Genomic DNA, 72,089 nt, shown 5'->3' on the forward strand with positions numbered 1-72,089 from the left:
CTAATAAGCAGCACATGTTAGCAAATTTTAACCTTTACCGATTTAAAATTTAAACCGTATCAATTGTATCCACGCATTGTAAGCTCTATTTGACAAAGTTTAAAATAATTATTTTGTACGGTTTACGCGTAAGAAAATATAACTCGAAAAACAGATAGTGATGATGGAGATGATGACGGAGATAATAACGATAGAGATGATGAAGATGAGGAGGATGAGGAGGATGGGGAGGATGAGGTGGATAAGGAGGATGAGGAGGATGAGGAGGATGAGAAAGATGAGGAGAATGAGGAGGATGAGGATAAGGAAGATGAGGAGGATGAAGAGGATGAGGAGGATGAGGAGGATGAGGAGGATGAAGAGGATGAGGAGGATGCGGTGGATGAGGAGGATGAAGAGGATAAGGAGGATGAGGAGGATGAGGAGGATGAAGAAGATGAGGAGGATGAGGAAGATGAGGAGGATGAAGAGAATGTGGAGGATGAGGAGGATGAGGAGGATGAGGAGGATGAGGAGGATAAGGATGTTGAGGAGGATGAGGAGGACGAGGAAGATGAGAAGGATGAGGAGGATGAGGAAGATGAGGAAGATGAGGAAGCTGAGGAAGATGAGGAGGATGAGGAAGATGAAAAAGATGAGGAGGATGAGGAGGATGAGGAGAATGAGAAGGATGAGGAGGATGAGGAGGATGAAGAGGATAAGGAAGATGAGGAGGATGAAGAGGATGAGGATGAGAAGGATGAGGAGGATGAGGAAGATGAGGAGGATGAGGAGGATGAGGAAGATGAAGAGGATGAGGAGGATGAGGAAGATGAAGAGGATGTGGAGGATGAGGAGAATGAGGAGGATGAGGAGGATGAGGAGGATGAGGAGGATGAGGAGCATGAGGGGGATGAGGAGGATAAGGAGGATAAGGAGGGTGAGGAGGGTGAGGAAGATGAGGAGGATGAGGAGGATGAGGAGGATGAGGAGGATAAGGAGGATGAGGAGGATGAGGAGGATGAGGAGGATGGGAAGGATGAGGAAGATGAGGAGGATGAGGAGGATGAGGAGAATGAGGAGGATGAGGAGGATGAGGAAGATGAGGAGGATGAGGAGGATGAGGAGGATGAGGAGGATGAGGAGGATGAGGAGGACGAGGATGATGAGGAGGATAAGGATGAAGATTAAGACGAGGTTAGGGAGGTTAAGGAAGATGTGGAGGATGAGGAGGATGAGGAGGATGAGGAGGATGAGAAGGATAAGGAGGATGAGCAGGATGAGGAGGATGAGGAGGATGAGGAGGATGAGAAGGATGAGGAGGATGAGGAGGATGAAGAGCATGAGAAAGAAGATGAGGATGATGATGAGGATGATAAGGAAGATGATAAGGAGGAGGAGGAGGTGGAGGAAGAAGAAGAGGAAGAAGAGGAGGAGGAGGATGAGAAAGAAGATGAGGATGAGGATGATGATGAGGATGATGATGAGGATGATAATGAGGATAATAATGATGATGAGGATGAGGAATGAGGATGAAGATGAAGATGAGAATGAGGAGAATGAGGAGGTTGAAGAGGATGAGTAGGATGAGGAGGATGAAGAGGAAGAGGAGGATGAGGAGGATGAGGAAGATGAGGAGGATGAGAAAGATGAGGAGAATGAGGGGGATGAAGAGGATGGGGAGGGGAGGAGAATGATGAGGATGATGATGAGGAGGATGATGAGGAGGAGGAGAAGGAAGATGAGGATGATGATGAGGATGATGATGAGGATGATAATGAGGATGATGATGAGGATGAGGAGGATGAGGAGGATGAGGAGGATGAAGAGGATGAGGAGGATGAGGAGGATGAGGAGAATGAGGAGGATGAGGAAGATGAGGAGGATGAGAAGGATGAGGAGGATGAGGAAAATGAGGAGGATGAGGAGGATGAGGAGGAGGATGAGAATAAGGATGAGAAGGTTGAGGAAGATGAGAAGGATAAGGATGAGGAGAATGAGGAGGATGAGGAGGATGAGGATGATCAGGAAAATGAGGAAGATGAAAAGGATGAAGATGATGAGGAGGATGAGGAGGATAAAGAGGATGAGGAGGATGAGGAGGAGGATGAAGATGGGGATAAGGATGAGGAGGTTGAAGAGGATGAGGAGGATGAGGAGGATGAGGAGGATGAGGAGGATGAGGAGGATGAGGAGGATCAGAAGGATGAGGAGGATGAGGAGGATGAGGAGGATGAAGAGGATGAGGAGGATGAGGAGGATGAGGAGGATGAGGAGGATGAGGAGCATGAGGAAGATGAGGAGGATGAGGAGAATGAGGAGGATGAGGATGATGATGTGATGATAAGGAGGATGAAGAGGATGAGGAGGATGAGGAGGATGAGGAGGATGAGGAGCATGAGGAAGATGAGGAGGATGAGGAGAATGAGGAGGATGAGGAGGATGAGGAGGATGAGGAGGATGAGGAGGATGAGGATGAGGATGAGGATGAGGAGGTTGAAAAGGATGTGGAGGATGAGGAGGATGAGGAGGATGAGGAGGATGAGAAAGATGAGGATGATGAGGATGATGAGGATGATGAGGATGATGAGGATGATGATGAAGATGATGATGATAATGATGATGATGAGGATGATGAGGATGATGAGAATGATGATAATGATGATAATGATAATGATGACGATGATGACGATGGTGATGATGGTGATAATGGTGATGATGCTGATGATAATAATAATAATGATTTCTATATATCCATCTCAATACCCATCTCCATTTTCATCTTCATCTCTATCTCTATCATCTCCATCGTCATCTCTATTTCCATCATCTTCATCTCCATGTCTATCATCTCAATCATTTCCATCATTTCCTTCATCTTCATCATCTTAATAATCTTCATCATCTTCATCATCTACATTATCTACATTATCTCCATCATCTCCATCATCTCCATCATCTCCATCATCTCTATCATCTCCATCATCTCCATCATATCCATTAGCATATATTTGCAAACTTTAACTTTTGTCGATTTTGATTTTAAACCGTAAAAATTGTAACCACGCATTGTAAGCTCTAGTTGACAACGTTTAAATTAATTATAATGTACGGTCTACGCGTAAAAAAACATAACTTGAAAACAGTTATTTATTGCTAATTTGTTGTTTTTACGCATAGACAATAAACATTAGCAATTTTTAACAATTGGCGAGTTGTATTAAAAACGCCCAAGCAGCAAATGTTAACAAATTTTAACCTTTGTCGATTTTAATTTTAAACCTTGAAAACCGTATCCACACATTGTAAGCTATATTTAACAACGTTTTAAAAAATTTCCATGTGCGTTCTACGCGTATGAAAACATAACTTGAAAACAGTTATTTATTGCTAATTTGTTGTATTTACGCATAGACAATAAACATTAGCAAATTTTAACAATTGGCGAGTTGTATTAAAAACGCCCAAGCAGCAAATATTATAAAATTTTAACCTTTGTGGATTTTAATTTTAAACCATAAAAACCGTATCCACACATTGTAAGCTATATTTGACAACGTTTAAATTAATTGCTATGTGCGTTCTACGCGAAAAAAAACATAACTCTGAAACAGTTAATTATCAGTAATATGTTGGTTTTACGCACAGACAATTACTATTAGCTATTTTTAACAATTGGCAAGTTGTATTAAAAACTAATAAGCAGCACATGTTAGCAAATTTTAACCTTTACCGATTTAAAATTTAAACCGTATCAATTGTATCCACGCATTGTAAGCTCTATTTGACAAAGTTTAAAATAATTATTTTGTACGGTTTACGCGTAAGAAAATATAACTCGAAAAACAGATAGTGATGATGGAGATAATAACAATAGAGATGAGGAGGATGAGGAGGATGGGGAGGATGAAGAGGATGAGAAGGATGAGGAGGATGAGGAGGATGAAAAGGATGAGGAAGATGAGGAGGATGAGGAGGATGAGGAGGATGAAGAGGATGAGAAGGATGAAGAGGATAAGGAAGATGAGGAGAATAAAGAGGATGAGGAGGATGAGGAGAATAAGGAGGATGAGGAGGATGAGGAGGATGCGGAGGATGAGGAGGATGAGGAGGATGAGGAGGATGAGGAGGATGAGGAGGATGAAGAGGATGAGGAAGATGAGGAGGATGAGGAAGATGAGGAGGATGAGGAGGATGTGGGGGATGAGGAGGATGAGGAGGATGAGGAGGATGAGGATGTTGAGGAGGATGAGGAGGATGAGGAGGATGAGAAAGATGGGGAGGATGAAGAAGATGAGGAAGATGAGGAGGCTGAGGAGGATGAGGAGGATGAGGAGGATGAGGAAGATGAAATGGATGAGGAGGATGAGGAGGATGAAGAGGATGAGGAGGATGAGGAGGATGAGGAGGATGAGGAGTATGAGGAGGATGAAGAAGATGAAAAGAATGCGGAGTATAAGGAAGATGAAGAGGATGAAGAAGATGAGGAGGATGAGGAGAATGAGGAGGATGAGGAGGATGAGGAGGATGAGGAGGATTAGGAAGATAAGGAGGATGAGGAGGATGAGGAGGATGAGGAGGATGAGGAGGATGAGGAGGATGAGGAGGATGAGGAGGATGAGGAGGATGAGGAGGATGAGGAAGATGAGGATGAGGATGAGGAAGAGGATGAGGAAGATGAAAAGGATGAGGAAGATGTGGAGGATGAGGAGGATAAGGAAGATGAGGAGAATGAGGAGGATGAGAAGGAGGATGAGGATAAGGAGATTGAAGAGGATGAGGAGGATGAAGAGGATGAGGAGGATGAGGAGAATGATGAGGATGATGATGAAAAGGAGGATGATGAGGAGGATGATGAGGAGGAGAAGGAGGATGAGGATGAGGATGAGGATGATGATGATGATGAGGATGATGATGAGGATGATAATGAGGATAATGATGAGGATAAGGAGGATGAGGAGGATGAGGAGGATGAGGAGGATGAGGAGGATGAGGAGGATGAGGAGGATGAGGAGGATGAGGAGGATGAGGAAGATGAGGAGGATGTGGAGGATGAGGAGGATGAGAAGGATGAGGAGGATGAGGAGGATGAGGATGATGAGGAGGATGAGGATGGGGATGAGGATGAGAAGGGAGGTTGAGGAGGATGAGGAGGATGAGGAGGATGAGGAGGATGAGAAGGATGAAGAGGATGGGGAGGATGAGGAGGATGAGGAGGATGAAGAGGATGAGGAGGATGAGGAGGATGATGAGGATGATGATGAGAAGGAGGAGGATGATGAGGAGGATGATGAGGAGGATAAGGAGGATGAGAGGGATGAGGAGGATGAGGAAGATGAGGAGGATGAGGAGAATGAGGAGGATGAAGAGGATGAGGAGGATGAGGAGGATGAGGAGGATGAGGAGGATGAAAAGGATAAGGAGTATAAGGAGGATGAGGAGGATGAGGAGGATGAGGATGATGAGGATGATGAGGATAAGGAGGATGATGATGAAGATGATGATGATAATGATGATGATGAGGATGATGAGGATGATGAGAATGATGATAATGATGATAATGATAATGATGACGATGATGACGATGGTGATGATGGTGATAATGGTGATGATGCTGATGATAATAATAATAATGATTTCTATATATCCATCTCAATACCCATCTCCATTTTCATCTTCATCTCTATCTCTATCATCTACATCGTCATCTCTATTTCCATCATCTTCATCTCCATGTCTATCATCTCAATCATTTCCATCATTTCCTTCATCTTCATCATCTTAATAATCTTCATCATCTTCATCATCTACATTATCTACATCATCTCCATCATCTCTATCATCTCCATCATCTCCATCATCTCTATCATCTCCATCATCTCCATCATCTTTATCATCTCCATCATCTCCATTAGCATATATTTGCAAACTTTAACTTTTGTCGATTTTGATTTTAAACCGTAAAAATTGTAACCACGCATTGTAAGCTCTAGTTGACAACGTTTAAATTATTAATAACGTACGGTCTACGCGTAAAAAAACATAACTTGAAAACAGTTATTTATTGCTAATTTGTTGTTTTTACGCATAGACAATAAACATTAGCAATTTTTAACAATTGGCGAGTTGTATTAAAAACGCCCAAGCAGCAAATGTTAACAAATTTTAACCTTTGTCGATTTTAATTTTAAACCTTGAAAACCGTATCCACACATTGTAAGCTATATTTAACAACGTTTTAAAAAATTTCCATGTGCGTTCTACGCGTATGAAAACATAACTTGAAAACAGTTATTTATTGCTAATTTCTTGTATTTACGCATAGACAATAAACATTAGCAAATTTTAACAATTGGCGAGTTGTATTAAAAACGCCCAAGCAGCAAATATTATAAAATTTTAACTTTTGTGGATTTTAATTTTAAACCATGAAAACCGTATCCACACATTGTAAGCTATATTTGACAACGTTTAAATTAATTGCTATGTGCGTTCTACGCGAAAAAAAACATAACTCGGAAACAGTTAATTATTAGTAATATGTTGGTTTTACGCACAGACAATTACTATTAGCTATTTTTAACAATTGGCAAGTTGTATTAAAAACTAATAAGCAGCACATGTTAGCAAATTTTAACCTTTACCGATTTAAAATTTAAACCGTATCAATTGTATCCACGCATTGTAAGCTCTATTTGACAAAGTTTAAAATAATTATTTTGTACGGTTTACGCGTAAGAAAATATAACTCGAAAAACAGATAGTGATGATGGAGATGATGACGGAGATAATAACGATAGAGATGATGAAGATGAGGAGGATGAGGAGGATGGGGAGGATGAGGTGGATAAGGAGGATGAGGAGGATGAGGAGGATGAGAAAGATGAGGAGAATGAGGAGGATGAGGATAAGGAAGATGAGGAGGATGAAGAGGATGAGGAGGATGAGGAGGATGAGGAGGATGAAGAGGATGAGGAGGATGCGGTGGATGAGGAGGATGAAGAGGATAAGGAGGATGAGGAGGATGAGGAGGATGAAGAAGATGAGGAGGATGAGGAAGATGAGGAGGATGAAGAGAATGTGGAGGATGAGGAGGATGAGGAGGATGAGGAGGATGAGGAGGATAAGGATGTTGAGGAGGATGAGGAGGACGAGGAAGATGAGAAGGATGAGGAGGATGAGGAAGATGAGGAAGATGAGGAAACTGAGGAAGATGAGGAGGATGAGGAAGATGAAAAAGATGAGGAGGATGAGGAGGATGAGGAGAATGAGAAGGATGAGGAGGATGAGGAGGATGAAGAGGATAAGGAAGATGAGGAGGATGAAGAGGATGAGGATGAGAAGGATGAGGAGGATGAGGAAGATGAGGAGGATGAGGAGGATGAGGAGGATGAAGAGGATGAGGAGGATGAGGAAGATGAAGAGGATGTGGAGGATGAGGAGAATGAGGAGGATGAGGAGGATGAGGAGGATGAGGAGGATGAGGAGCATGAGGGGGATGAGGAGGATAAGGAGGATAAGGAGGGTGAGGAGGGTGAGGAAGATGAGGAGGATGAGGAGGATGAGGAGGATGAGGAGGATAAGGAGGATGAGGAGGATGAGGAGGATGAGGAGGATGGGAAGGATGAGGAAGATGAGGAGGATGAGGAGGATGAGGAGAATGAGGAGGATGAGGAGGATGAGGAAGATGAGGAGGATGAGGAGGATGAGGAGGATGAGGAGGATGAGGAGGATGAGGAGGACGAGGATGATGAGGAGGATAAGGATGAAGATTAAGACGAGGTTAGGGAGGTTAAGGAAGATGTGGAGGATGAGGAGGATGAGGAGGATGAGGAGGATGAGAAGGATAAGGAGGATGAGCAGGATGAGGAGGATGAGGAGGATGAGGAGGATGAGAAGGATGAGGAGGATGAGGAGGATGAAGAGCATGAGAAAGAAGATGAGGATGATGATGAGGATGATAAGGAGGATGATAAGGAGGAGGAGGAGGTGGAGGAAGAAGAAGAGGAAGAAGAGGAGGAGGAGGATGAGAAAGAAGATGAGGATGAGGATGATGATGAGGATGATGATGAGGATGATAATGAGGATAATAATGATGATGAGGATGAGGAATGAGGATGAAGATGAAGATGAGAATGAGGAGAATGAGGAGGTTGAAGAGGATGAGTAGGATGAGGAGGATGAAGAGGAAGAGGAGGATGAGGAGGATGAGGAAGATGAGGAGGATGAGAAAGATGAGGAGAATGAGGGGGATGAAGAGGATGGGGAGGGGAGGAGAATGATGAGGATGATGATGAGGAGGATGATGAGGAGGAGGAGAAGGAAGATGAGGATGATGATGAGGATGATGATGAGGATGATAATGAGGATGATGATGAGGATGAGGAGGATGAGGAGGATGAGGAGGATGAAGAGGATGAGGAGGATGAGGAGGATGAGGAGAATGAGGAGGATGAGGAAGATGAGGAGGATGAGAAGGATGAGGAGGATGAGGAAAATGAGGAGGATGAGGAGGATGAGGAGGAGGATGAGAATAAGGATGAGAAGGTTGAGGAAGATGAGAAGGATAAGGATGAGGAGAATGAGGAGGATGAGGAGGATGAGGATGATCAGGAAAATGAGGAAGATGAAAAGGATGAAGATGATGAGGAGGATGAGGAGGATAAAGAGGATGAGGAGGATGAGGAGGAGGATGAAGATGGGGATAAGGATGAGGAGGTTGAAGAGGATGAGGAGGATGAGGAGGATGAGGAGGATGAGGAGGATGAGGAGGATGAGGAGGATCAGAAGGATGAGGAGGATGAGGAGGATGAGGAGGATGAAGAGGATGAGGAGGATGAGGAGGATGAGGAGGATGAGGAGGATGAGGAGCATGAGGAAGATGAGGAGGATGAGGAGAATGAGGAGGATGAGGATGATGATGTGATGATAAGGAGGATGAAGAGGATGAGGAGGATGAGGAGGATGAGGAGGATGAGGAGCATGAGGAAGATGAGGAGGATGAGGAGAATGAGGAGGATGAGGAGGATGAGGAGGATGAGGAGGATGAGGAGGATGAGGATGAGGATGAGGATGAGGAGGTTGAAAAGGATGTGGAGGATGAGGAGGATGAGGAGGATGAGGAGGATGAGAAAGATGAGGATGATGAGGATGATGAGGATGATGAGGATGATGAGGATGATGATGAAGATGATGATGATAATGATGATGATGAGGATGATGAGGATGATGAGAATGATGATAATGATGATAATGATAATGATGACGATGATGACGATGGTGATGATGGTGATAATGGTGATGATGCTGATGATAATAATAATAATGATTTCTATATATCCATCTCAATACCCATCTCCATTTTCATCTTCATCTCTATCTCTATCATCTCCATCGTCATCTCTATTTCCATCATCTTCATCTCCATGTCTATCATCTCAATCATTTCCATCATTTCCTTCATCTTCATCATCTTAATAATCTTCATCATCTTCATCATCTACATTATCTACATTATCTCCATCATCTCCATCATCTCCATCATCTCCATCATCTCTATCATCTCCATCATCTCCATCATCTCCATTAGCATATATTTGCAAACTTTAACTTTTGTCGATTTTGATTTTAAACCGTAAAAATTGTAACCACGCATTGTAGGGTCTAGTTGACAACGTTTAAATTATTAATAACGTACGGTCTACGCGTAAAAAAACATAACTTGAAAACAGTTATTTATTGCTAATTTCTTGTATTTACGCATAGACAATAAACATTAGCAAATTTTAACAATTGGCGAGTTGTATTAAAAACGCCCAAGCAGCAAATATTATAAAATTTTAACTTTTGTGGATTTTAATTTTAAACCATGAAAACCGTATCCACACATTGTAAGCTATATTTGACAACGTTTAAATTAATTGCTATGTGCGTTCTACGCGAAAAAAAACATAACTCGGAAACAGTTAATTATTAGTAATATGTTGGTTTTACGCACAGACAATTACTATTAGCTATTTTTAACAATTGGCAAGTTGTATTAAAAACTAATAAGCAGCACATGTTAGCAAATTTTAACCTTTACCGATTTAAAATTTAAACCGTATCAATTGTATCCACGCATTGTAAGCTCTATTTGACAAAGTTTAAAATAATTATTTTGTACGGTTTACGCGTAAGAAAATATAACTCGAAAAACAGATAGTGATGATGGAGATGATGATGGAGAGAATAACGATAGAGATGATGAGGATGAGGAGGATGAGGAGGATGGGAAGGATGAGGTGGATAAGGAGGATGAGGAGGATGAGGAGGATGAGAAAGATGAGGAGAATGAGGAGGATGAGGATAAGGAAGATGAGGAGGATGAAGAGGATAAGGAGGATGAGGAGGATGAGGAGGATGAAGAGGATGAGGAGGATGCGGTGGATGAGGAGGATGAAGAGGATGAGGAAAATGAGGAGGATGAGGAGGATGAAGAAGATGAGGAGGATGAGGAAGATGAGGAGGATGAGGAGAATGTGGAGGATGAGGAGGATGAGGAGGATGAGGAGGATGAGGATGTTGAGGAGGATGAGGAGGACGAGGAGGATGAGAAGGATGAGGAGGATGAGGAAGATGAGGAAGATGAGGAAGCTGAGGAAGATGAGGAGGATGAGGAGGATGAAAAAGATGAGGAGGATGAGGAGGATGAGGAGAATGAGAAGGATGAGGAGGATGAGGAGGATGAAAAGGATAAGGAAGATGAGGAGGATGAAGAGGATGAGGATGAGAAGGATGAGGAGGATGAGGAAGATGAGGAGGATGAGGAGGATGAGGAGGATGAGGAGGATGAGGAAGATGAAGAGGATGTGGAGGATGAGGAGGATGAGGAGGATGAGGAGGATGAGGAGGATAAGGAGGATGAGGAGCATGAGGGGGATGAGGAGGATAAGGAGGATAAGGAGGGTGAGGAGGGTGAGGAGGATGAGGAGGATGAGGAGGATGAGGAGGATGAGGAGGATAAGGAGGATGAGGAGGATGAGGAGAATGAGGAGGATGAGGAGGATGAGGAGGATGAGGAGGATGAGGAGGATGAGGAGGATGAGGAGGATGAGGAGGATGAGGAGGATGAGGAGGACGAGGAGGATGAGGAGGATAAGGATGAAGATTAAGACGAGGTTAAGGAGGTTAAGGAAGATGTGGAGGATAAGGAGGATGAGGAGGATGAGGAGGATGAGAAGGATGAGGAGGATGAGCAGGATGAAGAGGATGAGGAGGATGAGGAGGATGAGAAGGATGAGGAGGATGAGGAGGATGAAGAGCATGAGAAAGAAGATGAGGATGATGATGAGAATGATAAGGAGGATGATAAGGAGGAGGAGGAGGTGGAGGAAGAAGAAGAGGAAGAAGAGGAGGAGGAGGATGAGAAAAAAGATGAGGATGAAGATGATGATGAGGATGATGATGAGGATGATAATGAGGATAATAATGATGATGAGGATGAGGATGAGGATGAAGATGAAGATGAGGATGAGGAGAATGAGGAGGTTGAAGAGGATGAGTAGGATGAGGAGGATGAAGAGGAAGAGGAGGATGAGGAGGATGAGGAAGATGAGGAGGATGAGAAAGATGAGGAGAATGAGGGGGATGAAGAGGATGGGGAGGGGAGGAGAATGATGAGGATGATGATGAGGAGGATGATGAGGAGGAGGAGAAGGAAGATGAGGATGATGATGAGGATGATGATGAGGATGATAATGAGGATGATGATGAGGATGAGGAGGATGAGGAGGTTGAGGAGGATGAAGAGGATGAGGAGGATGAGGAGGATGAGGAGAATGAGGAGGATGAGGAAGATGAGGAGGATGAGGAGGATGAGGAGGATGAGGAAAATGAGGAGGATGAGGAGGATGAGGAGGAGGATGAGAATGAGGATGAGAAGGTTGAGGAGGATGAGAAGGATAAGGATGAGGAGAATGAGGAGGATGAGGAGGATGAGGAGGATGAGGAAGATGAGGAAGATGAAGAGGATGAAGATGATGAGGAGGATGAGGAGGATGAGGAGGATGAGGAGGATGAGGAAGATGAAGAGGATGTGGAGGATGAGGAGGATGAGGAGGATGAGGAGGATGAGGAGGATGAGGAGGATGAGGAGCATGAGGGGGATGAGGAGGATAAGGAGGATAAGGAGCGTGAGGAGGGTGAGGAGGATGAGGTGGATGAGGAGGATGAGGAGGATGAGGAGGATGAGGAGGTTAAGGAGGATGAGGAGGATGAGGAGGATGAGGAGGATGGGAAGGATGAAAAAGATGAGGAGGATGAGGAGGATGAGGAGAATGAGGAGGATGAGGAGGATGAGGAAGATGAGGAGGATGAGAAGGATGAGGAGGATGAGGAGGATGAGGAGGATGAGGAGGATGAGGAGGATGAGGAGGACGAGGAGGATGAGGAGGATAAGGATGAAGATTAAGACGAGGTTAAGGAGGTTAAGGAAGATGTGGAGGATGAGGAGGATGAGGAGGATGAGGAGGATGAGAAGGATGAGGAGGATGAGCAGGATGAGGAGGATGAGGAGGATGAGGAGGATGAGAAGGATGAGGAGGATGAGGAGGATGAAGAGCATGAGAAAGAAGATGAGGATGATGATGAGGATGATGATAAGGATGAGGATGAGAATGAGGATGAGGAGGTTGAGGAGGATGAGGAGGATGAGGAGAATGAGGAGGATGAAGATGATGAGGATGATGATGATGATGATAAGGAGGATGAGGAGGATGAGGAGGATGAGGAGCATGAGGAAGATGAGAAGGATGAGGAGAATGAGGAGGATGAGGAGGATGAGGAGGATGAGGAGGATGAGGAGGATGAGGATGAGGATGAGGAGGTTGAAAAGGATGTGGAAGATGAAGAAGATGAGGAGGATGAGGAGGATGAGAAAGATGAGGATGATGAGGATGATGAGGATGATGAGGATGATGAGGATGATGAGGATGATGATGAGAAGGAGGAGGAGGAGGAGGAGGACGAGAAGGAGAAGGAGGAGGAGGAGAAGGAGGAGGATGAGGATGATGATGAGGATGATGATGAGGATGAGGATGAGAATGATGATGAGGAGGTTGAGGAGGATAAGGAAGATGAAAAGGATGAGGAGGATGATGAGGATGATGAGGATGAAGATGAGGATGATGAGGAGGATGATGAGAAGGAGGAGGAAGAAGAGGATGAGGAGAAGGAGGAGAAGGAGGAGGAGAAGGAGGAGGATGAGGATGATGATGAGGATGATGATGAGGATGAGGATGAGGATGAGGATGAGAATGAGGATGAGGAGGTTGAGGAGGATGAGGAGGATGAGGAGAATGAGCAGGATGAAGATGATGAGGATGATGATGTGATGATAAGGAGGATAAGGAGGATGAGGAGGATGAGGAGGATGAGGAGGATGAGGAGGATGAGGAGCATGAGGAAGATGAGGAGGATGAGAAGAATGAGGAGGATGAGGAGGATGAGGAGGATGAGGAGGATGAGGAGGATGAGGAGGATGAGGAGGAGGAGGATGAGGATGAGGATGAGGAGGTTGAAAAGGATGTGGAGGATGAGGAGGATGAGGAGGATGAGGAGGATGAGAAAGATGAGGATGATGAGGATGATGAGGATGATGAGGATGATGAGGATGATGAGGATGATGAGGATGATGAGGATGATGATGAAGATGATGATGATAATGATGATGATGAGGATGATGATGATGATGAGAATGATGATAATGATGATAATGATAATGATGACGATGATGACGATGGTGATGATGGTGATAATGGTGATGATGCTGATGATAATAATAATAATGATTTCTATATATCCATCTCAATACCCATCTCCATTTTCATCTTCATCTCTATCTCTATCATCTACATCGTCATCTCTATTTCCATCATCTTCATCTCCATGTCTATCATCTCAATCATTTCCATCATTTCCTTCATCTTCATCATCTTAATAATCTTCATCATCTTCATCATCTACATTATCTACATCATCTCCATCATCTCTATCATCTCCATCATCTCCATCATCTCTATCATCTCCATCATCTCCATCATCTTTATCATCTCCATCATCTCCATTAGCATATATTTGCAAACTTTAACTTTTGTCGATTTTGATTTTAAACCGTAAAATTGTAACCACGCATTGTAAGCTCTAGTTGACAACGTTTAAATTATTAATAACGTACGGTCTACGCGTAAAAAAACATAACTTGAAAACAGTTATTTATTGCTAATTTGTTGTTTTTACGCATAGACAATAAACATTAGCAATTTTTAACAATTGGCGAGTTGTATTAAAAACGCCCAAGCAGCAAATGTTAACAAATTTTAACCTTTGTCGATTTTAATTTTAAACCTTGAAAACCGTATCCACACATTGTAAGCTATATTTAACAACGTTTTAAAAAATTTCCATGTGCGTTCTACGCGTATGAAAACATAACTTGAAAACAGTTATTTATTGCTAATTTCTTGTATTTACGCATAGACAATAAACATTAGCAAATTTTTACAATTGGCGAGTTGTATTAAAAACGCCCAAGCAGCAAATATTATAAAATTTTAACTTTTGTGGATTTTAATTTTATCCATGAAAACCGTATCCACACATTGTAAGCTATATTTGACAACGTTTAAATTAATTGCTATGTGCGTTCTACGCGAAAAAAAACATAACTCGGAAACAGTTAATTATTAGTAATATGTTGGTTTTACGCACAGACAATTACTATTAGCTATTTTTAACAATTGGCAAGTTGTATTAAAAACTAATAAGCAGCACATGTTAGCAAATTTTAACCTTTACCGATTTAAAATTTAAACCGTATCAATTGTATCCACGCATTGTAAGCTCTATTTGACAAAGTTTAAAATAATTATTTTGTACGGTTTACGCGTAAGAAAATATAACTCGAAAAACAGATAGTGATGATGGAGATGATGATGGAAATAATAACGATAGAGATGATGAAGATGAGGAGGATGAGGAGGATGGGGAGGATGAGGTGGATAAGGAGGATGAGGAGGATGAGGAGGATGAGAAAGATGAGGAGAATGAGGAGGATGAGGATAAGGAAGATGAGGAGGATGAAGAGGATGAGGAGGATGAGGAGGATGAGGAGGATGAAGAGGATGAGGAGGATGCGGTGGATGAGGAGGATGAAGAGGATGAGGAGGATGAGGAGGATGAGGAGGATGAAGAAGATGAGAAGGATGAGGAAGATGAGGAGGATGAGGAGAATGTGGAGGATGAGGAGGATGAGGAGGATGAGGAGGATGAGGAGGATGAGGAGGATGAGGATGTTGAGGAGGATGAGGAGAACGAGGAGGATGAGAAGGATGAGGAGGATGAGGAAGATGAGGAAGATGAGGAAGCTGAGGAAGATGAGGAGGATGAGGAGGATGAAAAAGATGAGGAGGATGAGGAGGATGAGGAGAATGAGAAGGATGAGGAGGATGAGAAGGATGAAGAGGATAAGGAAGATGAGGAGGATGAAGAGGATGAGGATGAGAAGGATGAGGAGGATGAGGAAGATGAGGAGGATGAGGAGGATGAGGAGGATGAGGAGGATGAGGAGGATGAGGAAGATGAAGAGGATGTGGAGGATGAGGAGAATGAGGAGGATGAGGAGGATGAGGAGGATGAGGAGGATGAGGAGCATGAGGGGGATGAGGGGGATAAGGAGGATAAGGAGGGTGAAGAGGGTGAGGAGGATGAGGAGGATGAGGAGGATGAGGAGGATGAGGAGGATAAGGAAGATGAGGAGGATGAGGAGGATGAGGAGGATGGGAAGGATGAGGAAGATGAGGAGGATGAGGAGGATGAGGAGAATGAGGAGGATGAGGAGGATGAGGAGGATGAGGAGGATGAGGAGGATAAGGAGGATGAGGAGGATGAGGAGGATGAGGAGGATGAGGAGGATGAGGAGGACGAGGATGATGAGGAGGATAAGGATGAAGATTAAGACGAGGTTAAGGAGGTTAAGGAAGATGTGGAGGATGAGGAGGATGAAGAGGATGAGGAGGATGAGAAGGATGAGAAGGATGAGCAGGATGAGGAGGATGAGGAGGAGGAAGAGGAGGTGGAGGAAGAAGAAGAGGAAGAAGAGGAGGAGGAGGATGAGAAAGAAGATGAGGATGAGGATGATGATGAGGATGATGATGAGGATGATAATGAGGATAATAATGATGATGAGGATGAGGATGAGGATGAAGATGAAGATGAGGATGAGGAGAATGAGGAGGTTGAAGAGGATGAGTAGGATGAGGAGGATGAAGAGGAAGAGGAGGATGAGGAGGATGAGGAAGATGAGGAGGATGAGGAGGATGAAGAGGATGAGGAGGATGAGGAGGATGAGGAGAATGAGGAGGATGAGGAAGATGAGGAGGATGAGGAGGATGAGGAGGATGAGGAAAATGAGGAGGATGAGGAGGATGAGGAGGAGGATGAGAATGAGGATGAGAAGGTTGAGGAGGATGAGAAGGATAAGGATGAGGAGAATGAGGAGGATGAGGAGGATGAGGAGGATAAGGAAAATGAGGAAGATGAAGAGGATGAAGATGATGAGGAGGATGAGGAGGATAAAGAGGATGAGGAGGATGAGGAGGAGGATGAAGATGGGGATAAGGATGAGGAGGTTGAAGAGGATGAGGAAGATGAGGAGGATGAGGAGGATGAGGAGGATGAGGAGGATGAGGAGGATCAGAAGGATGAGGAGGATGAGGAGGATGAGGAGGATGAAGAGGATGAGGAGGATGAGGAGGATGAGGAGGATGAGGAGGATGAGGAGCATGAGGAAGATGAGGAGGATGAGGAGAATGAGGAGGATGAGGATGATGATGTGATGATAAGGAGGATGAAGAGGATGAGGAGGATGAGGAGGATGAGGAAGATGAGGAGCATGAGGAAGATGAGGAGGATGAGGAGAATGAGGAGGATGAGGAGGATGAGGAGGATGAGGAGGATGAGGAGGATGAGGATGAGGATGAGGAGGTTGAAAAGGATGTGGAGGATGAGGAGGATGAGGAGGATGAGGAGGATGAGAAAGATGAGGATGATGAGGATGATGAGGATGATGAGGATGATGAGGATGATGATGAAGATGATGATGATAATGATGATGATGAGGATGATGAGGATGATGAGAATGATGATAATGATGATAATGATAATGATGACGATGATGACGATGGTGATGATGGTGATAATGGTGATGATGCTGATGATAATAATAATAATGATTTCTATATATCCATCTCAATACCCATCTCCATTTTCATCTTCATCTCTTTCTCTATCATCTCCATCGTCATCTCTATTTCCATCATCTTCATCTCCATGTCTATCATCTCAATCATTTCCATCATTTCCTTCATCTTCATCATCTTAATAATCTTCATCATCTTCATCATCTACATTATCTACATCATCTCCATCATCTCCATCATCTCCATCATCTCCATCATCTCTATCATCTCCATCATCTCCATCATCTCCATTAGCATATATTTGCAAACTTTAACTTTTGTCGATTTTGATTTTAAACCGTAAAAATTGTAACCACGCATTGTAAGCTCTAGTTGACAACGTTTAAATTAATTATAATGTACGGTCTACGCGTAAAAAAACATAACTTGAAAACAGTTATTTATTGCTAATTTGTTGTTTTTACGCATAGACAATAAACATTAGCAATTTTTAACAAATTGGCGAGTTGTATTAAAAACGCCCAAGCAGCAAATGTTAACAAATTTTAACCTTTGTCGATTTTAATTTTAAACCTTGAAAACCGTATCCACACATTGTAAGCTATATTTAACAACGTTTTAAAAAATTTCCATGTGCGTTCTACGCGTATGAAAACATAACTTGAAAACAGTTATTTATTGCTAATTTGTTGTATTTACGCATAGACAATAAACATTAGCAAATTTTAACAATTGGCGAGTTGTATTAAAAACGCCCAAGCAGCAAATATTATAAAATTTTAACCTTTGTGGATTTTAATTTTAAACCATGAAAACCGTATCCACACATTGTAAGCTATATTTGACAACGTTTAAATTAATTGCTATGTGCGTTCTACGCGAAAAAAAACATAACTCTGAAACAGTTAATTATCAGTAATATGTTGGTTTTACGCACAGACAATTACTATTAGCTATTTTTAACAATTGGCAAGTTGTATTAAAAACTAATAAGCAGCACATGTTAGCAAATTTTAACCTTTACCGATTTAAAATTTAAACCGTATCAATTGTATCCACGCATTGTAAGCTCTATTTGACAAAGTTTAAAATAATTATTTTGTACGGTTTACGCGTAAGAAAATATAACTCGAAAAACAGATAGTGATGATGGAGATAATAACAATAGAGATGAGGAGGATGAGGAGGATGGGGAGGATGAGGAGGATGAGAAGGATGAGGAGGATGAGGAGGATGAAAAGGATGAGGAAGATGAGGAAGATGAGGAGGATGAGGAGGATGAGGAGGATGAAGAGGATGAGAAGGATGAAGAGGATAAGGAAGATGAGGAGGATAAAGAGGATGAGGAGGATGAGGAGAATAAGGAGGATGAGGAGGATGAGGAGGATGAGGAGGATGCGGAGGATGAGGAGGATGAGGAGGATGAGGAGGATGAGGAGGATGAAGAGGATGAGGAAGATGAGGAGGATGAGGAAGATGAGGAGGATGAGGAGGATGTGGGGGATGAGGAAGATGAGGAGGATGAGGAGGATGAGGATGTTGAGGAGGATGAGGAGGATGAGGAGGATGAGAAAGATGAGGAGGATGAGGAAGATGAGGAAGATGAGGAGGCTGAGGAGGATGAGGAGGATGAGGAGGATGAGGAAGATGAAAAGGATGAGGAGGATGAGGAGGATGAGGAGGATGAAGAGGATGAGGAGGATGAGGAGGATGAGGAGTATGAGGAGGATGAAGAAGATGAAGAGAATGCGGAGTATAAGGAAGATGAAGAGGATGAAGAAGATGAGGAGGATGAGGAGAATGAGGAGGATGAGGAGGATGAGGAGGATGAGGAGGATTAGGAAGATAAGGAGGATGAGGAGGATGAGGAGGATGAGGAGGATGAGGAGGATGAGGAGGATGAGGAAGATAAGGAGGATGAGGAGGATGAGGAGGATGAGGAAGATGAGGATGAGGAAGATGAAGAGGATGAGGAAGATGAAAAGGATGAGGAAGATGTGGAGGATGAGGAGGATAAGGAAGATGAGGAGAATGAGGAGGATGAGAAGAGGATGAGGATAAGGAGATTGGAGAGGATGAGGAGGATGAAGAGGATGAGGAGGATGAGGAGAATGATGAGGATGATGATGAAAAGGAGGATGATGAGGAGGATGATGAGGAGGAGAAAGAGGAGGAGGATGAGGATGAAGATGATGATGAGGATGATGATGAGGATGATGATGAGGATGATAATGAGGATAATGATGAGGAGAGATGGAGATGAGATGGAGATGAGATGGAGATGAGATGGAGATGAGATGGAGATGAGATGGAGATGAGATGGAGATGAGATGGAGATGAGATGGAGATGAGATGGAGATGAGATGGAGATGAGATGGAGATGAGATGGAGATGAGATGGAGATGAGATGGAGATGAGATGGAGATGAGATGGAGATGAGATGGAGATGAGATGGAGATGAGATGGAGATGAGATGGAGATGAGATGGAGATGAGATGGAGATGAGATGGAGATGAGATGGAGATGAGATGGAGATGAGATGGAGATGAGATGGAGATGAGATGGAGATGAGATGGAGATGAGATGGAGATGAGATGGAGATGAGATGGAGATGAGATGGAGATGAGATGGAGATGAGATGGAGATGAGATGGAGATGAGATGGAGATGAGATGGAGATGAGATGGAGATGAGATGGAGATGAGATGGAGATGAGATGGAGATGAGATGGAGATGAGATGGAGATGAGATGGAGATGAGATGGAGATGAGATGGAGATGAGATGGAGATGAGATGGAGATGAGATGGAGATGAGATGGAGATGAGATGGAGATGAGATGGAGATGAGATGGAGATGAGATGGAGATGAGATGGAGATGAGATGGAGATGAGATGGAGATGAGATGGAGATGAGATGGAGATGAGATGGAGATGAGATGGAGATGAGATGGAGATGAGATGGAGATGAGATGGAGATGAGATGGAGATGAGATGGAGATGAGATGGAGATGAGATGGAGATGAGATGGAGATGAGATGGAGATGAGATGGAGATGAGATGGAGATGAGATGGAGATGAGATGGAGATGAGATGGAGATGAGATGGAGATGAGATGGAGATGAGATGGAGATGAGATGGAGATGAGATGGAGATGAGATGGAGATGAGATGGAGATGAGATGGAGATGAGATGGAGATGAGATGGAGATGAGATGGAGATGAGATGGAGATGAGATGGAGATGAGATGGAGATGAGATGGAGATGAGATGGAGATGAGATGGAGATGAGATGGAGATGAGATGGAGATGAGATAGAGATGAGATGGAGATGAGATGGAGATGAGATGGAGATGAGATGGAGATGAGATGGAGATGAGATGGAGATGAGATGGAGATGAGATGGAGATGAGATGGAGATGAGATGGAGATGAGATGGAGATGAGATGGAGATGAGATGGAGATGAGATGGAGATGAGATGGAGATGAGATGGAGATGAGATGGAGATGAGATGGAGATGAGATGGAGATGAGATGGAGATGAGATGGAGATGAGATGGAGATGAGATGGAGATGAGATGGAGATGAGATGGAGATGAGATGGAGATGAGATGGAGATGAGATGGAGATGAGATGGAGATGAGATGGAGATGAGATGGAGATGAGATGGAGATGAGATGGAGATGAGATGGAGATGAGATGGAGATGAGATGGAGATGAGATGGAGATGAGATGGAGATGAGATGGAGATGAGATGGAGATGAGATGGAGATGAGATGGAGATGAGATGGAGATGAGATGGAGATGAGATGGAGATGAGATGGAGATGAGATGGAGATGAGATGGAGATGAGATGGAGATGAGATGGAGATGAGATGGAGATGAGATGGAGATGAGATGGAGATGAGATGGAGATGAGATGGAGATGAGATGGAGATGAGATGGAGGAGATGAGATGGAGATGAGATGGAGATGAGATGGAGATGAGATGGAAATGGAGACGAGATGGAGACGAGATGGAGATGAGATGGAGATGAGATGGAGATGAGATGGAGATGAGATGGAGATGAGATGGAGATGAGATGGAGATGAGATGGAGATGAGATGGAGATGAGATGGAGATGAGATGGAGATGAGATGGAGATGAGATGGAGATGAGATGGAGATGAGAGGAGATAAGATGGAGATGAGATGGAGATGAGATGGAAATGGAGACGAGATGGAGACGAGATGGAGATGAGATGGAGATGAGATGGAGATGAGATGGAGATGAGATGGAGATGAGATGGAGATGAGATGGAGATGAGATGGAGATGAGATGGATATGAGATGGAGATGAGATGGAGATGAGATGGAGATGAGATGGAGATGAGATGGAGATGAGATGGAGATGAGATGGAGATGAGATGGAGATGAGATGGAGATGAGATGGAGATGAGATGGAGATGAGATGGAGATGAGATGGAGATGAGATGGAGATGAGATGGAGATGAGATGGAGATGAGATGGAGATGAGATGGAGATGAGATGGAGATGAGATGGAGATGAGATGGAGATGAGATGGAGATGAGATGGAGATGAGATGGAGATGAGATGGAGATGAGATGGAGATGAGATGGAGATGAGATGGAGATGAGATGGAGATGAGATGGAGATGAGATGGAGATGAGATGGAGATGAGATGGAGATGAGATGGAGATGAGATGGAGATGAGATGGAGATGAGATGGAGATGAGATGGAGATGAGATGGAGATGAGATGGAGATGAGATGGAGATGAGATGGAGATGAGATGGAGATGAGATGGAGATGAGATGGAGATGAGATGGAGATGAGATGGAGATGAGATGGAGATGAGATGGAGATGAGATGGAGATGAGATGGAGATGAGATGGAGATGAGATGGAGATGAGATGGAGATGAGATGGAGATGAGATGGAGATGAGATGGAGATGAGATGGAGATGAGATGGAGATGAGATGGAGATGAGATGGAGATGAGATGGAGATGAGATGGAGATGAGATGGAGATGAGATGGAGATGAGATGGAGATGAGATGGAGATGAGATGGAGATGAGATGGAGATGAGATGGAGATGAGATGGAGATGAGATGGAGATGAGATGGAGATGAGATGGAGATGAGATGGAGATGAGATGGAGATGAGATGGAGATGAGATGGAGATGAGATGGAGATGAGATGGAGATGAGATGGAGATGAGATGGAGATGAGATGGAGATGAGATGGAGATGAGATGGAGATGAGATGGAGATGAGATGGAGATGAGATGGAGATGAGATGGAGATGAGATGGAGATGAGATGGAGATGAGATGGAGATGAGATGGAGATGAGATGGAGATGAGATGGAGATGAGATGGAGATGAGATGGAGATGAGATGGAGATGAGATGGAGATGAGATGGAGATGAGATGGAGATGAGATGGAGATGAGATGGAGATGAGATGGAGATGAGATGGAGATGAGATGGAGATGAGATGGAGATGAGATGGAGATGAGATGGAGATGAGATGGAGATGAGATGGAGATGAGATGGAGATGAGATGGAGATGAGATGGAGATGAGATGGAGATGAGATGGAGATGAGATGGAGATGAGATGGAGATGAGATGGAGATGAGATGGAGATGAGATGGAGATGAGATGGAGATGAGATGGAGATGAGATGGAGATGAGATGGAGATGAGATGGAGATGAGATGGAGATGAGATGGAGATGAGATGGAGATGAGATGGAGATGAGATGGAGATGAGATGGAGATGAGATGGAGATGAGATGGAGATGAGATGGAGATGAGATGGAGATGAGATGGAGATGAGATGGAGATGAGATGGAGATGAGATGGAGATGAGATGGAGATGAGATGGAGATGAGATGGAGATGAGGTGGAGATGAGGTGGAGATGAGGTGGAGATGAGGTGGAGATGAGGTGGAGATGAGGTGGAGATGAGATGGAGATGAGATGGAGATGAGATGGAGATGAGATGGAGATGAGATGGAGATGAGATGGAGATGAGATGGAGATGAGATGGAGATGAGATGGAGATGAGATGGAGATGAGATGGAGATGAGATGGAGATGAGATGGAGATGAGATGGAGATGAGATGGAGATGAGATGGAGATGAGATGGAGATGAGATGGAGATGAGATGGAGATGAGATGGAGATGAGATGGAGATGAGATGGAGATGAGATGGAGATGAGATGGAGATGAGATGGAGATGAGATGGAGATGAGATGGAGATGAGATGGAGATGAGATGGAGATGAGATGGAGATGAGATGGAGATGAGATGGAGATGAGATGGAGATGAGATGGAGATGAGATGGAGATGAGATGGAGATGAGATGGAGATGAGATGGAGATGAGATGGAGATGAGATGGAGATGAGATGGAGATGAGATGGAGATGAGATGGAGATGAGATGGAGATGAGATGGAGATGAGATGGAGATGAGATGGAGATGAGATGGAGATGAGATGGAGATGAGATGGAGATGAGATGGAGATGAGATGGAGATGAGATGGAGATGAGATGGAGATGAGATGGAGATGAGATGGAGATGAGATGGAGATGAGATGGAGATGAGATGGAGATGAGATGGAGATGAGATGGAGATGAGATGGAGATGAGATGGAGATGAGATGGAGATGAGATGGAGATGAGATGGAGATGAGATGGAGATGAGATGGAGATGAGATGGAGATGAGATGGAGATGAGATGGAGATGAGATGGAGATGAGATGGAGATGAGATGGAGATGAGATGGAGATGAGATGGAGATGAGATGGAGATGAGATGGAGATGAGATGGAGATGAGATGGAGATGAGATGGAGATGAGATGGAGATGAGATGGAGATGAGATGGAGATGAGATAAAGATGAGATGGAGATGAGATGGAGATGAGATGGAGATGAGATGGAGATGAGATGGAGATGAGATGGAGATGAGATGGAGATGAGATGGAGATGAGATGGAGATGAGATGGAGATGAGATGGAGATGAGATGGAGATGAGATGGAGATGAGATGGAGATGAGATGGAGATGAGATGGAGATGAGATGGAGATGAGATGGAGATGAGATGGAGATGAGATGGAGATGAGATGGAGATGAGATGGAGATGAGATGGAGATGAGATGGAGATGAGATGGAGATGAGATGGAGATGAGATGGAGATGAGATGGAGATGAGATGGAGATGAGATGGAGATGAGATGGAGATGAGATGGAGATGAGATGGAGATGAGATGGAGATGAGATGGAGATGGAGATGAGATGGAGACTACCTCATTGGTTGGATGCAGTAATGGAAAAGTGATTGAAATAATAGCTCCAACTTCTGATACTTCACATTCTTTTAAGCCTTCTAATGTTCCTATTAAGTAAGTGTATGCTATAATTTTTATATATATATTTATCTTCGATGTTGGAAGATGGTCGAATGCGTGTCCTAAACATAGAATAACATTGGTTACTTGAACCCAGTTTTATGTTGCCTTTGGCAAATTTGAATATTATAAATAATAATTGCCGATAACTATGCTGCTGAATAAATATTGGCTTAGCAAGAGTTTATACCGATTGTAGTAACTTACTTAAATGAGCTTCAGCATGAAGGCAGTGGAGATTGAACCCAGGATCTCATGTAGTGTAGAAATTCTTCTGACCACTACTCCAAGCTGTTGGTTTGTTTGTGTATTATGTCACGTGACTGTATGTTGTTTAGTATATTAGAAAAGTTTTTATCATTAAGTAAGGTTTTTTGATTTAATTTTAGATGTGTTTTGTAAGACGTTTACCTATATTTAGTATTGTTAATTGTTTCTTTTTTTTTTTTTTACCTTAAATAATGTCTGTATATAGAGTAAATATGCTTCCATAATATTAAAGTATTAATTATATGTAAGGTTTTTCAATTAAATTTAAAATGTGTTTTATTAAAATCTTTTTGTGTTTTCAGTATTTTTTATGTTTTTTTATAATGTAAATTTTGTTTGTATACATTAATTTATTATTAATTATTTGCAAAACAAATTACTAATAGTACAGTACACAAAACAAGCTTTAAATTCTATAACCCACATAAAATAGCTGTTGTGCAACGTATTTAAACCATAGTTGGAATGAACTTACCTTTTTATACACTTGACTTAACCAATATCTTATATGCATCCAAACAATTTACAAATATTAGTCATGCATAAACTGAAGTGTATTTGCAAATTTGGTTATCTTAAATTTAGATTAAGTTTGTTTACTATGTATGATAAACTAAGTTCATTCATAATGTTCAAAGGTTTATATTTGCATTTAAATTCAATGAGTAAGCACTTAGTACTTGGCATTGCTGAAAAAAAATGATTTAATGATACAAAAATTCATAAAATAAGCTGATTAAGTAAAAACACTATTGCAAACAACATATGTTAAAGGGCTAAGCTTTTATATTAGTAGTTTATCTGTTAATGTTTTAGTTTTTTTGCAATTGACTTTGATATAATTTCTTACTTTTAAAAGTAACGGTATACTAGCAGTGGGAATCAAATCTAAGATATCATAACTTGCATCGCCAGTAACTCATTTTAAAATATTTTACATTTTTATAAATAACTTATTTTGTTAGTTTTTTTAAAGCTTATTTTCGTATTTTTTAAAGTAATTAACCAAAAACATTTGTTTTTTAGGAATGGCAATTTGCATGGGAAGAATATCGTTCACTCACAAAGACTTTACTGGAATGGATTCAAAAACAAACCATTATCATCAAAACTTAGTCACCAGCTGAGATCACTGATTCAATGAACGAACTGAAAAGATTTGAAAATGAAAAAGTACCACCAAAAAAGGTAACAAATTTTGAAACTGTTTTTTCTTTTTTTTTAGTTAATTTTTGATAACTACAACTAACATTTATTAACATCAAATATTAATTTTAATTTTTTAAATATTTTTCGTAAAATTAATTTTTTAATTAAAATTATTGCCTAGGCTAATATTCGATCCCTTATCCCCAAGTACATGAGCATTAAGCGTTTGTGGCTGGAATCGAGAGGCAAATATGTTCCAGAGGAGGGAAACGAACCCAAGAAATTAATGGGGTCATGGGAAGATTTAATTAAAGCTGTTAATAACAGAGATGCAAAGCTCACTTTGCGTTTTAACAGGTTTGCAAAAAAAAAAATAGAAAAAACTTCGAAATAAATTTATTTAAATATAAATAAAAAATTAAAATATTAAAACTTTTTTTATTGCTTTGTTATTTGCATACAAAAACTTTTTTAAATTTTTTATTTACTAGTTTTGTTGTTTTTATTTTATTATTGTGGTAATAAAAACATAAAATTACTGTTTATATTTAAAGTTAAACAATATTTAAAATGCCCTACAAAAATTGTAAAAACAATAAAAAAAAACTTTAAAACTGTTTTTTATTTGATTAAAATAGTGTAATAATATTTAAAACAATTTTTAAAGAAGTTTTCGATATTAGGTTGAAAAATCTTACAAAAATCTGGAAGAAGAAGCAGAGAGAAACATCAAATTGGTGGGTTTCTATCATTTTTAATACCAAATTGCTTAGTTAATTATTTTTATAAATAATCGCTTTATAATATAGGCTATTTAACTTATTTTTGTTTTTTATTGTAAAACAAATGTCAATTAAAACAAAAAAATTTTATTAAAATTAAAAAAAAAAATTAGATTGAGAAAGATGAAGGAGGGAAAGAATTACCTGACAGAGTCAAAGAATCCTTGGATTAGATCGAGGATGTTATTAAAGGTTGATTTAAGAATGTTTAAACCCTAAAAGATGAGAAGTATTACCAAGCTAAAAACATGTACAAAACGTAAGCCCTTTTTTGTTTATTTTTAAATATGTTTATAGTGTGTATTGGTTAAGACTATCAATTTTTAATAATTTAATTTGTAGTTGTAGTATCTAATAAATATATTTTTTATTATTTTTAAATGGTAAAAATTACTATTTCGTTTTGTTTAAATTTGAAAAACCTAAACTGTATTTGCTTTTGTTCTAAAATTAAATATCTAATTATTGCTTTAAAATTTGTTTAAATTAAAAAATTAAATACTTATTAAAATTAATTTTTATTTAAAAAAAAGATATTCACTTGGTTGAATGTATTAAATGGGTGAACAACCAACAGGTTAGTCAACAACTTATTTGAAATTATTTTTTTTAAAGTGGAATTGCTAAAATTGAATTTCATACTTTTTACAATAAAATATTTTTTAAGGTTTTAAAAATTAAAGAGTGTGTTATAATTTTATTCAGAACATTGTAAAAATTTCATAGTAAAAAAAAACTTCTAAAATATTATTTTTAATAATCGGACAAATTTATTAAAAAAATATTACCAAAAAAATCTGTCATTGGGTTATAATCTATTCTGTTAGTACTATTGTGTTAGTAAAACACAAATTTTAAATATAATACTTTCACAAGTTTTAAATATAATAAAAATCAATCAAAATTTAATACAACTCCAAACTAAAACAACAAAAACCTTATTAAAATCTTTATTATTTTAACAGAAAAAACGTGGCCAACTGTGTGTGGGGTAACGATTTACCCGATATTAAAAACCAAATCAGGGAATTCTCGTCCATTCAAAATATTAATAAAGACGCTGACCCTAAACTAAGCAAATGTCAACATGATAAGGTAAATTTGAGGGTTTTGAGAAGTGTTTGATGATAAATATGTGATATTTTTAGTAGCATTAGATGGTTGTTTTATGTCTATGGTAAATATGGTTTGGTTTCTGAAGTGGTGACTGTTGGTTTTTATTGCAAACAAATTTTTACACTTCGATGAAAAAGTATTTTTAATTTAAAATTTAAAAATTTTTGTTTCTAAGTTTTTAAGCAATTTTTATTTTTTTAGATCAAAACATTTTTTTTAATTTTAATTTTTAATTTTATTGACCCAAAAACATTTTTTTTTTAGTTTTTACAAAAACAAATTATTCAATTTTTTTTATGTTTAACTTTTAGAACAAATTTGAAGACGAAGATGAACTGAATGAATATTGTCATCTTTTATCCCAACTTGAACACAAGGTTCCACAATTAAAAGCAAGTTTAAAAATAAATTTTATATTTTGCAGAAATAAATTATAGTCATCGGGTCTTTGCTTAACTGAAATTTTTTATAAATTTTTAAATAAAAAAGGAGAAAATAAATAGGGTCAAAATGTGAAAATAGGGTCAAAAAATCAATTTTAGTTCGTGGTTTCCAAAAAAATTTAGAATTTAAAAAGTAAAGAGATGTGTGAACTGTGAAATTAACAGGAACAATATGCATTAGTTTTGGATTAAAATCTAATAATAAAATATTCTTAGATAAATAATAATTATATAGTCAAAGAAAAGGATATTTATAGGGTTAGAGTATATAAAGAACTCTAAAAGTAATGGGAAATTTTGCTAGGACCTTTAAAGTATCGAGTCGTTTAAGGATCATAAATTAAATTGATCCAAAAAATAATAAATGTTAAATCTTTTTTAGAACACTAGTGCCACAAAAGCTGACAACTTGGGAAAATTGCTGGCATTTGTCACAAATGCGACATCACACTTAGTTTGGACGAACCAACACGAGGAAAACGAATTTTCTCGTCAAATCCCTGAATCAAATTCATCTGCTTTGAAACAGGAATACATGGTAGTTTACATGATTTTAAATCTTTTAAGCATTGTTAATTTTTTTATTTTTTTTGTTATGTGTTTGAATTTTTTCTTTTTCTACTCCAATCTTAAATTGCAAAGAATATTACAATAATAACAATGAAAAAAAAATAAAAAAAGGATTTGAAATATAAATTGTTTTAAAAAGTGACTTAAAAGATACAATAAAAAAAAGGATTTGAAATATATATTGTTTTAAAAAGTGACTTAGAAGATTATTTAAAAAGTTGTTTTAAAATTGTAGTATTTATAGTTTAAATAATATTGAAAAAAATCCAATTTTTTTCAATAAAGTATTTAAAAATGTTGCAGTACATTTATATTTTAAACAACAGTTTGCTAAAAACCCAATTGAAAAAGTAATATTTACAAATTTTATTTCCCTTTTAAAAAACAAATTTTTAAGTTTGTAAACCAAATTATGTTTAACGTAAACAATATAATTTTTTTAAATTAAAATTTTGATTTTATAAACCATATTATGTTGATGGTAATTAATATAAATTTTTCTTAACACCAATTTTTTTGTTTTAAAATTAAAATTATTGTTTAAATAAGCCAAATTGTAATTTTGTAAATCATGTTATTGTTTTATAATCTAAATTACAGTTTTTGTAAATAAAATTATTTCTATTATTGCAATTAACAATTTATATTGATGATAATTTAATTTCTGTTTATAATGTTTTAATTCTTCAACATTTATTTAATTAAGGCACTTACATCAATTATTTAAGAGTAAAATCCAAAAAATATGCAACCTAAAAAATATTTAAAAACCATTGTTTGTTAAGTTTACAGTGATTAATAATTTAATTTAGTTTAATAGATCTATAAACAAATCAATAAAATGATTTATATTATTTGGCAAATTTTGCATTAAATCATTAACTTTTTTTTCACAATAATAAATTGTTATATTTATCAAATATTTCAATTTTGATTTTTTCATAAAAATAGTTAATGATTTCGCGGTTTTGGCACTACGAAATTGTATAAAAAAAATGCGCATTTCAGCAATTATTAGACACAATGGCTTTTTTCAAACATTTTTATTACTCTAAATACTAACATTTTGTACGTTAGTTGTTTTAATTAAGTAATTTAGTTTTTTTGTTTTTTTTTTACCAAATTTTGATTTTTTTAACCAAATTTTATTTTGTTAGCAAAACATTTTTATCGCTCTACATACTAACACTATGTACCGTAGTTGCCTTAATCAAGTAATTTAGTTATTTGTTTCGACGTTTATACTTGAGATTTATTAAATCAATACGAAACAATACTATGCAGAATTATAAATGCGTTACGAAATTAATCTTTTTAATATTAAAGGCCTGTTCACACGACAGGGTAACGTTGCGCTGCGTTCCGTAATTCTGTGAGGTCAAGGGGTTTGTTTATAAAAAGTATCTATTGATAGTATACCCTTACGAAATCTTGCATAAATTTTGCTTCAGCTCCAAAATTTTAGGAAATCCTACTTAACTTATGTACGTCTAAACGACTCTGTTCATTTCAAATGATTACGAAATATTACGTTGCGTTGCGTACGTCGTGTGAACGGGCCTTTAGTCACGATGTTTCTCACCTTGTTAACGAAAATACTAAGACGTGTTTTAAATTTTTTTTTCAAATTTATGTTTTAATCAATTTAAGACCATAAATAACGTGTGAATTTTTAAGATAATATTAACACATTTTGTGCAAGTATACTTTATGATAAAAATATATTTTTTGAAAGCGCCGTCTCTGAAAAAGTTTATACTTTCATCTTATTTTAAAACTATTTTTTTTAAATTAATAAAGAATTTTTAAAACGGAAATGAATTTTTTCGCAATTAAATATGTATGGTATTGTTTATTGAAACGATCGTTTAAAATCGTTACTTCGCTAAAATATATATGGCAATTAAGTTATTCGTAATATTACTACGTCACAATGCTATTTGCAGGTCACAGTCGGTAACTGATAGTATTTTTGATTCCTTTAAAGACTTTTTAATCACATTTTTGTTTAATTTAATATAAATGTCAGAAAGTGAAAACAAAAAAAAAACAATAACAACGCATTTTGTACGTTTATATATGCTTAGTATAAAATCTATTGCTTAATAACTGCGTCTTTCAAAAAATTTATAAAAAATAAAAAAAATACAATGCAAAATATGCTTTTATTAATTTAAAAAAATATTTGTAAATTTAACTTATTTAGTTTATTTTAAAATTTTAGGTAAAGTGTGTTATCTAAACAAGATTCCAAGCGTTATTTTAAACTATAAAATTTAAAGAAGTGTTGTAAAACTTTTGATTTGATTGTACGATGTTTAAACAAATAAATTATAAAGTATTTTTTTATTTAAGACCCGAAACGTGTTGTATCGCTTAAAGATTGATATATTATGGTGAAGTATTTTTTTCCATTTAATTAATACTGCGTTAAAACTTATTATTATGTAACATTTATTGGACCTTCTCCAAAATGTTAAAATCGCTGAATCAGCCGGCATAAAGAATTCGTGACTTCGGGAAATCAAACGCCAATTGCAATGAAATTTTGTAATAGCGTTTCAAGTGTAGGGACTGAGGTCTCTATCTAATCATAAAAAAATCTAATCATAAAAGTATTGACTCCTAAGGGTGCTCTTATCCAAATATAATGGCAGTAAAGTATAAAGTATAAGTCTCTAATGTCTAAAATAGGGTTTAAGACCCGTAAGAAATGGTCAAAAATAGCAAACCGAATCTACAGACAATCTATTTTATTAATTAAGCACGTTCATCACATAATTATCCCGAAAGTTACATTACACATATACAAAAACGGTATTTACGTACACACAACAAAATCAGGTTTCTAGGTTACTTACATAGCGAATAACATAATTACGAGTACATTACACATACAAAAAACGTCTTTCGTATATCGACTACATCCTTTATAATGGTATTTAACTGTTAACTAATTTTAAATAAAAACTTGGCAAAGTAAAAATAGGTGTGTGTTTTAGAAACCAAAAAAATATTAACTGTCAGAAAATAAAATTATCGAATAATACAGTACGACTGAACAGGAAATTAGGCACAGCTTCCACTGGCTCTACATAACAAATAGCGACAATGTTTACAAGGGCACGCGAAAAATACACAATTTGACCATGTTCAATATAATAACGATTAAATTTAGAGCTTCCAACTGCCTTATGGGCGTTAGACTTGTCCTTGAATAAAGGGGTTAATTTTTTTGTACCCTTTAAAACCTGTATATACTTAAATATACATAAATACAGTCTCTATAAGTTTTTTCATATTCATAAGTTTTTGTACGGTTTTTAAACCGCACGAGGTGGTAGCGAGTCTGCACTATTTCGGTTCGCTGAACGAAAGTTATTATTGCACCTGTGAAGAGGAGTTTCTTACGTATTTCTTTTGTTTATCCCATCGATACCAGCTAATTTTGGTGGGAAATGTTTTGTTTTGGGTACCCCAGTGGCCAACATGTGTGTGATCGTCCAAAGCCAACAAGTTTTCTTGTCGTTCGGTGCAAACCGGCATCAAGCCTGGTTTGAGGCTAGAAAAGCCTTGGCATTGGAATTGATGGAGATGCTAAGCGCTTTCCTACACAAGATTGGCTTATTCAAAAACGTTTTTTTTATTTAATTAAGAAATTCCGTCTTTAAACTCATTATTTAGCGTTTTTCAGCGTTTAACTTTCTATCCAAAATGTTATAATCGTCATAACAGCTTGCAGATGTTTAGCGATAGGAAAAAATGCAAAACATCGACGTATTACAATTTTTTTATTAATTTGACGTGAAATCTTTTAATTTTATCCTACCAATCATTATACCAAAAAAATATATATTTGTTTTATTTTCCATTATATATGAAATGTTATTTTTGTTTTATTATTTAATATCTATGAAAGCATACTAGATTAAATTGGAATTTTACAAAACAATAACTTTGTTAAAGTTCTTTGTTAAATAGACACCGTTATTCAAATTTTAAATTACAAAATGTCAATTAAAAACTAATATTTATAAAGAAACGAAACACTGTGTAAATCATTTAATATCGTTTAGTACAATTTTTTTATCCAGACAATTTCTAATGTAAGTAAATTAATTTTATCTAAATTTAACGATTCGATAAGGTTAATCTAAAATGAGTATATATTGAAAATAGTTTTATACCAATAAATATATTTAGTTTGCCTTACAAATATTTTATTAAATTTGAAAAAAAATAATCAAACACACAAACATCAGGTTAACAAAAAGAACAATCAAGTGCAATTAGTTTTGAAGTTTAAAAGAAGAAATCAATTAGACAAAATAATTAAACAAAAACAAATAAATAAAAATTAAAACAGGAAAAAATGTTAAATTATAAACATTTTGTTTCTTCTTTTTTTATTTTGGTTTTCTTTTTTATTTTAAAACAAACATTAGAAGTGTTTAGACATCAAATCGTTGTCATAATTACTGTAATGCTTAGGTGACTGTTAAATTAGGTTACAATAAATAATCGAATTTGATAAGCTAAATGTTGTTTTTAGTAAACCAAATTGTGATTAAGTAAACCACATTTTTGTGAACGTAAACCAAATTATGATTTTAATAAACCTAGTTATTTTCGCATAACCAATATACAATTTTTTAATAATGGAATAGCTTATGGCATACATAGTTTCTAGTTTTTGTTGTAATAAAAGAAACTACAAGTAGTAGATTTAATTATTTTGCTTTCGATTTTTAAGCACTTCACCCTATACTTTATTATAAAGTATATAATATGTTGTTTTAAATATTTTTAGAATTAGTTTAACATTTTTAAAATATTAAATATAACACAAAATAGTCGTTAAAACAAGTAAATTAAAAAAAATATCTAATTAATTAAAATATTAAAAAATTACACTTTTAAATATGCTTTGCAACCTTTGGACCTGTTATCGATAAAATCGCTAAAATTACTACGCAAAAATATACAAGTTTTATAAAACTATTTGTATTATTGTTACGTATTAATGCGTATATAACATGTTACTGACAAAAACATGAAAAACTTTTAATTCTTGATATCCTTAAAAAAAAGTTTTTTTTGTTTAATTTATTATTAAAGTATATATTTAAAGCTAAATCAAATAATATTAATTCATTTTATTGTTTTTTAACGCTGTCTATTTTTTTTGTTACATTTGTATAACGGTAAAAATAAACTTTTTAGGTATTATAACGTTTTATTAAAACGTGTTTAAATTTGTTTTCTTTTAAACAATACCTAACGTCGTTTTTTTAAAACATAATCGTTTTATTAAAAATTTTTTGATATTAATTTTATTTCTTATGATTTGCAGTCATCTTTTTAACATGTTACATTAATTTTGCTTTATTATTTTTAAAAGAGTAATTTAAACGGTTTGGATTAAATTTTTTTTTTTAAGTATTTTAAACAATAAATAATAGTTAATACAAATAATGGAAATAACCTCTATTTCCATCTCGCGGATATAAATATATTTTGAATTATTTTTAAAGAGATCGTGAAAAATTATCACGACATTGAATCTGCTGAGTCACCAGCTGAGATCACTAATTTAATGAACGAACTGAAAAGATTTGAAAATGAAGAAGTACCACCAAAAGAGCTGTTGGAGTTATTAACGCTTACCTAGTAGGATTTAAAGATCAGTGGAAATTAATTCTTAATCTTTATCTCTGTTTAGAACAACATATAAAAGATGTCTCTCAGCAAGAACAGGCTAATTTGATTTAAACAAATATATATAATTAAAATTTTAGTTGTCGCAGTATGGTTGCAACTTTAAAAAATATTTGGTCATGATAATTTACCCGTGCACCACAACTGGCAGTTTTATTTTTTTTTGAAGGTGTACAAATTAGACCAAAATATAAATTTGTATATATATTGTCCACTAAGCTCTATATATAGATAATGATACTGATTCTTTTATAATGATTCTTTTATAAACAGCTTAAATATTTTTATTTGACAATGTTTTGACTACTTTTATTTTTTTTTTTACTTGGGTAGCATTTTTTGTTTTATTTTTTAAATTGTATTTGTTTTAGTTTTAAAATGTTTGCGGTAACACCGCGTCACGCCTTCACGATTGCGATGAAAAACTTGATGACATCAGCAAAACATTTGACGATGCTGTAACAAGCTCAAAAGCTGATGAAGCTGCACAACAATTACAATTAAGCTAAACACTAACAAAACAAATATAAAAATTATGAATTTTTTAAACATGAATTTCAAAAAAATAAATATGATGCAAAAATATTAAAATTAGAAAAATATTTAAAAAAATGTTATTTAAAAAAAAGAAAAAAGTAAATAAAAATTTAGCTAAAATGCAAATGTTTTTATTAAGTATATATATATATGTTTTTGGTTAATTTTTAAAATATTTTTTTAGAAAGTAAGGAATGAGCTAGATAATTGTGCAACAGTGGTTGAGAAATTAAGAAAAGTAAAAATATACCTTGCTTGACACCAGAACAAACTGAAGATAAAAAAGTCCAGAGGTAACTCCAAAAAAAACAAATAAAACAACAAATATATTAAGAAAAAAAAATTTTATTGAAAATTTGTTAAACTTAATTTTGAATATTTAGATCTTAGTTGCTAAGGGTAAAGTGTGCTATCTAGTGGACAAAGATGACGATAATAAAATGTGGGCGGTCAAGACCTCGATCGGTCAAACAGGGAAAGCACCAAGCGCTATTTTTCAAATTTCTCCACCTAACCAAGCTAATGTCGAGCTTGCTGAATCACTTCTAAGGTAAGTTAACTAAATTTTTTAATGATTTTTATTAAATTTTTAGCCAGTTAATATTACTTTATTTCATCAAGATATTTATGTATAGGCTACTTTATTGTTGGTCATAAGCCGTTCTATTATAAGGACAATTGTGAAATAATACAATTATATCAAGTTATTTTATTTTTACTATTTTGCAATTGTTTTTATTTTTACTATTTGTAATGTCTTGAAACAAGTTAGACTGTTTTTAGTTACCTTAACTTTAACACTTACTTTAAACAACTAAACTTTTTTTAGTGTCATTATTGCAAATATTAAGATTATTGTAATATGTTAACGCAATTCACCATTTTGTAAAGAATTACAAACAAGTATTTAGGTTAAGTTTAAACTATAGTAATTTGTAACGTATAAATTTAATCAACTAGTTATGAAAAAATTTATTGTTATATCATTTAAATTCACAGGTCATTGGAGGACAAACTGAAAGTTGCTAATAATTGTGATGCAAGGACCAAGTTCTTTGCAATCTTATTAATATTTCAGGATAATTGTAAAAATGTTCTTGCTCTTGATATGGAAAGTGTAAGTCATTTTTTTGTTTATTTTTTAAAAACATTTTTTTTTCCGATTTATAAATCAGCATAATATAATTTAACACTAAATTAAATATTGTACTGTTTGTGATTTTTTTCATTAAAATAATTTTATTATTTGTTAATAAGATCTTTTTTATTATTTTTTTTAAATATATGATTTAAAAAAAATTAATTTAAAAAATTTCTTAGTTTGCTGCACTCTCCTTATCTGAGAGAGAAAATCTCATCCAAGTCCTGGATCAAGATTTAGCTCGTCTGGAGGACTCAGCAGATGATTTAACGAATGAAAATGATAAACAACATCTCTACAAAGCAAGACAAGACATTGAACTTTGTCGACAACATGCAATTAACTTCCTTCTTGAATTACAAAAACGTAAGAGTTATAAATTGTTATTAAACTAAAGTTTTAAAAGTTTTTAAAAACCAATTTTAAGTTAGTTTTAAACTTTTTTGTAATTTAAAATGTTTTAAAAGTTATTTTTAAACAATTTTAATTTTTTTGTAATTTAAAAAATTTTGAAAATTATTGTTTTTGGGATTTAAAAAGTTTTTAATACTATATTTTTAAAAGTTTAAATTTTTTTGTAACTTATAGAGTTCTAAATTTGTTTTAAAATTTTTATATTTATTATTGTTTAAATGGTAACAATTTATTTTTGCTTTTTTATTTTTAATTTAGACAAATGTTTAATTTCAACACGTTTAAAGAAAAATTTTTACAAATTTTTGTAGAAAATGACACTAAAGAGAATTGCCAAACCTATATCTCACGTCTCAATGTTTTACTTCGAAAACTGAATGACGTAAACCAAGCTGTAGTACTGAGTATTCAAACCCAAATACCTGATAATGAAAAAGAAATGGAAGAATTATTGGAACAACACCAAGTGGGATTTGTCCTAATTTTTTTAATAATTTTATTAAATATATATTTTTTTTACTTAAGTTATTTTAGTTTTTAGTCATTGATGTATTAAATTATTAATTATATTTTTTCTTAGTATACTTTTTTCGGTTTTATAATAATAAATAAATAAACCTGTTTGTTAAAAAAACATATTTTTAAAACTTTTTTACTGGTTTTTGAATAAACATTAAATATATTTTAAATTATTCTTTTTAAAAATTTTTTTATTAATTTTTATTTTTTTGTTTAAAATATTTTTTTTTTTGTTAATGTTATATTTATTTTTTTTACTTTTTAATTTTTTATTATTAAACTTTTTTTACGAAATTCTAAATTTATTTACTAAATTTTAAATACACATTCAATAAAATTTTAAATTAGTCTTTTCAATTAAAAATAATAATTTTTATTTATATTATTTTTTTATTTTTAAATTATCTCAGAGTTCAATTAAGCAACTTCAACATCTTGAACCCAACTACAACCAACTCAGTGAAGAATATCGTGCTTTGTTGAACAATTTACCTTCCACGACCTCTACTGCACATTTGACCTCTCAACTTGACCTTGTTGTGGAAAGGTGGAATGACACGTGGAACCTAAGTCATGTTTACCTGGAAAAGTGAGTATTTAAAATAAACAATTTTATTTTTTTTATTTGTAAAAAATACAATTTTTTTTATTTTTAAATTAAAAAATTTTTGCTGTTAATTTTATTTAAATTTTATTTTAAATTTGTAGTAATTTGACTAAACTTAATATTTTAGTAAAAGTGTTTTAATTTACCCAAGTATTTTAAATTAAAAACATTTTTTTTTGTTTGTGTAAAATTACAATTTACTAAAATTTAATATTTTTATTTTAACAATTTTTTGGTGTTAAATTTTTTAATAAATTTTTAATATTTTTATTATTTTAATTGTTTTTTATCATTTTAAATTTTTCCTTATAAAAAAAATAATATTTAATTTTTTGTACAATTTTTTTTGTGCATTTTTAATTATTTTGTTTAATTCTAGATTAAAGACGGTAAAACTAAACTTGTATCAAGCAAATAAGGCAAACAAGGTTGTTATCTACACTGAAGATAAATTAAACAATCAGGATGTTAACAAAACTGAATATTCTAAATTACTTGAACAACAAAATCAGTTTGAGGTAATTTTTTTTTTAGGCAAACTAAAACTAAGGATATTATATGATACAGTATGGCCAGTGACATGCAGTAGGCATTACTTAATGAGGTCTTGAGTTAGATTCCTACTGCATCCATGCTGTAGCACTTTACTATAAACAACACTAACTTTGTTGAATCAAAACCAAAATTCCAGTTCATTTTTAAAAATTTTTAATACTTTTTTTAAAATAGAAAAAAAAGTCAAAAAAAATTAAAATAGAAAGAAAAAAGTTTGCTTATAGTTTAAAAAAAATAATGTATTTTTTTAGAATTTACACCAAAACCTGAGTGCTAAAAGTGAGCTGTTTGTCAATTTTACGAAAACAAACACTGAGCTTAAAAATCAATCAACCCAAGTTGAACTATTGGTATTTAAAAATTTTATTTTGTTTGTATTAAAACATTCAAGCTGTTTATGCTAAAAAATTTAAAATAGGTTTTGTGGCCTCAAAAATGTTTTAAAAGATTATTCCAAGTATTATTATATTTTAATACTCGTTTGATTACTAAAAAATTAAGATCGGTATTTTGCTTTTAAATTTAGTTTACTTTTATATTACAATATCAATAAATGCGTGTTCGTTTGTTAAAATTAGGTTTAAATATAAAAAAGTTCATATTTAAATTTATAATTTAATTAATAAACCTACTAAAAAAAATATATTTATAAAAAATAATCAAACGATTTCGATCCCTATTTTATTTGTCAAATAAATCTAGTTTTAAGTTTTTATTTAACAACTTCGTAAACTGGCGTCATTTTTATTTAGAAATTTCGTCAACATTAGGTTTTAGATGCCTCTATATTACGAGGCAACCCACACATTAAAACAGACAGAAGGCGTAAGGAGCGGCCTGGCGCTGATTGAACTTAATGCATCATCCAAACAATAAGAGGGTTGCATGGCACATAATTTTTTAATTTCTTTAAAACTGTACGATTGTTTTTTTCTACCCCCTAATCGAAATGAATACAATCTGGCACACCGTGAATTATAATCTAGTTGTGATACATCATATATGCTGTTTCACGAGCATTTCGCGAAAACATGGGCCAGGCTTGCATTAGCGTAAGTATCGCAAGCCATCAAAATAAACTTATTTTCCTATTTCGTAGTAGGCAAGCCACTTAGTACATCAATTTGAATTCGCTTAGGCTATTGAGAGTGCAGGGTGCTAAAGGGCTCGCACTGTTTTCTGTGGGAGCTTTCGCATATTGCACCTGGGGCAGGTTCGGCGGATATCTTTCGCAGCCGGGTTGGATTTTGGCTAATAGCAGCATATGTTAAGCCGCTCGTATGTCCGTTAAAATCTTATGTGACCTTCATCGCATCATGCATTAATTTTAACTCGTCAGACTGCAGTTTTGTGTTACCATCGTGTTGCGCCTAAAAAATATCATCACGGCTCCAGGCAAGACCGAAACTAAAACCTATAAAAAGAAATAGGTTGTGTGTTATAGGCTTGTAAAGATATATATATATATTCTACATCAATTTCAGGAAAATTGTTCTCGCTGTGGCAAGTTAAGTAAACATTATTTAGAGAAATCATTTGACTCGAAGCGTGCTTGTTTCCAGGATAAAAAATTGTACTACTAGCCTTTTAAACCAGCGGCCACACCGCTTTTAAGTTACTTTGCAATTTCACAATTATTTTTAGGACGTTTAATCATTGCTCAAAAAGCTTAAAATTCTCTGCCATTCGTCTTAAGCCTAAAATCCTCTGCCATTTGTCTAGGATATTGTTTTATAATAATGGCCAGTGCTAATACGTTGTTTCGTTTTTGGGATTCGTCCCAGACAGTCGCCTTTCAGGAAAAAAAGTTGGACGCTAATCGTTGATAAGTTTTTTAGGTTTGACCTGGACCTTTTAGGTTATTTCAAATTTTTTTAAACGTAAGATATCAGGTAAATAATTTGTGTTTTTTGAGAGAGCTTTAACAATGTTAAAAATAGAATACGCTTTGTCATATAGCATATCGCCCTAACCAGTAATTAAAACTATTTTAACCAAATTCACACCACAAGGAATCGAAATATTTTGTTTAGTTATATTGAAAATAAGTTAAACTATATTTCCCATTGTTAAAGTGACATATTTGGCATTACCCAGCTAACAAATTAACGTTATCAACGTTTAAATTAAATTAAACGTTAAAAATTAAATTATTTATTATTTTATAAATATGCGATTAACAAAAGGGTTTACAAATTATTCATTAGAATAAAAAACATCCATGAAACATAAATCGGCAGCGTGGTGTAGTGGCCAGAACACTTCCAACACTACATGAGGTCCACGACTTGATTCCCAGTGCTCTCATGTAGTAATACTCTTGAGTAAGGCGGTACAAACTCCTGCTGAGCACCTAATCGTCAGCTTAATTATCAGGCAATTATAATTTATAATATCCTAAACTGCCAAGGACAACTTACGACTGAGTCGGACACTGAATCTTGAAATTTATTAGTTTTCATTAGAAATAAATGAAAAAAATTTGTTTTTTATGGAAGGGGTCGAAAGATTAGGCATAAATATGAAAAAACATAATCGGAAGTCGGGACGTGATAATGCAACATTTAACAACAAAAACAAGGCTAGTAGTTTGATAACAAGGCTAGTAGTTTTGATCGGTCAGCAGGCCTTGTAAAACGATCTTAAATGCAAATGTAAGCATTGAAAAAAAATAGTGGAAGGGGCAAAGATCAATCAGTTAGTTATGAACTAGTTAATAAAATATTATTAAAAAAATCTACCAAATTGACAAGATTGAAAATCCACCATTAACTTATTTTTGATAGCAACATAGTTACCACTTAAAAAAAATGTGATCGTTTCTTTTTCTTTGCATTAGTTTACATTTTCTAGTTTGTATTTCTGCATTATGTTTAATACAGTCATAACTAGGGTTTGTCTCAATTCTTTTTTGAATTGTTTTATTTGCCGATCTGTTTTCTACCTTATTTCACTTTATATTTAAGCCTTTTTACATGGGGCGTTTATTCGTGTTCCGAAACGGGTTGCGAACGCGACTCTCTCCTCGAATTAAACTGATTCGACACGTTCCGGAAACCCGTTCGTAACTGCTAGATTCGTAGCGGGAAAACGCGTTCATTAAATATTTTTGCCGGTATAGCTGTTATAGGCATAATTTTAACTAAATTTTAATATTATTAACTCACTATAGTAAAAAAAAGTTTAAATATATCTTTAACTTAATGGGTTTCTGTGTCTACCCTTTCATTCATAATTAGTATTTCTTTACTTTTGTGAAACTATAATATGTAAAACTTAAAATTATAGCATCAATACATTTAAAATACAAAGTAATACAAAGCCATATAGTGACGATATTTTTATACTTAAAATTTGATAAAGTTGGTGTCACTGAACACAATTATGTTTTAACTTCAAATAATTTTACTTACTTTTTAAGTTATACAACTTTAAATTTTTTTTTTAATTTAATTAAAAAAAAGAAAAAAGAAGCCCTGTTTGTGATGACGTAGAAAGTGTCGCTGCCACTCCGCTTACTTTATTGCTAAATGTAAACAAGCAAAGACTGTCTGTATAGCGCATTTGAATTAAATTTTTCTGGCGATTTTTAGATTTTAGTTTTAAAAATGACAGCTACATTTTTAGCTTGTGCGCCAGTCGTCTTGACACGGTTTTTAAGATTTTCGCAGAATTTGCTTGTTTACATTCGCGACGCTAAAGTAAACTTTCTACTTTACACGAAAAATATGGTGACCTGGTTTTTGATGTTTATTATTTATAATAGTTTTTTTAAAATTAAATTGTAATTAACACAAACATTTTTTAGAGGTTTTAAAGGTATTTTGTGATTCAGTGTCACCCATACTACAGTGCTATATACAACACTTACAAAATTGCAAAATCCACAAACAAAGCTGTTTAAATATTTTTTATTACGTAATTATGGTTCGAAATCTTAGATTTCGAAACATATTGTTATTGTCAATTTTATTATAGTTCGAAATCTTAGATTTCGAAACATATTGTTATTGTTATTATTATTATGGTTCGAAATCTTAGATTTCGAAACATATTGTTATTGTCCGTATATTTATTATTATTTTTATTTTTATTTTTATTCTTACTAATCCGAATTTTGAAATCGAATAACTTTTGATTTTGTGTATATAAATTTTTAAAATTTTAGTATGTTGTTTATTATCATATTGTGTTCCAATACTCCTATTTTGATAATTTAAATATTATTAATTAGTAATTAATAGGTGTTTGTTTATTAAAATTTAGGGATCGCTATTATTTTGTTAAAATATAGTCAGTTATATATCATAATATTAATAACTCAAAAAATGATTAAAAATTTAATTTTAGTTTGTTTATTATATTTATATGCTTGTTTGTTTATTAAAAATTAAAGGTTGTTGTTAGGTTTTAAAATTTTTGTCAATTGTATATCATGATATTAGTAACTCAAAAATGAAATAAAATTTTATTTTTAATCACTAATTACTAATTAATAGGTGTTTATTTAGTAAAATTTAACGATTGTTATTAATTTTTTAAATCTGGTCAATTGTATATATCATGATATTGGTAACTCAAAAATAAATTTAAATTTAAATTTTTATCACTAATTACCGAGTAATAGGTATTTGTTTATTGAAATTTAAAAGTTGTTTTTATTTTTTTAAATCTTGGTCAATCGTATCATGATATTAGTTAAATAAAAACAAGTTAAAAAATTAATTTTGGTATGTTTTTCATATTAAATAGCTTGTTTATTAAATAAAATTTAGGGACTGTTATTAAAGCGCAGAATAATAAAAAAATTTTAATTTTTTAGTCCAATAATTACAAAAAGGTATACATAATATTTGTTTAATTAGTTTAGGTAATATTTTTAATTAAGTTATGTTTATGCAAAAATTTATTCACAATAAAGAATAATTTTAAAAATAATCAAATAATTTCGAACCATTTTTTATTTATCAAATAAATCTAGTTTTTATTTTTATTTATACTAATCCGAATTTTGAAATCGAAAAACTTTTGATTTTGTGTATATAAATTTTTTAAATTTTAGTATGTTGTTTATTATCATATTGTGTTTCAATCCTCCTATTTTGATAATTTAAATATCACTAATTACTGATTAATAGGTGTTCATTCATTAAAATTTAAAGATCGTTATTGGGTTTTCAAATTTTGGTCAGTTATATATCATAATATTAATAAGTCAAAAATAAATTAAAAATTTAATTTTTGTTTGTTTATTATATTTAAATGCTTGTTTGTTTATTAAAAATTAAAGTTTGATATTAAGCATTCAATATTTAGTATAATGTATTTCATAATATTAGTAAATAAAAAACATATTTAAAAAATAATTTTTGTTTGTTTATGATATTTAAATGCTTGTTTATTTATTAAAAATCAAGAATCAATTTTAAGCATTCAAAACTTTGTGTAATGTATATTCTGATATCAACAACTTAAAATTGGGTTAAAAAAGTAATTTTTGTTTGTTAAGCATATTTAATTAATTGTTTGTTGATTGAAAAATTAAAGAATAATATTTTAAAATTTTTTAAATAATTTTGTTCTGAAATTTCCTTAGTCCAACAATTAAATACGTAACATTTGATTTATTAATTTAGTTAGGATTCTTAATTAAGTAATGTTTATGCATAAATTTATGTATTAATAGAGATTAATTTTAAAAATAATTAAATGATTTCGAACCATATTTTATTTATTAAATAAATCTAGTTGTTTTTATTCTTATTTGCTTGAATTTTAAAAGATGATAACTTTTGTTCTTTAAAACTAAAAGTTCTAAATTTTCAGTATGTTTGTTATTATCCTAACAAATCTCAAACCTCCTATTTACGACATTTAAATGTCATTAAATACTAATTAATAGGTGTTTGTTTATTAAAATTTAAAGATTGTAACTAGGTTTTTAAATTTTGATCGGTTATATTTTATAATATTTATAATTCGAAAATGAATTTAAAAATAATTCTTGTTTGTTTGTTATATTTAATAAATGCTGGTTTGTTCATTAAAAATTAAAGTTCGATATTAAGCTTGAAAAATTTGGTATGATGTATTTTATACTATAAGTAGTTAAAAAACATTTAAAAAATAATTTTCGTTTGTCTATCATATTTAAATGCTTGTTTATTTAATAAAAATTAAAAATCAATTTTAGGGATTTAAAATTACTTTATTTTCTATCCTAACATTACGAACTTAAAACTGGGTTAAAATATTAATTTTGGTTTGTATAATATATAAAAATGCTTTTTGTTAATAAAAATTAAAGGTATGTAATATTCTTAGTTAATGTTTATGCATATCTTTTTTATTTATAAAAATTTATGTCAAAAATAATCAAATAATTTCGAACCATTTATTATTTATCAAATTAATCTAGTTATTTTTGGTTTATTTATAAAATAATGGATCAGTGTGAGTTTAACGCTTAAATGATTTAATTGCGTTCTGGTCGATATTAAATATTGTCTTTTACGCTGTCCGTGTTAAAAAAAAATATTGGTTGAAAATATGAGTAAAAGATGTAAATATTAGTGAAATGTGTGTAAAATGTTAATTTTTGTTTTTTAATTATATTTTAACACTTGTTTATTGAATTATTTGTCATGATATTTGGATTCTACTCGAAAAAGGGTTAAAAATAAATTTTTGGTTCTTTAGAATTATTTTAACTGCTTGTTTTTATTAAAAGTCAAATTTTAAATATTTAACGATAAAATATCATAATACAAATGATAAATTTTATTAAATCTTTATAATATTTTGCAAACAACATTCATTCGATAGTTATATATTACTCGGTCTGTATTGTTCTGCGCTGTAAATTCCTGTGAGCGTGGTGTAAAATCTTTATCCCGTAGTTTGTGCTCCATTTGCGATTACTTGTTAATTAAAAATGATCAAACGATTAGATGTTAATTAAAAATGATCAAACGATTTTGAACCATGTTTTATTTATTAAAAAATCTAGTTAATAATAAGTAATATTTAAATTATCAAAATAGAAGGGTAAGAACACAATATAATAATAAACAATATACTAAAAATTTATATATACACAGACAAAAGTTATTCTATTTTAAAATTTAGTGAGAATAAAAATACCTAGATTGATTTGATAAATAAAATATGGTTTGAAATCATTTAATTATTTTTAAAATTAATGCCTATTAATAAATAAAATTATATATAAACATTACTTAATTATGAATATTATCTAAATTAATATATCTAATATTACGTAATTATTTATTAGACTAAAAACGTATTAAATTATTAGATTAAAAAAATTTCAGAACAAAATTATTTTAAAAGTTTCAAAATATCAATATTTAAATTTTTTTAACCCAATTTTAGGTTGTTGATATCAAAATATACATTACACAAAGTTTTGAATGCCTAAAATCGATATTTGATTTTTAATAATTAAACAAGCATTTAAATATAATAAACAAACGAAAATTATTTTTTAAATATGTTTTTTATGTACTAATATTATAAAATATATTTAACTAAATATTGAGTGTTTAATATCAAACTTTAATTTTTAATAAACAAATAAGCATATAAATTTAATAAACGAACAAAAATTAAATTTTTAATTCATTTTTGAATTATTAATATTATGATATATAACTGAGCAAAATTTAACAACATAATAACGATCCCCAAATTTTAATAAACAAACACCCAATAATTAGTAATATTTAAATTATCAAAATAGGAGGATTGAAACGCGATATGATAATAAACAACATACTAATATTTTAGAACTGTTAATGTTCTAGAACAAAAGTTATTTTAACTCAAAATTTAAAATCTAAGATTTCGAACCATATTAATAATACTGACAATAACAATATGATAATTATAATACTGGCAATAACAATATGTTTTGAAATCTAAGATTAATGTTTATAACATCGATCTTTAGGAGGTGATGGTGATGATGGTGTTGATGATGATGATAATGATGATAATGATGACAATACCAATATGTTTCAAATTCTAAGATTTCAAACCATAATAAAAAAACTGACACTAACAACATGTTTTGAAATCTAGAATTTTTGAACTATAACAATACCAACAAGCATCTTTAGTTCTTACTAGCCATAGATCGCCCTACGGGCTGGATTTTATTTGTAGTAATATAGTCGCAACTCCGGGTTGCCTAAAATGAGAGAATGGAAAAGAAAGAAATGAAAAATGAAGAAACGAAAAATGTAAAACAAAAAATAAAAGATCGGGAAAGTAAGGGCATGGAAAATGAAAAAACAGGATATAAAGGAACGTAAAAAGAAGGAAAGTAAAAACGAGGGGGCAAAATCTTAAATAATAAAACGCAAAAAAGGCATTGACTGTTAATTTTGGGGTTAATTAATTGACATTTAAGGAACAACAAAAGAACAAGTGCGAGAAAAAAAAAACCCTCGTTAAAGTGTTCACTAGTGTATAAAATTCGTCAGCAAACTAAAAACACGAAAAATATATTATTAAATTTTGTTTGTTTAAAGTTTTTAATTCAGATACAATATAAAACTTAGCAATACATAATTTTTTATATTCCAGAACTTTTGTTAGATTATAAGATTTTTTTAATATTTAAGGCAAATAGATTTTTTTTAATATTTAAAAACATTTTAGATATGATGCATAAAAGACAACGCAAAAACTAAAACACATTTTATAATTAATAGTTGCATAATAATAAAATAAGTGTTATAGACAAAAATAAAAAGTTTGTGTTTAAACTTAGCATGTTAAAAATTGCTCTATTACGACAAATTGTGCCTTCTGTTTCCCTGTCAAATAATAAAGAGAAAAAATAAAAAATAGGTTACATGAATAGTATATTAAATTGGAAAATTTAATAATAATTTATTGTGTTTTTTTTATAATAAACCTGATTTAAAATATTAAATTAGTGTAAGATTTTACCGAAAACAATATTATAACCTAAAACATGTAGAGCGAAATTGTTTAGCAGTTAGAATTATCAACGTTTAGACATATTCATCGCATTAGAAATATATTTATCGCATTAAAAATAAACTGATAAATATAAAATAAAATTTACCCATCGCCGAATTCTCCTTCTGGACATACACATTGCAGATTTAAATCCGGCATACGTTGGTCTAAGTTTGCAGAAATAATAGTACATGAATTGTTGCGTGATGTTAAACAAAAATTTAGTTTAGGACACAGATCATTACCTAGGCAAAAAACACTTTAAGTTATTAATAAACTAAAACATTAGGCTTTTGGTCAGTCGATTGTTTGTTCCAAACTTACAACGTTAACATTTGTATAACTATGAATATATGTGTAAATCTTGTGAAAATCTTTATTTTGGCGCCTTGTCAAGTTTAGCAACGCCTGGTTAAAGAAGCTAAGTGTTGCCAAAACAAGTTAATTTAATGCCATGATATAAAGTTTCAACTTAAACAAAAAAAATAAAGGTTTTGTTACGCCACACGCTTGAACGAATTTATATATAAGAGTAAAAAAATTATGTTATTTTTTGCAACGAAAACTTATGATAATATATCATTATTTTTAATATAATGTTAAATACCTAGAAAAATAAAAATATATATTTACCGATAACAGTTACGTTGTCGCCAGAATTACAGGTGTAGCTCGAAAAGTACGCCAAGTTTTCTTCTTGAAGGCGAAAACAATCAGCAGTTACGTCACAAACACTTCCACCAGCGTCACAAATGTTTACGCCTGTAAAGGAATTTATCACCGGTGAGAATAATTATTTGCAAAAATTAAAATAAAGCATTTACTTAATTATCAAAAAGTAAACCTTTTTGATTTTAGCATTTAGTTTAAAAGTATTATATAAATTAAAACATTATATAAACTCTTATTTATTCAAACAATTATAAAATCTTTAAAAAAATTAAAAAATCTGTTATCTTTTTAAGCAATTCAAATAATTTAAAATTAACAATCGCACCTAGCATGTAAATGCAGATTACTTACTTTTAAAAGACAAGAACAAATCACGCGTTCTGCAATCGAAAAGTGTGACACAGTATCGGTCGACCAACGAACTGATGTGTATAGTGTAATTTATATCAAGTTGAAATCCATCGATCACGACTTGGTACTGATATTCTGGCATATAACATTCCGACGCAATGCCAGATAAATTATAAGGCAGCTCAGTCACATTCTAAAAATGCAAACGATCTTTAGTAAGAATATATTTAAAAAAATAGTTAAATATAAATTCAATGGTAAGATTTATTTATTTTTAACAACATTTTTTAATTGAATTAATAAATACTTGATTGGTAATATTGGTTTGGGGCTGAACGACGACCCTAAAACTGTCCGTTTGGTTGATTGGTGAAAGCCAACTTAAGAGAATGCTACTAGATTCAGTATTCCAGCTATAAGGCTTATATGGTTGTATACTTGGATTTAGAACCTCAAATTGTGGAATATTAATATCTAAAAAGTGTAAAACAATGGGTTCGTATTCGATATTTTACGTAACTAAATTTTGTGAAGTCTTCATACATTAACCCTACCGCAGCAAAACGTAATCGCTTGTGATTGAGTAAAGTTAAATGCTGTTAAAGCCAACTTGTGACAATCTGAAGCTGCAGAGATGGAATACCCACGACCTGCTGAAGCATATTGCCTAAAACGGTAAACACAATAAACGTTAAAGTATATCCAACGCGTAAAGAACTAAAAAAGTTTTTTACCTGTAGTAAGGTATTATTTCAAATGAGTACGCTCGCCTAAAAACCGCATTAAACGTTACCGATCGTGTGTCCTAAAAATGTATTAGAAACATGAAATTTGTCGGATGGTGTTTTTCGTATGTTGTTGGTTAAGCACATTATCATATCGTATTAATAATTTTATACAACACTTACACTATTAAAATAAAAAAAATTATTCATATTTAGAGTTCCAACACACGAATCTTCAAGTACAGAGCAATTTGATATAGGGCAAATGCATCTGTCCGGGGATTGACCAGCACACATAACATTGGGGTAAACATCAGTACAATTTTCAGCGTTTAGCCAGGCGTAACTGCAGATCATTAATTTTTTTTTAAATTAACGTTGTTTCTCTAACTTGGTAATTACAAGATTTTTGGCTTTTGTTTGTAATGCTTAAAAACTGTTTTAGTGAAAAAACGTTTATTTATATATTTTACAACCTACCCCATCGCACATGTGTCAACCGGCAAACTTTCCACACCAGTAGATACATCTCTTAAATTTATCAAAAATCCATCAATGTTCACACCTTCATATAAAGTAAGAGCTTGCGGTGAATCTTGAATTGTTAAACACCGCCAGAATCGTTTAATAACTTACCTTTCCCCATTGAGTTTATTAACTCCCATGTAATATTTAATCTTAATGAAACGTTCTTTGGTTTCTCTTTGTCAAAAACGAGACTGTAACTATCTTGAACATTTTGAACGGTCAAATGACTAGTCGGCAAAGTATCTAGTAAAAAGAGCAAAAACGCATAAGATTCCATATCAATACCGTAATAAAGTTGTTTTAAAACTTACCACAGGGGCGAATGCGCTGTCCGTTGACATTGAACAAATACATTAAAAGTAACCCAAAAACTGTAAATAATTTCATATTTGCAATTTAAATTTACAACCTTTCCGCCAACAAGCCTATGTCCCTTTTTCTTAATCTCTGGGTCCCAACAATCTTCGAAAAGTAAGTTGCTTGGAACGCACGGCTACGGTCTATAGCGCGTGACTCAAAAAATCAATGACGTACGTAATTAGAGTTTTTTTGCGTTTTGTTTTGAATAGGTTTTACAGGTCGTTTATGGCAATAATTTATCAAAAATAAATTATAAATTTAATTAAAAATATTGCTCAGGATTATTAAATTTTAAACTTGTTATTGGCCTAACCTTTTTATATCTTTGAAGGCTTATAACACTAAATGTTTCTCAAATATTTGCTTACTGCCTCTACAAAAAAAACATGAGTGCGACGTTTTTTTCGTATTATCTTTTTTTTCCGTATTAGACAAACTATTTTTTACGTATTTATTGGCAACGAGTGGGCTGTTTTTTGAATGTAAACAACGGGCTTTAGTATTGTAACGATTTCTTCGTCCGTTTACTGCCATTCTTTATTAATATTTATACACTAGCACCTAGTTTACATACCAGGTTTATTAACAATTAATGGGCAAACACAACTCTGTCGTTCAGCTGGTTGTTCAGAATGCAAAATTTTCAAACAGTACCAACTTCAGTTAGTCTCTTTCCGCCTAGCAGTGGCGCCCTTATCAAGGGCCAGACGGATATTTAAATAATAAGGCACAGTAAAGTCAGGTAGTGTGGTGAACCGGTCATGGCGTCGGACTACAACCAAAATATTTCAGGTTTGAGCCACACCAACGCCACACTATTCGCACTTGAGCCCGGCGTTCACGGATGGCTTAGACACGTCCTCAAACCGCATACCTTTTTAAGGAAATATGAAAAAAATAAGGCACAGTAAATAGTGCCAAATAATTAAGAACAAATTAAGAGTTTGACTATTTGTTACAGTATTACATTAATGCGGACCGAACCCGAAACTTTTCTGCTTTTAATTCTTTGCCATGACCATAACACTATTATTACACACTACTGGACAACTAATTGTATATTTTTCTCTTATCACCTTGAAGTGATAGGTTTTTATATTTTTACCAGAAAGCAGTTTGATATACAACCAGCAGCTTGGTGTAGTAGTCAGAACACCTGCCACACTACATGAAGTCCTGGGTTTGATCCCCACTGCTCCCATGCTGTAGCGACCTAGTAAAGCGCTATAAATGGTATGAACTCTGAGCCAGTACTGTGGGGGTGTTGTTATAAAATTACTCACGTTTATCATGTAATCACAGTTTTATTGACTTAGTCGTCCTTATATAAATAGAGTCAAAGTAAAACACTTATAAATATATATACTAACAATAATGCAACATATAATAATATTCCTTCTCCAAAATTAACCAAAAGATTATACTAAACTATCAAATTAGAAGTAGCATACACTAAAAGTAACAACACTTTACAAAAATGATAAGAAAAGTTGCTCATAGATAACAAGGTAAGTTAGAGCCCCCGAGGAAGTGTTAGCGTCAAATCGCGCACAAAGTTCGCTACAGTACTTAATCAGCAGCTTAATTATTGGGTAATTATAACCAATAATATCTCGAAATTGTCAAAGCACCTGGATACTGCGTCGAAGAAACAGTTGTTACTTTATGTTTAGGTCGTGAATGTTCGACCTCTTCACGTACAAGACGCCTTGTTGTGTTTTCCGTAATTGCCTGGGTCAAGAAACGTATTGTATGATATTAGTGCCATTGTAACCGAAAACTTCAGCTTGTGGTCCGGTGTCAGGTCTGAAATCGATATACCGGTCTATTTTCTTAAATTTTTTCATTTAACCTTTCCGTAACTTAAAGTGTTGGTTTTATATTTTTAAGAAAGTGTGTGCTGTTGTGACATACTCTCTCCTGTATTAATCAATTACGTTACACCCTTTGTTTTGCGTGCGCTATGCTTCTGTAAAAGACAGAAAAGACATGTAATAAAGTTTGTCGTTAGACGTTTATAAGTAAACCGTCACTATTTTTTTGTATATATCTTTATCCTCAAAGTGGGAAAGTCGAAGCGCGACTTAAACATAGCATAAGTTACTCCGACCCAGTCTCGAGTTGCCTGTGGCAGTTTGGGATATTATAGATTATAATTGCCCAATAATTATATTGCTGATTAAGTGCTGGCTCAGCAGGAGTTCATACCGTATATAGCGCCTTACTCAAGGGCGCTACAGCATGAGATCAGTGGGGATTGAACCCACGATCTCATGTGTGGTGTAACAAGTGTTGTTACCGCTACACCACGCTGTCGGTCAATTTTCATAGTTACTTTGAAAAAACTATTGTTTTGACCATCTCTATCTTATTTTGAAGCTCTATTAGCGTCCGCCCGGTTTAAACATGATGTTGTAACCAAAATACATGCTCTTTTGGCAGAGCTTGGCTGTTTGGGGTAGTACTAAAATGCGGGAAGTTGCGGTTTGCGGACCACCGTCTTACTGCCAGAGAGCTGGCAGAGAATTTTGCATGAGCGGATAATCATAAAAAATAGTGATTCCAAATATTTTTTATCGTACAATATAACATTTAATAATGTGATACGGTAAAAAGGCGGTGATGCTTTTCAAAAACCACAAACTATTACATGTTGTGAAATAACGCTGATAATAATTTTAAAAATTATTGTAATAGTTAAATTTTTACGCAAAAGTTAACTTTGGTAATCAACGATAAGCGGGTTAACAGTTTGGTGCCCACCTTTGGATATTACAAATTATATTTGCTAGATAATTGACTTTCCTAAATTTCCATCCAAAGTTGAAGTGACAGTCTATTTTTATCTAAACTAATTGTTAGATGGAGCTGTTAATGAAGACAGGGAAGTTAAAAGATACACAAGATCAGAACGAGCCCGCACATATGATCTCGAAATAAGGTAGTGCTGTAAAATGTTATACGCATATATGCATAAAAAAAATATTTGTTTGTGGTGCCTTATTCAAATTAATTCTACAAAATTATTACGCACCACAAATAGTAATTTATAGGATCTAAGGACAAATGTGCAATTATCCGCGGAGTCCCCCCGCCACAATTTTAACTAATGTCTTACGACTTTAGCTTGAAGGGGACGTGTCATATAACATTTGATAATGTGATACGGTAAAAAGGCGGTAATGCTTTCCAAAAACCATAACCTATTACATGATGTGAAACAGCGCTGATATATCATTTATTAATTTTGATTATAAAAATTGAGATAACAAACTTATATTAACAGAAGTACAATTTACCGAAAGTTAACAGGTTCAATAATAATTTTTAAAATTAACTTAAAAGTTGAATTTTTAACCAAAAGTCAACTACCGTAATCAACGATAAGCGGGTTAACAGTTTGGTGCTCACTTTTGGATATCATAATTTAAATTTCCAAAAAAATTAACTTTTCTTAATGTCCACCCCAAGTTTGAGTGACAGTCTTTATTTATCTAAACTAACTAATGTGACTACTATAAAATCTTCTCATTTGAACTTACTAAAGTACATAGAGTAACATCAGTTACTCCGACCCAGTCTCGAGTTGCCTTAGCAGTTTAAGATATTATAAATTATAATTGCCCGGTAAATATGCTGCTGATTAAGAGCTGGTTCAGCGGGAATTCATACCGTTTAGAGCGCCTTACTCAAGAGTGCTACAGCATGAGACCAGTAGGGATTGAAACCACGACCTCATAGTGGTGTAGCAAGTGTTATTACCACTACACCACGCTGTCAGTTTAAGTGCCTATTCTCTAATTAAGTGCCTACCCGAAGTTAGATAGGTAAGTAGTCAAAACCCCTAATTTGTAACGTCACTTATCTAGCGTATATTACGAAAATACAAAGTTTACACCTTGTATGACCATTTTCTAAAAGTTTGTTCACTTTTTTGAAGGTATGTCGTGATTAGGTACGTTGTTCTTTATAAAATGTGTGAAATAAATTGAAGCGCCATGATAGGTAAGTTGTTAAAACCCTTAATTTGTGACATCATGTTTAACATATTTCAGTTTAATACAAAAGTTTACTCCTGCGTTTAACAATTTTTTAATGTTTTGTTTAATTTTATTTTAATTTCAAAATGTTAAGAACCTAGTTAATTTATTTTATATTAGGTTTGTTTTTAATTTGTTCTTCTTGAAGTTGGTATTTTACCTCTTTCTTTTTTGTATTGTACGATTAAAAAATATCTGGAGTTATATTATGGTTAAACAAATGATTTAAGGTCCTACTGTTCTCCAATATATGTAACTCTGTCTTAATTTTATAATTTCTTTTTATTTAAATCATCAATGTACAATAACTTCATTATGGTTTTGTAGTTTACTTTGATACGTACTTCGCAATATTTTGTTTTTATTAAAATGCATTATCTACACAAACATTTAAAGTTTTTTTTTTAAATTAAGCCTAAAAAACACAATGTACTATTTAGAAAAAATAGGTTAATTTAAACTTGAATGAATTTAGAATTTTGTTTTATACTATATTCAGTTTAATTATTAAAAAAAACATTTTTGTGCAACTTTACTCGCAAAAAAGGATCGGCGTTAGAACTAATTTCTATATTTAAACTCGCCCGGGCGAAGTGTTTATACTAAACTCGCCCGGGCGAAGTGTTTATCTTTTAGCACATCTTGATAGGAATATCCTTCTGGTTAAGTTGACACCAAAATTATGTAAAGAAGTTTACTAAAACTCGCGTCATAGAAAAAAGTCGAGTTGTAGTATTATGAGCGGAAAGCGTTGACGTTATTTAAACGCGCATCGTAAAGGCCCGCATTCGAAATATTTATTAACTTATATATTTAAAATAAAAAGAGATAAAAAGTTAAAATATACAAAGTGAACTAAAGAGGCATTCCTTATTTTAGCAACAAATGTTATAAATTTTTTGGCGACTTTATTCTCGTTTTGTCACCAAATTTAACTTTAAAAGCTTGCGCATTTACCGCTTGGGAGCGATAGAGTTAATCTTGTGGATGATTGCTGTGGGTAAAGTCTTATTCATTCAAACAAAATCGTTTAATTTAGTCAACTAGCACCCGAGTTATTAATCAATTTGTCAGGGGTTATTTATTGGCGTGCGAAACTAAACTTGTGGCGACACAGTAATACGCGGGAATAGTTTAGGGATCTATAAAATCAATTTAGGTTGGGTTACAAAGCTGTAATTATTAGAAGTTGCTTAATAAATCAAACTGAATGCAACGCCAACTTTAAAAATTTTTTAGGCGATTTTATCTTCAGTTTGTCCCCAAATTTAAATTTTTAAGTTTACCCATTTTCCGCTTGGGGCGATAGATTTGGTTTGATGGGAGATTGCTGTGGGTGAAGTTTTTTTCTTTTGTGCAAACTTTAAATCGTTTAATTTGGTTAACTAAAACTCGAGTTATTAACTAATTTGTCAGGGGTAGATCATTGGCGTACGTCACTAAATTAGAGTTAACCACAACTAAAGTTATGAACAAACAAGCATTGGTTTTTATTTTAATACGTTTTCCAAGCAGTTTTTATTGTAAAACGTAAAAAAGATCGTTAACAAGTTGTTAAATAACAAATGTGTATATTATAAAGTTATTTTTACCTGAAGTATTAATAATTTATCAAACATATTTAAAATTAATTATGGTTCGAAATCTTAGATTTCGAAACATATTGTGATTGTCATTATATTTATTATGGTTCGAAATCTTAGATTTCGAAACATATTGTTATTGTCATTATACTTATTATTATTATTATTATTTTTATTATTATTATTATTTTTATTCTTTCTAGTCCCAATTTTGAAAGAAGATATCTTTAGTTCTTTAGAATTTAAAAATCTGAAATTTTAGTATGTTGTTTATTATCAGATTATGTTTTCATTCTCCTATTTACAGCATTTGATTATCATTAATTACTAATTAATAAGTGTTTATTTATTAAAATTTAAAGTTTGTTATTTTTTTTTTAAATCTTGGTCAATTGTATATCATAATATCAGTAACTTAAAAATAAATTAAAATTTTAATTTTTATCACTAATTACTAATTAAAGGGTGTTTCTTTATTAAAATTTAAAGGTTGTTATTAATTTTTCAAATCTTGGTCAATTGTATATCATGATATTAGTAACTCAAAACTGAATTAAAATTTTAATTAAAATTTTAAATTAAAATTTTAAAATTTAAAAAAAAATTTTAAATTAAAATTGAATTAAAATTTTAAATCTAGTTATTACTAGATTTATTTGATAAATAAAATATGGTTCGAAATTTTTTGATTATTTTTAACATAAATTTTTATAAATAAAAAAAGATATGCGTAAACATTAACTAAGAATATTACATATCTTTGAATAAACAAGCAAGCATTTATATATACTATACACATAAAAACTAATATTTAACGCAATTTTAAGTTGTTTCTATCAGGATATAGATTATACCAAATTTTAAATTCCTAAAATTGATTTTTGATTTAAATTAAATAAACAAGCATTTAAATATGATAAACAATTGAAACTTTTTCAAATTTTTTTTCAAATATGTTTTTTAACTACTTATATTTTAAAATACATTATACCAAATTTTTAATGCTTAATATCGGATTTTAACTTTTAATCAACAAACAAGCATTTAAATATAATAAACAAACAAGAATTAATTTTTTATATCATTTTCAAGTTATAAATATTATCACATATAACTGATCAAAATTTAAAAATCTAATAAGGATCATTAAATTTAAATAAACAAACACCTATTTATTAGTAATTAGTGTCAAAAATTAAAATTTTAATTTATTTTTGGAGTTACTAATATCATAATATACAATTGACAAAAATTTAAAAAATTACCAACAAACTTTAAATTTAAATAAACAAACACTTATTAATTAGTATTTAGTGATTAAAAATTAAAATTTTAATTCAGTTTTGAGTTACTAATATCATGATATACAATTGACCAAGATTTGAAAAATAAATAACAATCTTTAAATTTTAATAAAGAAACACTCTTTAATTAGTAATTAGTGATAAAAATTAAAATTTTAATTCATTTTTGAGTTACTGATATCATGATATACAGTTGACCAAGATTTAAAAAATAAATAACAACCTTTAAATTTTAATAAATAAACACTTATTAATTAGTAATTAGTAATAATTAAATGTTGTAAATAGGAGAATGAAAACATAATCTGATAATAAGACAACATACTTAAATATCAGATTTTTAAATTCTAAGGAACTAAAGATAACTTCTTTCAAAATTGGGACTAGAAAGAATAAAAATAATAATAATAAAAATAATAATAATAATAAGTATAATGACAATAACAATATGTTTCGAAATCTAAGATTTCGAACCATAATAATAAATACACTGACAATAACAATATGTTTTCGAAAAAGATTTCGAAACATATTGTTATTGTCATTATATTTATTATTATGGTTCGAAATCTTTGATTTCGAAACATATTGTTATTGTCAGTGTATTTATTATTATTATGGTTCGAAATCTTAGATTCCGAAACATATTGTTATTGTCAGTGTATTTATTATTATTATTATTATTATTTTTATTATTGTTTTTATTCTTTCTAGTCAGAATTTTGAAAAACGATAACTTTTGTTCTTTAAAACTAAAAGTTCTAAATTTTTAGTATGTTTGTTATTATCCCAACGAATCGCAAACCTCCTATTTACGACATTTAATTATCACTAATTACTAATTAATAGGTATTTGTTTATTAAAATTTAAAGGTTGTTATTAATTTTTTAAATCTTGGTCAATTGTATATTATGATATTACTAACACAAAAATAAATTAAAATTTTAATTTTTATCACTAATTACTTAATAATAGGTGTTTGTTTATTAAAATTTAAAAGCTGTTATTAATTTTTTAAATTTTTGTCAATTGTATATCATGATATTAGTAACTCAAAAACGAATTTAATTTTTGTCACTAATTACTAATTAATAGGTGTTTGTTTATTTAAATTTAAAGATTGTTATTAGGTTTATAAATTTTGGTCGGTTTTATCTTATAATATTTATAATTCGAAAATAAATTAAAAAAGAATTCTTTTTTATTTTTTATATTTAAATGCTGGTTTGTTCATTAAAAATTAAAGTTCGACATTAAGCATTAAAAATTTGGTTTGATGTATTTTATAATATAAGTAATTAAAAAACATATTAGAAAAATAATTTTCGTTTATTTATTATATTTAAATGCTTGTTTATTTAATAAAAATCAATTTTAAGAATTTAAAATTTACTATAATTTATATCGTAATATCACCAACTTAAAACTGGGTTAAATATTAGTTTTTGTTTGTATTATATATATAAATGCTTGTTTGTTTATTAAAAATCAAAGGTTTGTAATATTCTTAGTTAATGTTTATGCATCTCTTTTTTTATTTATAAAAATTTATGTTAAAAATAATCAAATATTTTCGAACCATATTTTATTTATCAAATAAATCTAGTTATTATTATGGTTCGAAATCTTAGATTTCGAAACATATTGTTATTGTCAGTGTATTTATTATTATTATTATTATTATTGTTTTTATTCTTTCTAGTCAGAATTTTGAAAGATGATAACTTTTGTTCTTTAAAACTAAAAGTACTAAATTTTTAGTATGTTTGTTATTATCCCAACGAATCGCAAACCTCCTATTTACGACATTTAATTATCACTAATTACTAATTAATAGGTGTTTGTTTATTAAAATTTAAAGGTTGTTATTAATTTTTAAAATCTTGGTCAATTGTATATTATGATATTACTAACTCAAAAAAAAATTAAAATTTTTATTTCTATCACTAATTACTTAATAATAAGTGTTTGTTTATTAAAATTTAAAAGTTGTTATTAATTTTTTAAATTTTTGTCAATTGTATATCATGATATTAGCAACTCAAAAACGAATTTAATTTTTGTCACTAATTACTAATTAATAGGTGTTTGTTTATTTAAATTTAAAGATTGTTATTAGGTTTTTAAATTTTGGTCGGTTTTATCTTATAATATTTATAATTCGAAAATAAATTAAAAAATAATTTTTGTTTGTTTTTTATATTTAAATGCTGGTTTGTTCATTAAAAATTAAAGTTCGACATTAAGCAATAAAAATTTGGTATGATGTATTTTATAATATAAGTAATTAAAAAACATATTAGAAAAATAATTTTCGTTTATTTATCATATTTAAATGCTTGTTTATTTAATAAAAATCAATTTTAAGAATTTAAAATTTACTATAATTTATATCCTAATATCACCAACTTAAAACTGGAAAAAATATTAGTTTTTGTTTGTATTATATATATAAATGCTTGTTTGTTTATTAAAAATTAAAGGTTTGTAATATTCTTAGTTAATGTTTATGCATATCTTTTTTTATTTATAAAAATTTATGTTAAAAATAATCAAATATTTTCGAACCATATTTTATTTATCAAATAAATCTAGTTTCTATTGTTTTAGGCTCTAACTTCCTATGCGTGGTCTTTTATCGCGTTGGTCATGACTTATTTTGTGTTTGTTTAATGATTTCTTTTCTTCTAAAAATTTTTACGGCGTTAAGACTGGACTCGGTTTGTATTGTTCTGCGCTGTAAATTCCCGTGAGCGTCGTAAAAAGTCCTTATCCCGTAGTTTGTGCTCTATTTGCGATTACTTAATGAGTTTTTTGTTCAAATCTAGTTTTAATTGTTTTTTTATTATTATATTTTAATACTTGTTTGATTACTAAAAAATTAAGAACGGTATTTTGCTTTTAAATTTAGTTTACTTTTATATTACAATATCAATGAGTGCGTGTTCGCTTGTTAAAATTAGGTTTAAATATAAAAAAGTTCATATTTAAATTTTTAATTTAATTAATAAACCTACTAAATAAATTATATTTATAAAAAAAATCAATTTTGAACCATATTTTATTTATCAAATAAATCTAGTTATTATTATTATTGTTTTTATTCTTTCTAGTCAGAATTTTGAAAAACGATAACTTTTGTTCTTTAAAACAAAAAGTTCTAAAATTTTAGTATGTTTGTTATTATCCCAACGAATCGCAAACTTCCTATTTACGACATTTAATTATCACTAATTACTAATTAATAGGTGTTTGTTTATTAAAATTGAAAAAGATTGTTATTAATTTTTTAAATTTTGGTCAATTGTATATTATGATATGACTAACTCAAAAATAAATTAAAATTTTAATTTTTATCACTAATTACTAATTAATAGGTGTTTATTTATTAAAATTTAAAGATTGTTATTTATTTTTTAAATCTTAGCCATTTGTTTATCATGATATTGGTAACTCAAAAATGAATTAAAATTTTGAATTTTATCACTAATTACTAATTAATAGGTGTTTATTTAATAAAATTTAAAGTTTGTTATTTATTTTTTAAATCTCGGCCATTTGTATATCATGATATTGGTAACTCAAAAATGAACTAAAATTTTAATTTTTATTGCTAATTACTAATTAATAGGTGTTTATTTAATAAAATTTAAAAATTGTTAATTATTTTTTCAATCTTGGCCATTTGTATATCATGATACTAGTAACTCAAAAATGAATTAAAATTTTAATTTTTATCAGCAATTAATAAATTATGGGTGTTTAGTGATTAAAATTTAAAGGTTGTTATTAATTTTTAAATTTTTGTCAATTGTATATCATGATATTAGTAACTCAAAAACGAATTTAATTTTTGTCACTAATTACTAATTAATAGGTGTTTGTTTATTTAAATTTAAAGATTGTTATTAGGTTTTTAAATTTTGGTCGGTTTTATCTTATAATACCTATAATTCGAAAAAAAATTAAAAAATAATTCTTGTTTGTTTTTTATATTTAAATGCTGGTTTGTTCATTAAAAATTAAAGTTCGACATTAAGCATTAAAAATTTGGTATGGTGTATTTTATAATATAAGTAATTAAAAAACATATTAGAAAAATAATTTTCATTTATTTATCATATTTAAATGCTTGTTTATTTAATAAAAATCAATTTTAAGAATTTAAAATTTACTATAATTTATATCCTAATATCACCAACTTAAAACTGGGTTAAATATTAGTTTTTGTTTGTATTATATATATAAATGCTTGTTTGTTTATTAAAAATCAAAGTTTTGTAATATTCTTAGTTAATGTTTATGCATGTCTTTTTTTATTTATAAAAATTTATGTTAAAAATAATCAAACATTTTCGAACCATATTTTATTTATCAAATAAATCTAGTTATTATTATTATTATTATTGTTTTTATTCTTATTTGACGAATTTTGAAAGACGATAACTTTTGTTCTTTAACACTAAAAGTTCTAAATTTTTAGTATGTTTGTTATTATCCCAACGAATCGCAAACCTCCTATTAACGACATTTAATTATCACTAATTACTAATTAATATATTTTATTATTAAAATTTATAGATTAAATTTGCTGAAATTGTAATATGTTGTTGGTATTATTATTTCGTATGTTGCTATTTAAAATGAAGATTTAACTCTAGTTATGGTTCGAAATCTTAGATTTCGAAACATATTGTTATTGTCATTATATTTATTATTATTATTATTATTATTATTGTTTTTATTCTTATTTGACGAATTTTGAAAGACGATAACTTTTGTTCTTTAAAACTAAAAGTTCTGAATTTTTAGTATGTTTGTTATTATCCCAACGAATCGCAAACCTCCTATTAACGACATTTAATTATCACTAATTACTAATTAATATATTTTATTATTAAAATTTAAAGATTAAATTTGCTGAAATTTTAATATGTTGTTGGTATTATTATTTTGTATGTTGCTATTTAAAATGAAGATTTAACTCTAGCTAAATATCGTTTAATCATTATTTTTGTTTTTTATAAAATAATGAATTAGTGTGAGTTTAACGCTTGAATAATTTAATAGCGTTCTGGTCGCCGTCAAAAATCGTCCTTTTCGCTGTCCATTAAAGTAAAAAATATTGGTTGAAAATTTAAGTAAAAAGTTAAAATATAAGTAAAAAATGTGTAAAATTTTTGTTTTAATTGTTTTGTTATTATTATATTTTAATACTTGTTTGATTACTAAAAAATTAAGATCGGTATTTTGCTTTTAAATTTAGTTTACTTTTATATTACAATATCAATAAGTGCGTGTCGCTTGTTAAAATTAGGTTTAAATATACAAAAGTTTATATTTAAATTTATAATTTAATTAATAAACCTACTAAATAAATTATATTTACAAAAAAAAATCAAATAATTTCGAACCATATTTTATTTATCAAATAAATCTAGTTATTATTGTTTTTATTCTTATTTGACGAATTTTGAAAGACGATAACTTTTGTTCTTTAAAACTAAAAGTTCTAAATTTTTAGTATGTTTGTTATTATCCCAACGAATCGCAAACCTCCTGTTAACGACATTTAATTATCACTAATTACTAATTAATATATTTTATTATTAAAATTTAAAGATTAAATTTGCTGAAATATTAATATGTTGTTGGTATTATTATTATGGTTCGAAATCTTAGATTTCGAAACATATTATTGTTGTCAGTGTATTTATTATTATGGTTCGAAATCTTAGATTTCGAAACATATTGTTATTGTCCGTATATTTATTATTATTTTTATTTTTATTCTTACTAATCCGAATTTTGAAATCGAATAACTTTTGATTTTGTATATATAAATTTTTTAAATTTGAGTATGTTGTTTATTATCATATTGTGTTTCAATCCTCCTATTTTGATAATTTAAATATTATTAATTAGTAATTAATAGGTGTTTGTTTATTAAAATTTAGAGATCGTTATTAAGTTTTCAAATTTTGGTCAGTTATATATCATAATATTAATAACTCGAAAATGGATTAAAAATTTAATTTTTGTTTGTTTATTATATTTAAATTCTTGTTTGTTTATTAAAAATTAAAGTTTGATATTAAGCATTTAAAATTTAATATAATGTATTTTATGATATTAGTAATTAAAATACATGTTTAAAAAATAATTTTTGTTTGTTTATTTTATTTAAATGCTTGTTTATTTATTAAAAATCAAAAATCAATTTTGGGAATTTAAAATTTAGTAAAATGTATATCTTGATATTAACAACATAAAAATGGGCTAAAAAATTAAATTTATTTGTATAATATATAAATGCTTGTTTGTTTATTAAAAATCAAAGATATGTAATATTCTTAGTTAAGGTGTAATTATTATTTTTTTTTTATAAAATAACGAATCAGTGTGAGTTTAACGCTTGAATAATTTAATAGCGTTCTGGTCGCCGTCAAAAATCGTCCTTTTCGCTGTCCATTAAAGTAAAAAATATTGGTTGAAAATTTAAGTAAAATGTTAAAGTAGTAAAAAATGTGTAAATTTTTTTTTTAATTGTTTGTTATTATTATATTTTAATACTCGTTTGATTACCAAAAATTAAGATCGGTATTTTGCTTTTAAATTTAGTTTACTTTTATATTACAATATCAATGAATGCGTGTTCGTTTGTTAAAATTAGGTTTAAATATAAAAAAGTTAATATTTAAATCTATAATTTAATTAATAAACCTACTAAATAAATTATATTTATAAAAAAGAATCAAACGATTTCGAACCATATTTTATTTATCAAATAAATCTACTTATGGTTCGAAATCTTAGATTTTGAAACATATTGTTATTGTCATTATATTTATTATTATTATTGTTTTTATTCTTATTTGACCGAATTTTGAAAGACGATAACTTTTGTTCTTTAAAACTAAAAGTTCTAAATTTTTAGTATGTTTGTTATTATCCCAACGATTCGCAAACCTCCTATTTACGACATTTAACTGTCACTAATTACTAATTAATATATTTTATTATTAAAATTTAAAGATTAAATTTGCTGAAATTTTAATATGTTGTTGGTATTATTATTTTGTATGTTGCTATTTAAAATAAAGATTTAATTCTAGCTAAATATCGTTTATTCATTATTTTTGTTTTTTATAAAATAATGAATTAGTGTGAGTTTAACGCTTGAATAATTTAATAGCGTTCTGGTCGCCGTCAAAAATCGTCTTTTTCGCTGTCCGTTAAAGTAAAAAATATTGGTTGAAAATTTAAGTGAAATGTTAAAATATAAGTAAAAAATGTGTAAAAGTTATTTTTTTAATTATATTTTAACACTTGTTTATTGAATTATTTGTCATGATATTATGATTCTACTCAAAAACAGGTTAAAAATGGTTTGGTAGTTTATAATAAATATTAAATGTTGTTTTTATATAAAAAATCAAATCAATATATGGTTTTACATTTTCATCGATTAAATATCATAATACAAATGAAAATTCTTTTTTTAAATCTTTATATTATTCTTTTTTAATTCCTTATATTAACATTCATTCGATAGTAAGAAGTTTAATGCAAAAAATGCATTTTTGTTGGTTTAATGAGTTTTTATCGCGTTGGTTATGCTCTATTTTCTCTTTGTTTAATAAGTTTAATATTCTCTTAATTTCAAGGTCGCGGGACTGGACTAGTTTTATTTCTATTGTTTTATGCTCTAACTTCCTATGCATGGTCTTTTATCGCGTTGGTGATGCCTTATTTTATCTTTGTTTAATGATTTTCTTTTCTTCTAAAAATTTTTACGGCGTTAAGACTGGACTCGGTTTGTATTGTTCTGCGCTGTAAATTCCCGTGAGCGTCGTAAAAAGTCTTTATCCCGTAGTTTGTGCTCTATTTGCGATTACTTAATGAGTTTTTTGTTCAAATCTAGTTTTAATTGTTTTTTTATTATTATATTTTAATACTTGTTTGATTACTAAAAAATTACTTATTAATAGGTATTTGTTTATTAAAATTTAAAGGTTGTTATTATTTTTTTAAATCTTGGTCAATGGTATATCATGATATTACTAACTCAAAAATGAATTAAAATTTTAATTTTTAATCACTAAACATTAATTAATAAGTGTTTGTTTATTTAAATTTAAAGGTTGTTGTTAATTTTTTAAATTTTTGTCAATTGTATATTATGATATTAGTAACTCAAAAATAAATTAAAATTTTAATTTTTGACACTAATTACTAATAAATAGGTGTTTGTTTTTTTAAATTTAATGATTGTTATTAGGTTTTTAAATTTTGGTCAGTTATATGTTATTATTATTATTATTTTTATTCTTTCTAATCCCAATTTTGAAAGAAGATATCTTTAGTTCCTTAGAATTTAAAAATCTGAAATTTTAGTATGTTGTTTATTATCAGATTATGTTTTCATTCTTCTATTTACAACATTTAATTATTACTAATTATTAATTAATAAGTGTTTATTTATTAAAATTTAAAGGTTGTTTTTAATTTTTTAAATTTTGGTCAATTGTATATCATGATATTATTAACTCAAAAACGAATTAAAATTTTAAATTTTATCACTAATTACTGATTAATAGGTGTTTGTTTATTAAAATTTAAGGGTTGTTATTAACTTTTTAAATCTTGGTCAATTGTATATCATAATATTACTAACTCAAAAATAAAATAAAATTAAAATTTTCATCACTAATTACTAATTAATGGGCGTTGGTTTATTCAAATTTAAAGATTGATATTAGGTTTTTAAATTTTGGTCGGTTATATCTTATTATATTTAAAATTTGAAGATAATTAAAAAATAATTCTTGTTTGTTTGTTATATTAAATGCTGGTTTGTAAATTAAAAATCAAAGGTATATAATATTCTTAGTTAATGTTTATGCATATATTTTTTATTTATAATTTTTTTTTTATTTACAAATAATTTCGAACCATATTTTATTTATCAAATAAATCTAGTTATGATTCGAAATCTTAGATTTCGAAACATATTGTTATTGTCATTATATTTATTATTATGGTTCGAAATCTTAGATTTCGAAACATATTGTTATTGTCATTATATTTATTATTATTATGGTTCGAAATCTTAGATTTCGAAATATATTGTTATTATCATTATACTTATTATTATTATTATGGTTCGAAATCTTAGATTTCGAAACATATTGTTATTGTCATTATACTTATTATGGTTCGAAATCTTTGATTTCGAAACATATTGTTATTGTCAGTGTATTTAATATTATTATTGTTTTTATTCTTTCTAGTCAGAATTTTGAAAGACGATAACTTTTGTTCTTTAAAACTAAAAGTTCTAAATTTTTAGTATGTTTGTTATTATCCCAACGAATCGCAAACCTCCTATTTACGACATTTAATTATCACTAATTACTAATTAATAGGTGTTTGTTTATTAAAATTTAAAGGTTGTTTTTAATTTTTTAAATCTTGGTCAATTGTATATTATGATATTACTAACTTAAAAATAAATTAAAATTTTAATTTTTATCACTAATTACTTAATAATAGGTGTTTGTTTATTAAAATTTAAAGGTTGTTATTAATTTCTTAAATTTTTGTCAATTGTATATCATGATATTAGTAATTCAAAAACGAATTTAATTTTTGTCACTAATTACTAATTAATAGGTGTTTGTTTATTTAAATTTAAAGATTGGTATTAGGTTTTTAAATTTTGGTCGGTTTTATCTTATAATATTTATAATTCGAAAATAAATTAAAAAATAATTTTTGTTTGTTTTTTATATTTAAATGCTGGTTTGTTCATTAAAAATTAAAGTTCGACATTAAGCATTAAAAATTTGGTATGATGTATTTTATAATATAAGTAATTAAAAAACATATTAGAAAAATAATTTTCGTTTATTTATCATATTTAAATGCTTGTTTATTTAATAAAATTTAATTTTAAGAATTTAAAATTTACTATAATTTATATCCTTATATCACCAACTTAAAACTAGGTTACATATTAGTTTTTGTTTGTATAATATATATAAATGCTTGTTTGTTTATTAAAAATCAAAGGGTTGTAATATTCTTAGTTAATGTTTGTGCATATCTTTTTTTATTTATAAAAAATTATGTTAAAAATAATCAAATATTTTCGAACCATATTTTATTTATCAAATAAATCTAGTTATTATTATTATTATTTTTATTATTATTTTTATTCTTTCTAGTCCCAATTTTGAAAGAAGATATCTTTAGTTCCTTAGAATTTAAAAATCTGAAATTTTAGTATGTTGTTTATTATCAGATTATGTTTTCATTCTCCTATTTACAACATTTAATTATCACTAATTACTAATTAAAAAGTGTTTATTTATTAAAATTTAAAGTTTGTTATTTATTTTTTAAATCTTGGTCAATTGTATATCATGATATCAGTAACTCAAAAATAAATTAAAATTTTAATTTTTGTCACTAATTACTAATTAAAAGGTGTTTCTTTATTAAAATTTAAAGGTTGTTATTAATTTTTCAAATCTTGGTCAATTGTATATCATGATATTAGTAACTCAAAACTAAATTAAAATTTTAATTTTTAATCACTAAATACTAATTAATAAGTGTTTGTTTATTTAAATTTAAAAGTTGTTGTTAATTTTTTAAATTTTTATCAATTGTATATTATGATATTAATAACTCAAAAATAAATTAAAATTTTAATTTTTGACACTAATTACTAATAAATAGGTGTTTGTTTATTTAAATTTAATGATTGTTATTAGGTTTTTAAATTTTGGTCAGTTATTTGTTATAATATTTATAACTTGAAAATGAAATAAAAATTAATTTTTGTTTGTTTATTATATTTAAATGCTTGTTTGTTGATTAAAAGTTAAAGTCCGATATTATGCATTAAAAATTTGATATGATGTATTTTAAAATATAAGTAGTTAAAAAACATATTTGAAAAATAAGTTTCAATTGTTTATCATATTTAAATGCTTGTTTATTTAATTTAAATTAAAAATGAATTTTAGGAATTTAAAATTTGGTATAATCTATATCCTAATATAAACAACTTAAAACTGCGTTAAATATTAGTTTTTGTGTGTATAGTATATATAAATGCTTGTTTGTTTATTCAAAGATATGTAATATTCTTAGTTAATGTTTATGCATATCTTTATTTATTTATAAAATTTTATGTTAAAAATAATCAAATAATTTCGAACCATATTTTATTTATCAAATAAATCTAGTTATTATTTTTATTATTATTTTTATTCTTTCTAGTCCCAATTTTGAAAGAAGATATCTTTAGTTCTTTAGAATTTAAAAATCTGAAATTTTAAAATGTTGTTTATTATCAGATTATGTTTTCATTCTTCTATTTACAACATTTAATTATCACTAATTACTAATTAATAAGTGTTTATTTATTAAAATTTAAAGATTGTTATTAATTTTTTAAATCTTGGTCAATTGTATATTACGATATTGGTAACTCAAAAATGAATTAAAATTTTAATTTTTATCACTAATTACTAATTAATAGTTGTTTATTAATTATAATTTAAAGGTTGTTATTAATTTTTTTTAATTTTGGTCAATTGTATATTATGATATTAGTAACTCAAAAACGAATTAAAATTTTAATTTTTATCACTAATTACTAATTAATAGGTGTTTGTTTATTAAAATTTAAGGGTTGTTATTAACTTTTCAAATTTTGGTCAATTGTATATCATGATATTACTAACTCAAAAATGAATTAAAATTAAAATTTTTATTACTAATTACTAATTAATGGGTGTTTGTTTATTCAAATTTAAAGATTGATATTAGGTTTTTAAATTTTGGTTGGTTATATCTTATTTAGTTAAATATCATAATATTAATAACTCGAAAATGGATTAAAAATTTAATTTTTATTTGTTTATTATATTTAAATTCATGTTTGTTTATTAAAAATTAAAGTTTAATATTAAGCATTTAAAATTTTATGTAATGTATTTTATGATATTAGTAATTAAAATACATGTTTAAAAAATAATTTTTGTTTGTTTATTTTATTTAAATGCTTGTTTATTTATTAAAAATCAAAAATCAATTTTGGGAATTTAAAATTTAGTAAAATGTATATCTTGAAATTAACAACATAGAACTGGGTTAAAAAATTAATTTTATTTGTATAATATATATAAATGCTTGTTTGTTTATTAAAAATCAAATGTATGTAATATTCTTAGTTAAGGTGTAAGCATATTTTTTGTTTATAAAAATTTATGCTAAACATAATCAAATAATTTCGAACCATATTTTATTTATCAAATAAATCTAGTACTTATTATTATTATTATTATTTTTATTATTATTATTTTTATTCTTTCTAGACCCAATTTTGAAAGAAGATATCTTTAGTTCCTTAGAATTTAAAAATCTGAAATTTTAGTATGTTGTTTATTATCAGATTATGTTTTCATTCTCCTATTTACAACATTTAATTATCAGTAATTACTAATTAATAAGTGTTTATTTATTATAATTTAAAGGTTGTTATTAACTTTTTAAATTTTGGTCAATTGTATATCATGATATGAGTAACTCAAAAACGAATTAAAATTTTAATTTTTATCACTAATTACTAACTAATAGAAGTTTGTTTATTAAAATTTAAGGGTTGTTATTAACTTTTTAAATCTTGGTCAATTGTATATCATGATATTACTAACTCAAAAATGAATTAAAATTAAAATTTTTATTACTAATTACTAATTAATGGGTGTTTGTTTATTCAAATTTAAAGATTGATATTAGGTTTTTAAATTTTGGTCGGTTATATCTAATTTGTTATATATCATAATATTAATAACTCGAAAATGGATTAAAAATTTAATTTTTATTTGTTTATTATATTTAAATTCTTGTTTGTTTATTAAAAATTAAAGTTTAATATTAAGCATTTAAAATTTTATGTAATGTATTTTATGATATTAGTAATTAAAATACATGTTTAAAAAATAATTTTTGTTTGTTTATTTTATTTAAATGCTTGTTTATTTATTAAAAATCAAAAATCAATTTTGGGAATTTAAAATTTAGTAAAATGTATATCTTGATATTAACAACATAGAACTGGGTTAAAAAATTAATTTTATTTGTATAATATATATAAATGCTTGTTTGTTTATTAAAAATCAAATGTATGTAATATTCTTAGTTAAGGTGTAAGCATATTTTTTGTTTATAAAAATTTATGCTAAACATAATCAAATAATTTCGAACCATATTTTATTTATCAAATAAATCTAGTACTTATTATTATTATTATTATTTTTATTATTATTATTTTTATTCTTTCTAGACCCAATTTTGAAAGAAGATATCTTTAGTTCCTTAGAATTTAAAAATCTGAAATTTTAGTATGTTGTTTATTATCAGATTATGTTTTCATTCTCCTATTTACAACATTTAATTATCAGTAATTACTAATTAATAAGTGTTTATTTATTATAATTTAAAGGTTGTTATTAACTTTTTAAATTTTGGTCAATTGTATATCATGATATGAGTAACTCAAAAACGAATTAAAATTTTAATTTTTATCACTAATTACTAATTAATAGAAGTTTGTTTATTAAAATTGAAAGATTGATATTAGGTTTTTAAATTTTGGTCGGTTATATCTTATTATATTTAAAATTTGAAGATAATTAAAAAATAATTCTTGTTTGTTTGTTATATTAAATGCTGGTTTGTTAATTAAAAATCAGAGGTATGTAATATTCTTAGTTAATGTTTATGCATATATTTTTTATTTATAAAATTTTATGTTAAAAATAATCAAATAATTTTGAACCATATTTTATTTATCAAATAAATCTAGTTATTATTATGGTTCGAAATCTTAAATTTCGAAACATATTGTTATTGTCATTATATTTATTATTATTGTTTTTATTCTTATTTGACGAATTTTGAAAGACGATAACTTTTGTTCTTTAAAATTAAAAGTTCTAAATTTTTAGTATGTTTGTTATTATCCCAACGAATCGCAAACCTCCTATTTACGACATTTAAACGTCACTAATTACTAATTAATATATTTTATTATTAAAATTTAAAGATTAAATTTTCTGAAATTTTAATATGTTGTAGGTATTATTATTTTGTATGTTGCTGTTTAAAATGAAGATTTAACTCTAGCTAAATATCGTTTAATCATTATTTTAGTTTTTTTTTATAAAATAACGAATCAGTGTGAGTTTAACGCTTGAATAATTTAATAGCTTTCTGGTCGCCGTCAAAAATAGTCCTTTTCGCTGCCAATTAAAGTAAAAAATATTGGTTGAAAATTTAAGTAAAATGTTAAAGTATAAGTCAAAAATGTGTAAAATTTTTTTTTTTAATTGTTTTGTTATTATTATATTTTAATACTTGTTTAATTACTAAAAAATTAAAATCGGTATTTTGCTTTTAAATTTAGTTTACTTTTCTATTACAATATCAATGAATGCGTGTTCGTTTGTTAAAATTAGGTTTAAATATAAAAAAGTTCATATTTAAATTTATAATTTAATTAATAAACCTACTAAATAAATTATATTTATAAAAAAGAACCAAACGATTTCGAACCATATTTTATTTATCAAATAAATCTAGTTGTTTTTATTCTTATTTGACGAATTTTGAAAGACGATAACTTTTGTTCTTTAAAACTAAAAGTTCTTAATTTTTAGTATGTTTGTTATTATCACAACGAATCGCATACCTCCTATTAACGACATTTAATTATCACTAATTACTAATTAATAGGTGTTTGTTTATTAAAATTTAAAGGTTGTTATTAATTTTTTAAATCTTGGTCAATTGTATATTATGATATTACTAACTCAAAAATAAATTAAAATTTTAATTTTTATCACTAATTACTTAATAATAGGTGTTTGTTTATTAAAATTTAAAGGTTGTTATTAATTTTTTAAATTTTTGTAGATTGTATATCATGATATTAGCAACTCAAAAACGAATTTAAATTTTGTCACTAATTACTAATTAATAGGTGTTTGTTTATT

At 30.4% G+C, this 72,089-nt stretch overlaps 2 protein-coding genes across 2 annotated transcripts; one reads left to right on the top strand and one right to left on the bottom strand.

The window, feature by feature from the left end:
* The first annotated feature begins 27,067 nt into the window (after positions 1-27,067).
* On the top strand, positions 27,068-39,373 carry LOC145757911 (microtubule-actin cross-linking factor 1, isoforms 1/2/3/4-like). Its single transcript, XM_082572479.1, has 13 exons — positions 27,068-27,078; positions 27,785-27,914; positions 28,247-28,312; positions 28,761-28,916; positions 35,388-35,441; positions 35,587-35,753; positions 36,203-36,320; positions 36,524-36,710; positions 37,070-37,224; positions 37,688-37,866; positions 38,264-38,402; positions 38,691-38,789; positions 39,192-39,373. Exons 1-13 carry the CDS (start codon positions 27,068-27,070, stop codon positions 39,207-39,209), a joined length of 1,479 nt encoding a protein of 492 aa, XP_082428605.1. The 3' UTR covers positions 39,210-39,373.
* Positions 39,374-46,101: 6,728 nt separating this feature from the next.
* Positions 46,102-50,197, bottom strand: LOC145759800 (uncharacterized). The gene is made up of 11 exons (XM_082573655.1): positions 50,039-50,197; positions 49,836-49,970; positions 49,680-49,764; positions 49,383-49,545; positions 49,209-49,279; positions 49,029-49,141; positions 48,782-48,948; positions 48,475-48,667; positions 48,085-48,213; positions 47,558-47,696; positions 46,102-47,282 (listed from the first exon to the last, which is right to left on the bottom strand). Exons 1-11 carry the CDS (start codon positions 50,112-50,114, stop codon positions 47,171-47,173), a joined length of 1,383 nt encoding a protein of 460 aa, XP_082429781.1. The 5' UTR covers positions 50,115-50,197; the 3' UTR covers positions 46,102-47,170.
* Between the last annotated feature and the right edge of the window lie 21,892 nt (positions 50,198-72,089).

This window comes from Corella eumyota, chromosome 1 (genome assembly GCF_963082875.1).
Source record: "Corella eumyota chromosome 1, kaCorEumy4.1, whole genome shotgun sequence".
Lineage (NCBI taxonomy): Eukaryota > Metazoa > Chordata > Ascidiacea > Phlebobranchia > Corellidae > Corella > Corella eumyota.

Bases quoted from the DNA above. Each gene is read 5' to 3' on its own strand.
- LOC145757911 (XM_082572479.1), top strand. The intron at 36,711-37,069 runs GTAAGAGTTATA...AAATTTTTGTAG, and splicing joins CCTTCTTGAATTACAAAAAC to AAAATGACACTAAAGAGAAT. The intron at 38,403-38,690 runs GTAATTTTTTTT...GTATTTTTTTAG, and splicing joins AACAACAAAATCAGTTTGAG to AATTTACACCAAAACCTGAG.
- LOC145759800 (XM_082573655.1), bottom strand. From the start codon at position 50,114: ATGAAATTATTTACAGTTTTTGGGTTACTTTTAATGTATTTGTTCAAT. The intron at 49,280-49,382 runs GTAAGTGTTGTA...ATACATTTTTAG, and splicing joins ATTTTTTTTATTTTAATAGT to GACACACGATCGGTAACGTT. The intron at 48,949-49,028 runs GTAGGGTTAATG...TACACTTTTTAG, and splicing joins AGCGATTACGTTTTGCTGCG to ATATTAATATTCCACAATTT.